The 64,080-nt window shown below is 29.1% G+C and overlaps 4 protein-coding genes across 11 annotated transcripts; 2 read left to right on the top strand and 2 right to left on the bottom strand.

Annotated features, from left to right (window-relative positions):
• Positions 1 to 8,441: 8,441 nt before the first annotated feature.
• On the top strand, positions 8,442 to 23,540 carry LOC106793720 (retinal guanylyl cyclase 2-like). 3 transcript variants are annotated; one of them, XM_014760878.1, is made up of 24 exons: positions 8,445 to 8,920; positions 12,142 to 12,519; positions 13,556 to 13,708; positions 14,330 to 14,647; positions 15,167 to 15,330; positions 15,501 to 15,627; positions 15,741 to 15,893; positions 16,547 to 16,913; positions 17,018 to 17,316; positions 17,427 to 17,532; positions 17,705 to 17,807; positions 17,948 to 18,136; positions 18,404 to 18,484; positions 18,582 to 18,758; positions 19,152 to 19,311; positions 19,402 to 19,551; positions 19,630 to 19,801; positions 19,893 to 20,033; positions 20,097 to 20,289; positions 20,363 to 20,534; positions 20,638 to 20,908; positions 21,074 to 21,085; positions 21,418 to 22,016; positions 22,353 to 23,540. In XM_014760878.1, exons 4-24 carry the CDS (start codon positions 14,383 to 14,385, stop codon positions 22,601 to 22,603), a joined length of 4,152 nt encoding a protein of 1,383 aa, XP_014616364.1. In that variant the 5' UTR covers positions 8,445 to 8,920; positions 12,142 to 12,519; positions 13,556 to 13,708; positions 14,330 to 14,382; the 3' UTR covers positions 22,604 to 23,540. The 3 variants fall into 3 exon arrangements, with proteins under 3 accessions (XP_014616366.1, XP_014616364.1, XP_014616365.1); XM_014760879.1 differs by having other exon boundaries at positions 8,446 to 8,920; positions 17,948 to 18,115; XM_014760880.1 differs by lacking the exon at positions 22,353 to 23,540 and having other exon boundaries at positions 8,442 to 8,920; positions 21,037 to 21,085; positions 21,418 to 21,741.
• A 601-nt stretch (positions 23,541 to 24,141) lies between these two features.
• Positions 24,142 to 34,390, top strand: LOC106793715 (eukaryotic peptide chain release factor subunit 1). Of its 4 annotated transcripts, XM_014760869.1 has the most exons (11): positions 24,142 to 24,970; positions 25,463 to 25,638; positions 25,734 to 25,861; positions 25,997 to 26,147; positions 26,255 to 26,445; positions 26,541 to 26,670; positions 26,756 to 26,976; positions 27,093 to 27,240; positions 27,671 to 27,781; positions 31,017 to 31,033; positions 31,824 to 34,390. In XM_014760869.1, exons 1-9 carry the CDS (start codon positions 24,885 to 24,887, stop codon positions 27,748 to 27,750), a joined length of 1,311 nt encoding a protein of 436 aa, XP_014616355.1. In that variant the 5' UTR covers positions 24,142 to 24,884; the 3' UTR covers positions 27,751 to 27,781; positions 31,017 to 31,033; positions 31,824 to 34,390. The 4 variants fall into 4 exon arrangements, with proteins under 4 accessions (XP_014616355.1, XP_014616353.1, XP_014616356.1 ...); XM_014760867.1 differs by lacking the exons at positions 27,671 to 27,781; positions 31,017 to 31,033 and having other exon boundaries at positions 24,142 to 24,592; positions 24,741 to 24,970; XM_014760870.1 differs by lacking the exon at positions 31,017 to 31,033.
• Positions 34,391 to 34,988: 598 nt separating this feature from the next.
• Positions 34,989 to 44,032, bottom strand: LOC106793713 (E3 ubiquitin-protein ligase SMURF1). 3 transcript variants are annotated; one of them, XM_014760865.1, is made up of 13 exons: positions 43,696 to 44,032; positions 42,492 to 42,530; positions 42,306 to 42,414; positions 42,090 to 42,223; positions 41,730 to 41,994; positions 41,179 to 41,642; positions 40,843 to 41,092; positions 40,572 to 40,744; positions 40,175 to 40,362; positions 39,692 to 40,089; positions 39,169 to 39,629; positions 38,895 to 39,086; positions 34,989 to 38,675 (listed from the first exon to the last, which is right to left on the bottom strand). In XM_014760865.1, the coding sequence occupies exons 1-12, from the start codon at positions 43,748 to 43,750 to the stop codon at positions 38,899 to 38,901; spliced, it is 2,724 nt and encodes a 907-aa protein (XP_014616351.1). In that variant the 5' UTR covers positions 43,751 to 44,032; the 3' UTR covers positions 34,989 to 38,675; positions 38,895 to 38,898. The 3 variants fall into 3 exon arrangements, with proteins under 3 accessions (XP_014616351.1, XP_014616349.1, XP_014616350.1); XM_014760863.1 differs by having other exon boundaries at positions 40,572 to 40,747; positions 43,696 to 44,028; XM_014760864.1 differs by lacking the exon at positions 34,989 to 38,675 and having other exon boundaries at positions 38,819 to 39,086; positions 40,572 to 40,747; positions 43,696 to 44,029.
• Positions 44,033 to 45,300: 1,268 nt separating this feature from the next.
• LOC106793741 lies at positions 45,301 to 52,373 on the bottom strand. Its single transcript, XM_014760916.1, has 4 exons — positions 52,273 to 52,373; positions 47,407 to 47,461; positions 45,768 to 45,926; positions 45,301 to 45,500 (listed from the first exon to the last, which is right to left on the bottom strand). The coding sequence occupies exons 2-4, from the start codon at positions 47,449 to 47,451 to the stop codon at positions 45,312 to 45,314; spliced, it is 393 nt and encodes a 130-aa protein (XP_014616402.1). The 5' UTR covers positions 47,452 to 47,461; positions 52,273 to 52,373; the 3' UTR covers positions 45,301 to 45,311.
• Positions 52,374 to 64,080: the final 11,707 nt, after the last annotated feature.

Below are 64,080 nucleotides of genomic sequence, written 5' to 3'. Positions count from 1 at the left end.
ATATATACCATTATTATTATATATATGTATACCATTAATTCATCGTTATAATTATTTGGCACACATATATATAATGAAAATTTCTTAAAAAAAAAAAAATATTTGTTGAATTAATTTATTACAATATAATAAAAAAAAAACAAATAACTGTGAAAAATATAAAGATACTTATAAGAATATATTTAACACGCGTATTATACATATATATTCTTATTTGTATCTAACAAATCTTATATGTATCTCTCAAATGTTATGTATCTCTCTTTCTCGTTTCCCCCACCCCCCTACCCCCTGGATCATAAGTTTTACATAATCTTGCGTCATTTCTCTCGGATCAGGTTTAGGGTCGAACAAACATATCGTCGTACCAGATCATTTTTAAACATTTTCCCGCGAATATGATCGGTCGTCGTATGAGGCCGTACATTTCTTTCTCAACAATATCGACATTGCTGAACTGTTTACGCCATTTAAGTTTGATTTCGATATCACTATATTGTAAATTTATTAGTTCTTCGAAAACTCTTATCGAAAATAATACGATTTCTCAAAACGCGGGAAACAGTTTAGAAAATTATTTGAAAATAATTTCTCGAAAGATTAAAATAAAAATATATTATATATAAAACACGAAGATTTTTTGATTATTCGCGTAGAGAGAATACGATATCAAATATATTTATCTAGATTTTTATTTATGTACGCGTGTTGTACGTATGTATATATTTTAAGAATGGTCAATAATAATTTTTTTGTGGAAAATAAAATTTTGTATCCTTTTCTTTTATAACATAATAATAGTAATAATAATGATGATATATTTACGCTAACATATTTGTAATAATTTAATTATACGTATATATTATAAAAACTTACGAATATATTTAATCTTTTATTTCATACAATTACTTTTTCTAATTTACAATACTTTATGCTCGTTTTTATCTAATTTTTAATAAACTTATTTACTTAATCATTATTTTATTATATTCTAATTCTTACTAACAATAGAACTAACTAAATCATTATAATATTACTCCTAATATATCTCATATTTTTTTTTTTTTTAAATTTTCAAGCATGAATTTACATTTATTTTTTTTAACTTACCTTCAATTCATCTTGCTGCCATTTCTCTCGCATTTATTTCTAAACAAATTCGACCTACATATATATTTTTATTATTTTACTTTCTTCCATTCTGTTCTCTCGCTATTTATTCTTAACAAAATTTATTCTATCTCAACATTCATTTCTTACAATATATATATATATGTTCCTTTTTTTATAGAAGAAAAAAAAGTAGATTTCAAGAGAGAAAAAGAAATGAAAGAATATTATAATATTCGAGGAAAGGGAAAGACGATAAAACCGGAGCACAACTCGGTTGGCAACACGAGCAGCAATTTATTATGAGAGAACGATATCGAGACGAGTCGTATGTGTCTGTCACGATATCTCGGGTTATCGGTTTCAAGGAGTCAACTTTGTAGAGAAAGAGAGAAAATGAGAAAGAGAGAGAGAGAGAGAGTGAGAAAGGAGAGACAGAGGGAGAGGGAAAGGGAGAAGTAACTAACTATGAAAGATCAAGTCGGTTCACGGGTCATCAGGGGAACCGGTGGACTTTCCTCGATTTACCCAACTTACCATCCAACTTTAAACTACGGGCTCATTTTTATTATATATATATATATAACTTTCAAAGCTAATTTTAGCGATTTTACAGACTCTCTTGTTTACTTGACGTGACTGTAAGATACAGAGAATAATAAAAATCAAGAAAAAAAAAAAAATAAGATAGAAAAAGAAAGAACAAGAAAAGTAATATTTTTTATTTAATACAGCAATAAAAATGATCAATTGAATTTTCATAAATAAGATCTATAAAAATGTTGAACTTATAATGTAAAATAATGAACACACATATACGAGAATAAGTAATAAAAGTATAAATGAAATAGGTCGGATTAGTTTAGATAATAAATATAAGAGAGACACGACGGTTGCGTTGACAAGGAGGGAGAGGGTTGAAGGTAAGATAAAATGAAAAAAAAAAACAAAAAAAAGAAAAGTAAGAACTGTTGAGAATTCAAAAAGAGAGATATTACGAGATAAACTCTGACACGGTGTGGGCAACAAAATAATATTAGCGATTTAGTAATAGAAAATAAAAGAGTTGGATAAGTTAATTGGCGAGTAGAACTGATTGTGAATAAAATATTATTTCAAATCGTAGATAATAACGTTATATATATATATATGTTTAATATATATGTTTTAAAAGATTTAATAAATACATAAATTTAAATATACGAGTGTTAACTCAATTTCTATTGATATGACTACTAAATATAACATTATTATTATTATTATTATTATTATTATTATTATTATTATTATTATTATTATTATTATTATTATTAATAATATTGGTAAAAAAGTAATCGTAAAAACGTATATTTCAAATATAAACATTATTATTGGCCGTTCTTACAAAGAGAAATAATCTGCAAGGTAATTGTAATTCGTTGACGAGAATAATGAAATAACATCGATATACGATTCATTTATGTAAATTTAGATACATATGTAAATAGACGTATATATTGATAGTGCACATGTCCCTCGTGAATATTTATATTACGACCAAAACTTATCAATACCCATCTTCATTTTCTCTCTCTCTCTCTCTCTCTCTCATTCTCTTTCTCTATCTGTCTGTCTGTCTGTCTGTTTCTCTCTTTCCTTCATTTTTTTCCTTTCTATTTTTCATTCTTTCATTCCCTATCTTTCGAGATACGAGGGAGAAAAAAAAAAAGTAAAGTATTATATTAGGTTAGGCTAACTTAGGGCGTCGTAAAGTCGACGATTTTTAGGGGACGGAGTCCACTCAATACTCACGTTCTCTTCAATCTTCGAATAGAAATGAGATCTCTCTCTCTCTCTCTCTCTCTCTCTCTCTCTCTCTCTCCCTCTCTCTTTCTCTCTCTCTCTGTTATGGGGAATTTAAAAGATTCCATTTGCAAATGCAACATTTCATCGAAGATAGGTATGTATATATTTCATCGTCATTTCGACTTTTATTTTCTTGATTTTTGTCCAAAATTGTAACATGTAAATAATACACGTGATATATAAACGATAAAGTACAATTTTATTATCTTCCATATAAAATTCTTTTCAAATTCAACGATATTATACGTACATCGAATTATTTTATTAGTACGAATCATCATTATCTTTTGACTATACGATATAAAAATAAAAATAAAAAGAAGAAGTAGAAGAATAAGAAGAAGAAAAAAAAGACATACCAAACGGAAAATAATTTGATCATTTGGGATCGATATCTGGTGGTCAATTTTCTGTTCTATACGAGTTTTCATAATTTAACAAAAGTTTAAAGAAAAAAAAAAAAAGAAAAATAAACGAACACTCCTACAAAAGTTTTCGAATTTCATGAGATTTAGCAAAAAGAAAAAAACAATTTAAAGTTTCTCGATTCTTTGATTAAGAGTAAAATGTGGTTAGGAAAATTCGTTCGAATTATTCGCATACTCTTTTCAAAAAATAATTCTTCCATTAGAATATTAAATTTTATAATCAGACGATGTGCTTTTTCTTCCCTTTTAAAAACGTGTTCGTTATCATTCGCTCCTTATATACTTTCTGTTTTTTTTTCTCTTTTTTTCTTTTCTTTTATCTATCCCTTTTTGGAGGGGGGGGGCGAAAAATTATATAACAGTATTTATGGAATATCAGTTGCGACATTACGATCAAATACGTTAACGATTAGAAAAAGAGAATCGTTCCGTACGAATTCATCAGAGAGATATTTTCTTATCACTTTTTTCTTTTTTCTTTTTTTTTTTTCCACGGGATTTCAACGCCATTTTCTCTTTGGAAGAAAAATAAAACACACATATATATATATATATAATTGATATTTTACATAGATTTGACGAACATTTTTAACGAAAATCAGTTGGTGGAGGGGGAAGAGTAACGGGGTGGGAAGTGGTAGGAGGAAAAAGAGAAGGAGAAGGAATACGAGGATGATGAGGACGACCTGTGAACTCAGACGTTCAACACGAATCATGCTTGAAAACGCATGTTGTTGAGATTCTCGCCTTTAAAAGAGGTCGCCGTATCCGCTGACGTCACAACGACCCGACGACCCCACCGAACTCCGTCCTATCGGACGATATTAACATAACGATTTACAAGCTCACGCATTCTTTTTAGGTTTCCGTTCATTGTCGTGGTTTTTCTTTCTCTTTTTTCTTTTTTTTTTTTTTTTAATGAAATACAATTTCTCATTATTAAAATCTATATTATAATATATATGCGTGTGTGTGTATTTTATCAGGTTTTAATAAAAATATGATTTTTCATGATAAAATAACAATTCAAATATGAAATAATTATATATTGATTTGTTAAAGTATGAAATAAGGTAATTATTACTAGGTAATAGAAGAATTAACGAATGGTTAATAGTTATGGTATAAAATTGAAATTTCATTCGTTGTTTATAGATCCAATTGAAAAGCACGAGTAACAGAATATTGATTTTTAAAATACAGAAAAAGATACGAAAAAGGTATAACTACAAACATTGTTTTAGAAAGAAAAAAAGGATACATTAAAGAAGGAATTATTAGTTTTCGTTGTTTATACGTTTAATTATTTAATTGTAATATATGTATGTATGTATGTATGTAATATTTCGATTAGATGCTCATGAACTCATTCTAAAAACCATAACCAGTTCGAGAGGGAAGTATGTAAGCTATTTCTCGTAACATCGTAAAAAAGAAAAAATAGGCTTCTTCATTTGTGTATAATGAAGATAAAAATATAATAGTATAATGAGAATTATGAAAACGTTTGAGTATGTACAAGTGTCTTTTCATTAATCGTATCGTTGAAAGAACATCATATTTTGAGGAATGTAGAATTGACAACAATGTAACAGGTGTTCTCGAATACGATAACGCGTTCCTAAAATATTAGCTAACATCAAATAATTTATAATATAATTGAAATCGTACACTCTTTTACGTTCGGTTTAGAATGCGATTACGTTCTTAGATCTACGTTGTATACGAGTACGTATTTCCTTTTTTATTTTTTATTTTTTTTTTTTTTGCGCTTGTGAAAGAAATTAATTCGTGAATTCTCTAGAAAATCAAAAATAATTAATATACGAAATTTCGTAATTATCATAGATCGCTTGTTTCGAAGAGTGTGCTAACATTTTTTTATTTTCTCACGTACGTAAGAATACGATATATATATATATATTTTTAAATGTATTAGAGACTTAAAAAATTCGAATAAAGACACAACAATAACAAAATATATATATATATATATATATATATATATAATATGTATATATATGTATATGTCTGTAATGATAACGTCGCAGTTATTTTTTTTCAAAAATGATGAGACCATTTTTATCTCGACTTTCTCCAATTACCAGAAGAATGAATAAAAATAAAATTGATTTACGATACGCGGACCCGCACAGATTAAATCCCAATTGATTCGTAAATAATCTTAAGTTTATTTAATTGTATTACATTTATATGGAATATCCGATAGAGCATTAAAGTCAGAAAAAGATCTTACTTAATCGTACGAATTAGAATATGTATATATATATATTGTTATTAAAAAAAAAAAAATAATAATAAACGTGATCACATAAAGTTACTATTGTACGAGGAGGATGCAATCAGAATACAAGGAACGGTCTATTTATAATGTATAATTTGTCAAACGCATTTTATTTCACGAAGATGATTAAAAATAGAACGTCAAAGTTTAATGACGAGTTTGTTCTAACAACTGAAGAGAGTTCCATGGGGGTGGAAGCTTAAAGTCGATAAGAAAAAGGTCAACGTGGTGAGATGTCGGGGGGCAAAGCACGTCGTTTATCTGTCCGGATTATATCGTCTTCACGTTCTTGTGGTAAACTTTCTTGCAGAATTCAAATTTACTAGCTGGCAACGTGAATTCCAAAATACCCCATATCTTACAAAGTATAGCATTATTGGCCAGCAAATAAGAAAGGAAAAATCAATAAATGGTATTTCGTTAGACTATGCAAAGAACGTTCTCTACGAAGAATAAATAATAATAATGATGAAAGTTTGAATATAACGTAAACGTTATGGTGTGTATAATATAATAGAGAAAAAAATTATCTTTATAAATTATTAATTATACTTAATATAATATATATAACTTTTTTCTTTTTCCATAAAAAATGTATACAATAGAAATAACGTGTAATATCCGATTTTCTATAAAATGTTATAAATTTTATGAAATTTAAGTACTACTACTCTTCTTTTTTTTTTCTTTTTCTTTTTCTTTTTCTTTTTTTTTATTTCTTTTTTTTTTTTGTGAGTCTGCCATGTATAGTGAAACGACACCAACGTTAGATGAAAAACGATTACGTGTTACATGTGGTTCCATACATACATATGTACGTGACGCATCACACATTCCATTGCAGCTTAAAGATATACAGGGAGAGTTGGAAACAGTGGCAGCTTCTGTCGCTTTTCCATTACCACCAGACCGAATATTAATTCTGAAGGTTTAAGTAACAGACGCCTTTAAGAAGCATACAATTAAATTTATTTTGATACAGGAAAAGATTCAAACAATTAAATTAAATCATAGTAAAAAATCTTTAAATAAAAAAAAATATTAATATATAAATAATTGTAGTATTATTTAACATTTTTTATTTTTTTTTATTTTTTTTTTTTTTTTTAAGCTATTCATTCTCACTTAAAAGATAATTATGAATGAACGAATAATATAATAATTGATGTTAATGATGCTTCCATCTAGTGACAAATGTATATACAACAAAATGGATAATTATTTGCTGTTAGATAATTAATTTAACGATCGATAATGTTATTAATTAAAATGATAACTAACTCCATCTGTAAGTTTTACATTTAACTTCTTTCGTTCACACAAATGAAAATACAATTTATTATTTTTCAAGAGTTTTTAAAGAAGTTAATTGAGAGCACGAATGTCAAGAGGTTGGAAGAAATTAAGTGCATAAATCTTTCAAAGAAGAAAATTAATGATCGTAATGCGATTCAAATGAGCTTTGAAATTAAATAAGAAAGTATATTTAACAAATTACGTTATTATAAATCTTCGTAAGTAGAAGAATCATTAATAATACCAAAATAGGAGGATTTCATTTAAAATTCTATTATATCAGTTGAGATGGTTGTACCCAAATAAAATAATTAATAATATATCTTACAGTAAAATGAATCTGTTTAGGACAAAAGTGGACTTGTGAGCTTTCATGTACTTCTGTATTCTTTGATAATAGAAAGTAGAGTTATTTATTGATATAACATGGATCTACATTACCGACAGTACATAATCCACGGTGGATGAAACAGAATTTCAAATGTTACATTGATAAGGGAATGCAAATTTGTTCAAAAAAGTCAACATCTACGAGAAAACTGGTTGTATTGATGATTTAATAGTTTCTATTGTTACTATCGAGAGCTCTTCTTATGTAAAATGAACGTTTCTATCCCGTCGAATGAATCAATGTACCCTTCATTGATTTGGATATTCGATATCTGCAATAGAATACAATGCTCTTCAACTTGTATTATTTATCGAAAAAGGGATACTAAGATAAAAATAAATAAAAAGAGGGGTAAGAACAAATAAAAAATAAAAAAGAAGATATAAGTAAACAGAAATAAGGTAAAACGAAGAAAGATAACACGTGTCTTTTCTATTTTTTTCTTTTTTTTTCTGAATATTAATCATATACAAATATACACACATTCCGCACGGGTAATTTTAATTGTTTGTATTCGGTATATATTTCTTTCATTAGTTAAAGTGGTTGTTTTATTCGTAGAAAGAAATGTATACGTGCGGACAATTTATTAAACTCGGCCAGAACGTAGGTGTCCGTCGAGTATGTAAGTATTATAAACATCATGTATGTATGTATGCATGCATGTATATATGTATTAGATGTATGCCACAGATCTCGCAATCCTATTCGAATATCGAATTTAACCTCGATTTAACCTTAAATAATGAATTATATGTTCTATTCTCCATTAAGGAGAATCATTCGTAACGTGATAAGGAATGTGACCTAAAAAGGGATAGGGGTAGATAGTCGTTCTGTAGTAAGGTAATTAATTCGGAAGGAAGGAAGGAAGGATGCAGTCAGGGAGAAAAAAGAAAAGAAAAAGGAATAAAACAAAATGAAGAGGAAAAGGGAGAAAAGGGGGGTAAGGGAGGAAAAGTGCTGCTTCTACCGCCAGTGAGTATTATTGGTACTGCTGCTCAGCATCCCCGGGAAGACTGGGGATGACCGTGTGATAACGTTCGTTGTGATAGCAACACGTCCAGCATCAGTAGGTGAGCTAGCGACGAGGAGAGCTCAGTTCGATACCGAACGCCAAAGCGTTCGGATCGTTTCTCATGATTATATATGCTGCAGCGGGTTGTTACGATTTTTCTCTCGTATTTCTTTCTATCTTTCGCTTGCATTCATTAGCTGTTCAAATACTTTAAACATATTTTTTATTTTCGTCATATATCTCGGTTAATCCGGCGATCGAACTAAAGTGTGAGAACCGATCGACCGATCGACAAATTAATCCGAGACACGCGTTCCTTTTATCCTGTTTTTTTTTTCTCTCTCTCTTTGTCATTTTAATTGTATAGTGTCAATCGTGCGTAATTTTACGTAAATATATGAATCGATCGTACGATCACGACGATTGAAAATATAAAACCTTGACTATATTCTATGTAATTTATTGTGCATCACATTTATCGTTAAATTATTACTTCACGGTGGAATACGTGGGATACTTTTTAACAGGTATGAGAATATAATAAATCACGTTTTAAAATATCATTAATCTTTATGGTATTTGTGTTGTTTATTATTATTTCGCTTGCGCGCGTACAATTCAATGGTAATTAATAAAATTGTACGGAAATTATCGTTAAGCTGTTGTGCGTTTATCGTAGTAGACGTTTTATCAAGTATCGCTTGTCATCAGTTTCACCGTTTATTGGGTTCTATCTTCTCGAGCGAACTAGTCCGCGAAATTTCTAAACGAGATTGCGACTTAATTGCATTCGTCCTAAACAGTTTCCCCCCTATCGTACGAGCAAACATCACCGTGAAATTTATATACTCGCGTAATGACATTATCAACGACGATAAACTCGTATTCTGATATATATATAGACATACACGGGAATTTATAAAGCCCCGGTTTGTCTTATGTTGATTGAGTTCGTAAATCTTTCGAACGTAGTGAAAAATTTGATCGATAAAACAACACGTGCTGATTCATAAGATAGAAAAAGAAAAAAAAGAGAAAGAGAGAGAAACAGAGAGAAAGGAAGAAGAAAGAAAACATTTACATTAATCGTTTTTATAATATAAAACATGAAAAAGATATATTAATAATAATATATTACATATTTGAGATACAAGAATTAACTTTTTTTTTTTTTTTTTTCATTTTTTATCTTAAAATGTTAAATAATATACATTTATGTATTTCCTTTGATTTTATGTTCTTTCATTTTCCCCTCCCCCCTTCTTATTCTTTTTATTATTATTATTATTATTATTTTATTATTTTATTATTTTGTTGAGAGAGAGAGAAAGAGAGGGAGGAAAGTAGTTCACGCATTGTTTCGTAGAACTTTTATCAAAGTTATTATGACTTTATTCGATTAAGTTGAACAATCATGATAGAGAAACACGATTTAAAAGTTGAAGCGGAGGTATTAAGTATTCTAGGGAATGAGTGGCAGAGAAGGAAAGAGGAAGAGAAAGAGAGTTTGAGGTTTATCGTTTAAGTACGCGTAACGAAAATAAATTTTTGATATAGTTACATGATATAGTTTGCGTTTCTATTACTATAACGCGAATGAGTTATGTCATTGTATTATTTTCCCGTTATTTTATTTTCTGCTGACGCGACATATCCCTCGTTTCTATCCTACGGGAAAATAAAAATATAGAAAGAAAGAAACGAGTATTACATTATTGATCTAATATGTCGAGAAGCTATCCTTATATAAATAACAAAACCCCCCAAAAAAAAAAAAAAAGAAAGGAAGAACAAAAAATATTTAAAGGGGGAAGAAAAAGAAAAAAAAAAAAAAAAAAAAAAAAGAGAAATTACAAAAGTGTCCTTTTCATTCGTCGATTTAAATTATTCCCAAAAACTTATGTTATTCCAATTTTCTTATCACTTTTCTGTTGCATTAGAATCTTTCCCCCCCTTACTCATTGGAATATTCTCTTCGTAAGGGAGGAAAAGAAAACAAAAGAAAAGAAAAGAAAAGAAATGGAAAGAAAAAGAAACAAAAATAAGAAGAAGAAGAAGAAGAAGAAGAAGGTAAAGGGAACGTAGATGAAAAATATTAAAGGTCGCGCGCCAATTTCTTATTAGCTGGATCTCCTTAATGAGTTTCGATACATAAATATTGCATAAAAAAGTGAACTCGAGTTTCCTTTAATAAAGATAGAGAAATAAAAGGGAAAAAAATGTCTCTTTAAATATATTTCTCTTTCCCTTTCCTTCTCTCTCTCTCTCTCTCTCTCTCTCTCTCTCTCTCACCCTTAACTTTTTATCCAACGGGTTCGAAGTAATTCACTTTTATTATTTTGCATTTATCAATTCCATTTCTCTCTGGCGAGAATGCATAATTAAGGTAGAATTGCGTGTTCGGTGCTTTCGTCAGGACGGGAAATTAGATTGCGCATAGGTGATGGTACTTGAAAGTTGTAAGGGGGAAAAAAAGTAAAAAGTGAGGTAAAGCGAGGTGGGATCGGGGGCGGGGGGACGGGGGGCTGGGGGAAGGGCTGAGGAAAGAGGAGGCAAAAATAAAAGAAGAAAAAGAGAAAAAGAATATGAGGGGGGGAGAGAGGGGGAAGAGAAAAAGAGAAGAAATAAAATATCTCGGTCAGATGTTTGACGGACGCGTATAGACAGAGTGAATATTAGAAAATGGTGGAATTGAATAGAAGGGTTTTTAATTTATTTTTTTCTTTCTTTCTTTCTTTCTTTCTTTCTTTCTTTCCTTTCATTCTTCATTTCTTTTCGACTCGTTTCCATTTAAATAAATAACAACGTTTTATAACAAGTAAATACGAAAGAGAGAGTTTTGTCGATCGTTTACGTATATCCTGTCACGTGTGTAAATACGTGTATGCGTGCGCTCCTGTGTGTAGATAGACGTCGTATGCAGATTATTTATAGTATTTATTCGATCAATCTTGCGTGAAATTTTTCACAACGATGAAACCTACCGTGATTAATTAGTAAGCATCTTTTTTTGCACGGAAGAATGTACACGATCCAAGCCAACACGGGTTAGCTACTTTAAAGTATATACACATATATGTATTGTATATATATGTATCAGATAAATTTATCTTCGTGTTTTATTTAAACGTTGCAACATTAAGGGTGCGTAATTTTATCAGTAGTAAACAGATATTTTTTTTTTTTTTTCTTTCAGATACGTTCAAACCAACAAATTTTCACTAACCCAGTTGATAAGGACAATTATTTGCGAGATTGTTCACGTGCGAGTGAAAAGCGTGAAAAAAAAATAAACGAAAAATGAGAAAAAATTTTTCTATAGTATACGTGGAATTCGTTGAGTTCGTTAACAAGAGAAGAGGTTTAATTATTTTATATTTTTTATTTTATTTTATTTTGTTAAAAATTATGAAATATAAAATAGATATGAAATACATTTCTATCTTTCTCCTACGTATATTTTCTTTCTTTCTTTCTTTCTTTCTATCCCTCTTTCATTTGCTTTCTTACGAATTATCGAAATCACGAATATTGAACTTGTTCGCGAAGGTAAAAAATATCATATAACATGAAAAAATAAAAAATAAAATAATATTGCATAGAATATTCGTTGAAATTAAATCGATACGAAAAAATAACATGTTTTCATTCCCATTCTCTTTCTATTTCTCTTTTTCTTTCTCTTTCTCTTTTTCTCTATATTTCTATCTCGTTCACTGTCTCTCAGAGTTATTTTCACATATTTTAGATAACCAGCATGCATCGTTCGCATTCTCTTCCATCGATGGGGATGCACACGTTACCAAATAAAACTGGTACAAAATTTCCCGAACAATCGGGAATTACTGGATCTTTCGTGATACTAGATACACAATTATTCATGATACCAATTCGAAAAGCAATATACGAAAGGCAAGAAGAAGCTTGATTGACTTTACCACGGCTGGTCTCGCGAGATAGAATCAAATTCATTGCCGAGATAGAACTTTTTAGGGTGTACAAGGGGGGAAAAAAAGAAGAAGAACGATACGAACCAATGCGATGAGTAACGATAAATGAAATTGAAATTTAATCGAAATTTCGGAGAGAGAAAGCGATGCTGTCGTGTACCGATCTGGGCCTAGAGGTATGTATGTATATATATATATATATAAATATACATATGTGTGTATTTCTATCTACCTATATCTGTGAATATGTGTGAGATAAATGTTTACTCTCTATTTCTGCCTTTTTTTTTCTTTTTTTCTTTTTTTTTTTGTTCTTCATTTTAATTATTTTCCTATTTCCTTCTTGTGTTCTTTTTAATTTGTGTGCAGAAAATTTAAAATATTTTGTTATAACGTTCTTTCGTACGTTCCATCATTTTTGTTTGTGTATTATTCATCTCCTTTTTTTTTTTTCTATCTCTTTGTACGTATTTCGCTAAAGTTTAATCTCTATTTAAAATATCTTTGTAAGCGTGTATTTTTTATTTTCCATTTTATTTCGCTCTTTTTTCTTTTTTTCTTTTTTTCTCATTTCTTTTACGAAGTATACGTAGGACCGCCAATTACGCAGTTGTCTCTCGGAAAGCAATATTTGAAAGCAGGAGAAATGTCTGTAATTATTCAACTCGAAGAACAAACTCGGTATTACCAAGACGCGTGACGAATGGAAATAGCGAAACGTTGTTGGGATTTCGGTTTTGTTCCGAAAGAACTGGTTCCGAGTGACACTTATTAGACTGCTTTTCGTTCAACCCTTATAAAGCGACGAGAAAAATAAAGAATAGAATAAATAAATAAAGTGTGGAAAAAGAAGAAGGATTTTATTGGGATTGCGTTTGAATATATTTTCATCTACAGAGATTTGCAGTTTATTCATATTCTTCTTATTCTCTCAGTTTCTTTTCTTCCCTATCTAACAGTTTTGAGAGTAAAAAATTTCATCTTTATATATTTAGTATATAAATCAAAAAAATTTTTAACGTTATATTTAATATTACACCTTAAATCCTTTTGATGGGGTTTTTTTTCTCCCTCTTGCTCTTTTTTTCCCCTCTTTCTCGCATGAAATCCCTTTGGATGATTCAAGTCAGTAGACTATATACCCTATATAAGGGATATTGTGAATTTGGAACGTTATGCAAAGTGTATAGGCGGGTTTCCCCTAATTTACAGGAGGTTCCTCTGCTATATTGCCTGAGCGTTGAATGGATAAACCAAACCGCCGCTAAAATCCGTCAATGGATTTAGGATGTCCTCTTCTCTTTACTCGGAACGATACCAGATATTACTACGGTGCTTTATGAGAGCTTCGCTGATATATAACAGGTTCTTTTCTCTAAACACACTTATCGATACTTCCTTGTTTACCGTATCACTTTTCGTCGCGATTTGTATTATACGTTGAAGCTGCTACAAAAGTAAAAAACGAAGAAAAAACGGTGGAAGACAAAAAAAAAAAAAAAAGAAAAAAATAGAAAAGAAAAGAAAAGAAAAGAAAAATGACAAGGGAAAAGAAAAAGCGATATTACTTTTAAGAGAGATGGAGTGTCCAAATGTAATCCACTTTGGGGGAGAGTTATTTACGATATCTCAAAATTTCGATCGTAATATTTTACATTGTTTAGATTCAATCTCATTATAGGGATATTTATGACATTGTACAGATACTTTTTTTATTACACGAAAGAAATAAAGAAAGATAATATAATTTATGCGATAGGTTATATTATAGAAATAAGAGGTAATCTTTTTTTTTTGTTTTTTTTTGTTCGTTACGATCTTACGTATTAAATAAAGTAGGAAGAAAATGAAACATCATTAAAATCCAATAGTAACATCCAAAAAAACGTTCGTTCATTATACGTGAATAACGTTTCGTTGTTAAAAGGGATTGAAGCTTGTTGTTGGATAGGATAGATAGCCTGATAAGAACGTATTTGTGAACAGGCAGTAGAGAACAACGGTGGCAACGGTATTAACGGCAGTAGGGGCAGGAGCCCATGGCTGGAAGTTATCTATACCAGTGGTGGTGGATCCCAATCGTGATCCTATCTAGATGCTGTCTACTTCTTACTACCGATAGCAACCTACCTTACTTATCGCAATATACGGAAGAAGAGTATTCGGAATTCCATCCAAATGACGACGAGGTAGTCGTGTTCCTTAACGAACAATGCAACGAGGAGGTCAATCTAACCGATATTCAAAGTCAGTTACAACAGCATTGGAGCGTGAACCTTTCCATCAGTATATTACCAAGATCTCGTGAGTAGTTATGACCGGAGGAAAACCTATATACTTTATATATATATAATACATATATATGTATTTATCTCTTATATTACATATAAAGTTACCCGACGCATGGTTATACTCTGTCGTTCTATGTTAATTAAGAGAATGTATTTTAGCATCTACTATAATGTCAAGTTACGTTGATATATATATATATATATATTGTATATTATGCAACGACTATATTTTAGATGGGGGAGGGAGGGGGGAGGGGGAAGATAATGCAATACATATATACAATATTGATTTAATACCTATTTTCCCCCCCAAGGAAGTTTTATGTCGTAATCAGATAAAACGTAGCAGTACCCTTACAGAGAAGTGGCGCAAACGCGTTAAAACTATTATTCTCGTCCAATTGATTTTAAACCCCCCCTTTTCGTTTGATCGTCGTTATTACGTAGCGTACTTTCCATTATGTCGCCGCTAGACTATATATATATACACCTAAATAGACGAGAATGACGCGAAAGTGATAAATGTTAACAGTGACCTGTGAAACGCGGTCCTGGGGTTTCGGCGCGCTGGTATATTCACTCAGCCAACCTACAACGAAGGCTTTGATAGCAGCACTCGATAGCTCGAGTTGCGAGTTTGTTTCAAAATTGGCCCATACTTGGAACAAGCCTCTATTCACGTGGACTTGTCCTTTGGTAAATAACATTTCCTATCTAACACCTAAAATCCCTTTCTATCGTTTCGATAGGATCAGATTGGATCCGATCCGATTCGATCTGATTAAAATTCGATTGATATCGTCAGATCGCAAATCAAATCTTTTCTATAAATCTTTTTTTTTTTTTATGAATTATTATATTTACAGAGAAACTTGGAAGATAGAAAATTATCGAGCATAGTTAGACTTTCACCGGCTTTACCGTCACTCGCTCAGGCACTCATAGAAATGTTTCTTCATTTACAATGGAATTCAACGGCAATCATTGGCACGGGTAAGACGATTAACGTGTTCGTATTTACTATCGAAGAACAACACGTGCTCTTCTTCTTCTTCTTCTTCTACTTCTTCTTCTTCAAAGTAACAACATCGTTTCTTTTCGAATAGATAAGGAACCATGGTCAAGTTTAGACAGGGTCGTGGTCGATGCTCTTCGAACTATCGGAATCGTGCCACGTTATCACGCGATATTACCGCAACGCGCTACCTGGAGTCAAGTTCGAAGAACTTTGAAATCTCTGCATTATATATCTCGCAGAGGTAAATATATATAAAAGAAGAAGAAAAAAAAAAAAGAAAAAAAAGGTCGAAAAGTAATTGAATAGTATTTATTTTATGTAGACTACAACAAAATTTGCACACAATCTATTCCGCGTGCCGCACCTGTATTTTATATTCGTCTTTCGCGAACTAGCGCTTAGTTTGCACTTATTCGCTGATCACATTATGAGCAGTAAACGAAAAAAAAAACAAGAAAAAAAAAAAAAATAAAAATTAAAGAAAAAAAACACAAAAGATATTCTATATAATTAAAAAATTTTTCATCAAAAATCTATTGTATATAAAACGATACGCTTTACAGTATATTTCTATCCTTCTCTTTCGCTCTCGTGTTCTATTTTTCTTTATGTGCGTGTTTTCTCTCTCTCTCTCTCTCTCTCTCTCTCTCTCTCTCTTTCTCTTTTTCTCTCTCTTTCTCTCTCTCTCTCTCTCTCTTTTTGTCTGTCTGTCTCTTTTTCTCTCTTTCTACCTCTATCAGTGCATCGAGATGAATTTAAAAGGATTACGGGCGAGATGGAAATGAGATGGAAAATAGTTTGCTATTCTATCAGATCGCGCGTAAGGGCAACTGACGCATATTATATGTAAGCGCATGAATTTTCGGCTCTCTCATCTTTTCTTTCTTTTTACAGCTACGGTGCTTTGCTTACCCCTGAACGACGATTCGACGAATCGTATTTTGACCGAGCTGGATGTATCACGGGATTCAAGCATGTTGACTTCCATGATTCTGATGATCCACACAGAAGATAATGATATGTTTCTTCCGCAGATTGTGCCTACAGCATCGCCAATTGAGACGCCCATTTCACTTTCATTTACAAGTACTCAGTCTTCCAACTTTTCTCCTTCAGACCTTCCCCGTATTTATACGATCGTAAATCAGAGAACGACAGAAGGGGGTGAAAAGATCAATCCATCTGAACGATACGTACCATCAAAAAATCTCAGTGGTACAACGTTAGACAATCTGCTTATATTGATGCCACTCGATCAAAGGTTAACGTTCTTTGTCATATAAAAACTTATAGGACATATTGTACATAATATATACGTATATGTATGTAAGTAAATATGTACATATTGACTATCGTTCGTTGCAGATATGATATTCAAGAAATGTTAAATGGCACCGAGTTTTACACGCGACCGACTTTAATCGAACGTTTAAATGAATCACTCAGCATTATGATGTACGACAATGGTACTATCAATTCTTACAATAATAAAATGTATACTTACATCGTAATGGATTGGCATGTTGATAAATGGGAACCTATCATGATGATCTCGGAAGAGAAGGAAAGATTTACGGTTAAAAGATTAACTACCAACGCTCCTGCATTTTTCACTGTAGAAACTATCGATTTTATTCCATGCGATGCCGATAACGATTGCACAGGTAAAATTGTTAGAAAAGTATCGAGTTATCGATTATGAAGATTTTTTTCAAAAGAAGATTAATGTGTTTCAGTGTGTGAATTAATAAAATATAATTTATTTATATAACAGTAGGTGGTCTAATGGAGGTATCCGTCCATGCTACACATATCGTAGCTGTCATTTTAGGATCCTTGCTCTTTGCTTTTCTTCTCGTTTCCCTAGCAATATTAATCCGGTAAATCTACATTTTTTCTTTTTAATGTTTGTTTTATTTATGACTCTTCTATAATTTACATTAATTATTAATATTTTCTATAATTTAATATAAATTACACAAAATATTATTACCTTTCATTGATTTAATATTACATATTTATGTGTAATTTAACGATATCATTTTTTTATAGAAAACAATTACTCAAAAATAGAATATCAGAAGGCCCCTATAAAATTATTCTAACGGCATCAGATTTCGTCTTCCCGCAGACTAATCACACGGATTCAAAAACTGTTAGTATTAAAATGCAAACTATTATGTAATAACGGTTAATTAGAAACTAGGACAAAAGTTCGAGCTCGTTAAAACATTTCACAGTGGTCTTTGTCGTCGGGGACTAAGTGAAAATAAATTATTTTATCAATCCTTTTAGGTCGATAAAGGGGTCGAAACAATGCTATGCTGCTGGTTGCAGCCGTTACAGGAGTTTGGTGGGCCAAAAGTTGAGAAACCTGATTTACTTCAAGTAGGCACTGTTGGCTCCCACAGGCCCTATCTTCAAACAAGTACTGGAAATTTAGCGAGACAAACTTTCTTCAAGGTCCGACGTGCTATGTATAATGTAAATACGTCTCTGTCTTCATACGCGTCATACGCTTACATGAAGATAGTGTTCGCTATTCATTCATGCAACTTATAAGCAACTCGGTTACCAGAGATCACGTTTTTATTATATTTATAATAATATACTTTTAAAAATTTTATTGATTACATACTTGGTAAACTGAATTGTTTGCTTAAATTGCATGAATACAATCCGCTTTTTATCGAAAAAAAAATTACAATTTATATATACATAACACGTTTATTACGTTTCTAATTTATTTAGGGTGATTTGGTTCAACTGAAGGAATTATCCTGTCAAAGTACATTCGAATTGAAGAATAAAACGATGGGCGTTTTAGTTACGGTAAACAAAAGAAAAAAAAGAAAATCTATTCTATCGAAAATAGAATAGATATTCTAAAAAGGTATAAATAAATTCCTGTTAACACTTTTATGGATAGATCCATGGCCTACGACACGAAAATCTTAATCCCCTTATTGGATGCCTGAATGAACCGACGAGACCATGCCTTGTATCGGAATATTGTTCAAGAGGATCGCTGGAAGATGTATTGGTCCAAGATGAGATCAAACTCGATTGGTCATTCAGATTGTCTTTGCTTACGGATTTAGTGCGAGTAAGTTTAACATTAGTTAAAAATTATTTTTAAATAGAATATTGATTTGTCTTTAACAATAAAACGAAGTCAATATCTTTGTTTTAAAACAATTCATGTCATAAAATGTAAAAAAACATACACTATAATTACACAATATTAACACATTACAAATTTAATTACAAGAAAACGATAATTGGCATAAAAAGAAAAAACATCGTTTTAAAGATTAATTGAATAATCCTTTTTCACAGACGTGTCATTCGATAATCCTAATAGGGATTATTAAAAATGCATCGACGCGGTGAAAATAATTGTAAGGGATCGAATAAAAATAACGATCACTTTATTTTTATGTTAATATCACACGATGAACTTAAGTAAAGATTAAATGTAGCATTAAATTTATTTAAGGGTATGAGATATCTTCACGGTACACCGATTAGGGTTCACGGTTACCTTACATCACGGAACTGCGTAATCGATGCACGTTGGGTTCTTAAGATTACTGATTATGGCCTTCCAGCATTTTATGAAGCTCAAAATATGTCACCGCCTTCAAAATTGTCTCGCGGTAATTAAAAAGATTTATTATTTAATTATTTGTATTATTTAATTTAATTAATATTATCATTTTATATTTCATTCGCGTATTACTTGGCAGATCTTTTGTGGACAGCACCAGAATTACTTAGGGATCTGAATCTTCGAAAGAAGGGTACTCAGTCAGGAGATGTTTACAGTTTTGGTATCATCATGCAAGAGGTCATTGTACGCGGCGAACCATTTTGTATGTTAGCTTTATCTCCAGAAGGTAAAAACAATGAATTATTTAAAACATCTTCCTACGATTATAATATGAAATGCATTTATTTGTTACGATTATGTACAGATATAATAGAGAAAGTGATGAAACCACCACCATTGATTAGGCCATCCGTTAGTAAAGGTGCAGCTCCACCAGAAGCTATTAACATAATGCGCCAATGTTGGGCCGAATCTCCGGATATGAGGCCCGATTTTAATTGTGTCCACGATTTATTTAAAAAACTAAATTATGGCAGGTCAGATTAAAAAATAACATAGTAATTTATTCCAATTTTTTTTTTATTAAAAATCAATTATCATGTTTTTTGTTTCTTCTTTTTCTTACAGGAAAGTTAATTTTATTGATACTATGTTCCAATTGTTAGAAAAGTATTCAAACAATTTGGAAGAATTGATACGCGAGCGTACAGAACAACTCGACATGGAGAAAAAAAAAACGGAACAGTTATTAAATCGGATGTTACCAAAGTGAGTTTTCCAAAGTTTCTAATATAAATATTTAAGGATAAAGAGACTGATGATTTTTTTCAGTTCGGTGGCGGAAAAATTGAAATTGGGTATTCCCGTCGATCCTGAAGAATTTCGCGAAGTCACCATCTACTTTTCGGATATTGTAGGTTTTACAACTATTTCTGCTCATTCGACACCTTTTCAAGTAGTAGATTTACTCAACGATCTATACACCTGTTTTGATGCAACCATTAATGCATATGCTGTTTATAAGGTAAGTGCGAACATAAAAATCATACTACATTCAATATTATATAATTTATTTTTTAAAACAACCATTATTTCAGGTGGAAACCATAGGAGATGCTTATATGGTAGTTGGAGGATGTCCAGTTAGAATTCCTGATCATGCTACTCAAGTAGCTACCATGGCACTTGATTTGTTACATCAAAGTGGAAGGTTTAAAATAAGACATTTACCACAAATGCAATTAAAACTGAGAATTGGTCTTCATACCGGTTAAGTATCGACAAATGGAATCAATTACCCGCGTAAAATAGAAGAATTATTGTAGTTTGATTTAATATCTTAATACTTATGTTATGTTTTATTTTTGTGTAGGTCCTTGCTGCGCTGGAGTCGTCGGTTTAACGATGCCACGTTATTGTTTATTCGGTGACACTGTAAATACTGCATCTAGAATGGAATCAACTGGTGCACCATGGCGTATACACATTAGTAAAGCAACGAAAGATCGATTAACGCAAGCCGGCGGATATAATATTGAATATCGTGGTACTACAGAAGTTAAAGGGAAAGGAAAAATGCAAACTTATTGGCTATTGGGAAAGGAAGGATTTGACAAGAAACTGCCAACACCTCCACCTTTCGGGTATAATTTCATATTTTTTTTATAATATAAATATAATTATTGATCATAAATGCATATATAATATAAACAGATTTCTATATTAACTGTTTATCTAATTTTCCTTTTTCTTTAAATAACTTATTTTCCAGTCTTCTGATAATTTATCTACTTCCATGCTATCAAAAGAGAGGATCATGGGTAAGTTAATTGTATATCATATTTTTTTTAGATCTTACAAGGAGAGAGACAAGTTGACAAGACACCGATTTTTTTTACATTCTACACAGTGGCATGAATGCATGTGTAACTTTCCCTTTTGTTTTTCTTGGAAACGGTTGAGTATTAGATCTTACTACTTGCACAGTGTGTGGTTCTGATGGATACTTACAACTATGTAGAATTTAAAAAAAATTGGTGTCCTGTCAACTTGTCTCTCTTCTTGTTAGATCGTTCAAATATACTAGTGATTTTAGAAACATATTTAATAAGTACTAAGAATAAAAGCATTATATTAATCCATATTTCAAAAGATTGGATGACAGCCTGGTAGTCAAGAGCTCATTGAAAGATGGACAAGCAGAATCAACAATTGCACGGCGTACGATACTCTCCAATATTAAAAATTATAGCGTTCACGATGAAGAAGATGATGAAGACAGTATCAATGAGAAAGGGAAAGATGATAGTAGTGCAAAAATCGTCATTGAAGGAAATTCTTCTAACGCCTCTTCATTTGAAACATCCGAAACGAAAAAAGTTAATGTATCTGTGCATGGTGAAAAAACACTTGAAACGAGTAATTCACTAAAATCAACAGAAGATCTGTTTGAATTGTTGAAAAATGAACGTATAAATCAAAAACCGACTGAAATTAGCGATCTAACTATTAAGAAAAGTACATCAAGTGATACACAAATTTCAAGTAATATACTAGCAGTATCTGATACAGAAACAACTGCAACAATGTTAGGCGCTTCAACTACTTCTTTGACCTCGATTGCTAGTTCTGTCGCTTTATCTTTTAGATCAGCTGCAGCAAGTAAACATCGAAGGTTCATTGGTGGTATTGATGAAAACGATCTCAGTACACCATATAATCGTTATAGATGTCTTTCTCCTAATGAACATAGTAAGTATATTAGATATTTATTATTTATTTATTACAGAAGGAAAAGAACAAATGCCACCAAAAAAAAGTTGCTTTTTTAAAAGTCTATATAATTCATTTGTAGCACATATTCGATTTACCATTTTTGAAATCGCATGTGGATATTACATTTGTGAGTGACTATAACTGTTCTTGCGCTTTCTTTTAATGTACATAAAAATACATGTCGAATAGCAAATATTCCCTTATTCAACTAATATTTTAATTTAAGGTGACATTCCTTGTTTTGCCTCTGTAACCTTCATTTGATTTTTCAATTCAATTAAAATAATTATTAAAAAATATGAACAATTTCAGACAGAAGTTCTAGTGGTCGGTTTCTGAAAAGGCAATTTAGTTTAGATAGAGGAGATGAGCCTGTATCTATAACAATTCAAGAGCCAACAAATCAGAGAACAGTTCAACGACTTTTTAAACAAAATAGTGCAGGAGCAGCTAATGATTTAGAAAGGATCGAGGAAGTACCATCTACTCCTGGGCATATTTCACAAAGATTTCGTCACACAGCTTCAGTTACGCTCTCCGTTGAATCTTTAACAACGCATTAAAATCAAATTATTAAAGTTAAAGGAAATGGTCAATATTTAAAATCATCATGTTATCTGTCATAATATTCAGAATTAGAGAAAGTATGAAATTGATTTGAGATATCAATGGAATATTATAACGCGTTCATTATCAAATATTCCTTTAAATGTGTCATATCATCATCGATCATAGTAATGCAGTATGATTCTGCAAACAAAATTTGCTCGATACATCAATGATTCAAAAACTTTATATTTACTGTTACTCTAGGATGTTGACAGGTCTAAACTACATTACTATATCAGATCGATATATAAGACTAAATGTTGTTTCGACATAACTTTCTCATCTCGATATGAAATCATTCTAAATGTAAAATATGTTGCATGTTATGTTATTAATTGTTCCTATGGTAGATTAATAACTTTTACAATTAAATATATAAACTCATAAAAGTACACGAAACATAACTGCAAACATAATTTAATTGAATTAATGTGTGGACATATAAGAGAAACAAAATCATTTTATGCTAACATAGCATTTTCATATAATTGCTTAATTTATTTTATTTATTAAGGTAAAATTTACAAAATGTATATAATAATTAATGCTTTGTATTAACAAAGTAATATTATTTATTTACTTAATCAACTTATTTATTTTATATGTAATTTTCTATTTTGAAAAACTACTATGTATCATTTGCATTCATTTTCATAGTATTATATATAAAGAATTATAAAAGAGAAATATATAGAAGACAATCGTTGAATGATAATTAAATGATCTACTTACTATTTTTACCATGAGATGATGTTACAATTTGAGAGATTACTGTTCTTTGATGTTACTTAATGGCGAGTATGATGGATGTAAATAATCCAGAATCTTTTTAATCTTACTTGTATGTATATTGTGTATATATTCACGTATTAAAAAATAATAATAAGAGAATATATTGTTTAATTCAAAGATATTATTGAATAAAAATATATATATACAATTGTGACATATAAATGTAATTACACAATTACTACACATACAACAATTGCCCCATTAATTGTTCATGAAAATAACTAATTGATTAATTCACAATCAGTGGTTTGGTCTTTTATCTCTTTCTTTTTTTTAATAACTTTTAGAAAGTAAAAAATAAAAAATGTAAAAACTTCCGCAACCGCACACGTATTTACTGTAGAGCTTTTCCCGCGAAACAGAGGAAAGTTTAAAAAGAAGTAAAGTTTGTAACATTTAAAAGATAGTCAATCCAAATAGAAAAATCTGATTATAAATATAATCTCATGAACGACAGATGCGCTAATATAAGTTAAATTTACGTTATAGTTGGGTACTAAACCAGTAGTTTATTTGTATTTATGATTGGTTAATGTGTCGAGTATTGAAGGTCTAACTTTATGAAAAGACGTCTTGCGATTGGTGGAAATCATATTCTTAGTTTATATTGATCATGCTATTGGTCAATTCAAAACTTGTTTAAAGCGTTCATTCGATTGAGTTTTGGGACGCCTACAAACTCTAGCTGCGTCCTTATGTGCAACAAAAGCCTTGGAATACGTTCGCGCATATATTTTCCAGTCTTTGCTTCCGATTTTGTAACGTGCAGTATATTCGACTAATGAAGTACTGATGTTTTTGGGCCCTATTTTAATTTGATCCGGGTTCATTAACGCGTTTTTTTCAGACCAAATGTTCATTTATTAACGGAACTGAGAAAATTTGGGGGGTCTGAAAAGTATCCACGAGTCTTGCTATTAGAGAGATAATAAAGGTTTATATAGTGCGACGAGAGGAAGAAGTGGAAGAAAGAAAGAAAGTTGTTGGAAGGAAAGAGAAACCAACTACTGACGTACCGCTGCGGTGTCGCATGGCCGTCGTGTACATTTCGAAATATATTGTCGCGTGGTATTTGCCGTGGAGCAGGTATAAACGTTAAAAAGAGGATTCGCACGTGGCTAGACGATCATAGAAAGGAACATACATATAAAGTGAGTCTATCGTGCGGTGTATATTTCGACTTAAGACTTATTCAAAGTACAACGTGTACACGTTATGTTGAGCACGTTCTCTGACATAATCTGGTATGAACTGGATCAAAGCAGAACCGTCGGTAAATGAATTGGCCATACGTTTCAGAAGCGAACCTGTGATGCCCGGTTTTCGCGAGGACGCGGGGCCACTTTAATCTTTTCAACTAAACTTCCTTCGAAAAATCTATCGACACGTATTAATTCAGAAGAAAATCTCAGAAGCCGCGAACACGCGACTCTACGCACAGCAATGTCCAACGAAGAAACTTCTGCCGACCGCAATGTCGAGATTTGGAAAATAAAGAAACTTATAAAAAGTCTTGAAATGGCTAGAGGGTAAGTAGGTCGACGGTAATTTTTTTTCCTTTAGATGCCTTTGGCTATTTTATTTAATATTCTGACATATGGTTTAAGTAAAACGTGATATATACATATATATATATATATATATAGAGTGAATTTGATTAAATGTTGCAATACATTATGTTTAGTAGTCTTATGATTTTTTAAGTGGGAATATATTTTCTATGATATTAGGAGCTTAATAAATTATTGTTTAATCTTCTTGCATATATTTTTTTAATGGTGGTTCTTGAAGCACCGTTATATCAAGGATTAATAATGCATTAAACAAAATCTGTCCTAAAGCAAACATACTGTTTGATTTCTTTCTTATTAAAATTTGTAATTTATTAGTTTTTTTGTTAGTTTTCTTTTGAATTATTTGTATTGTTTTTTAATTTATGATAATAATAGAATTAATTATTAAAGCTACTATCATCCTTTAATTATTTATGATATAATTAAATAACATATGTATTTTTTTAGGAATGGTACCAGTATGATATCATTAATTATACCCCCTAAAGACCAAATATCAAGAGTAAGCAAGATGTTAGCCGATGAATTTGGTACTGCGTCTAATATTAAGTCTCGTGTAAATAGATTGTCGGTGTTGGGTGCAATTACATCTGTACAACATAGGTTAAAATTATATACCAAAGGTAATAATATCTTTAATAATATGTACAAACTAGAAATATAGAGCATGTAATATTAATATTATTTTTGATATTTTTTGAATAATTATCTATTTTAGTGCCTCCGAATGGCCTGGTTATATACTGCGGTACTATTGTCACTGAAGAAGGCAAGGAGAAGAAAGTTAACATTGATTTTGAGCCATTCAAACCTATTAATACTTCTTTGTATCTTTGTGATAACAAGGTATATACAGTACTATTTTTACAGTTGCATAATAAGTGCCAAGTTTAGACTATTAAATTTATATGCAATCTTATATATTTGAATAAGTTATATTTTTGTAATACTAAAAAATACTTAAGTTTTAATTATTTTTAGTTCCACACAGAAGCCCTTACTGCATTGTTAGCCGATGATAATAAATTTGGCTTTATTGTCATGGATGGTAATGGCGCATTATTTGGTACTTTACAAGGAAATACGCGTGAAGTTTTACATAAATTTACTGTTGATCTACCGAAGAAACATGGTAAGTTTTTAAAGATTTTTTTCTAAAATATGCAATAAATTAAAAATGAGTAAATTTATGCTAATAAGCTCACTCTCAAATGAATGTTATTGTAAATTTAATTTTAGGTAGAGGAGGTCAATCAGCTCTTCGCTTTGCTCGGTTACGTATGGAAAAAAGACATAATTATGTCAGAAAAGTTGCTGAAGTAGCTACACAACTTTACATTACCAATGATAAGCCTAATATTGCTGGGTTGATATTAGCAGGAAGTGCTGACTTTAAAACTGAACTGAGTCAGTCAGATATGTTTGATCCTGTAGGTTTATATTTGAAGAATCATTTAAACAAAACGCATTTGTAAAAAAAATATAAAGCAAACCTCTTAATTTTGTTATTATTTTATTATTTCAGAGATTACAAGCAAAAGTTATAAAATTAGTTGATGTGTCTTATGGAGGAGAGAATGGTTTTAATCAGGCTATTGAATTAGCGGCAGAATCTTTGCAAAATGTAAAATTCATCCAAGAAAAAAAACTAATTGGTAAGATTATAATCATTTATTTTTTTTCCCTCTTGTAATGTATTATTTATTACTTATTACGAGATCTTTTAATTTTTGTTATTAGGTCGTTATTTTGATGAAATTTCTCAAGATACTGGAAAATATTGTTTTGGTGTAGAAGATACATTAAGAGCTTTGGAGTTAGGTAGTGTAGAAACGTTAATTTGTTGGGAGAATTTAGATATTCAACGATATGTTTTAAAAAATCACACAAATGCAGAAGAGAAAGTATTGCATTTGACTCCTGAACAGGAGAAAGACAAAACTCATTTTACTGATAAAGAGGTATAGTTAAAGTCCTTTGCGTTTAATTATTAATGAAATTAAAATTAAATTTATAAATATGCGTATATATAGAATTAAAAAAATATAACGATTAAATATGTAATTTGTGTGTGTAGAGCGGAGTAGAACTTGAATTGGTGGAGTGTCAACCACTTCTTGAATGGCTTGCGAATAACTATAAGAGTTTTGGTGCCACATTGGAAATTATTACTGACAAGTCGCAGGAAGGATCACAATTTGTCAGAGGGTTTGGTGGAATTGGAGGTAAGTTTTTTGTTTTTGTACATATAATAAATTTGTTAAACATTATTTTTCAAAGCAATTTATGTATTTATATAAATTGTGGAAAATTATTTGTATTACTAATATTCGTGGCTTCATATCTTATTTTTTAACATAAATTTAAAAAAATGGTTGTGTGTACATATAAACAAATGATAACTAATTTTTGTTTTGAATGTGTTAATAGTATTTTTAAACACTATTATTATTAACATTATTGGATAAGGTGTATTAATTAATTAGAATTTATTAACAAATGGTATTAAACATTTAAATGTTCTTTTTAAAAAGTTAACTTAATTTTTACAAAAGATGTGTTTTAATATCACTGTCAACAAAAATGTTAAAGAAATGACAAGGTAATGAAATGAGGTGCATTAATGTTAATTATAGAGTATATGTTCGTATATAGGAATCCTCCGCTACAAAGTTGACTTCCAGTCACTGCAGGCCGATGAGCCTCTTGATGATGTTGACCTCGATGATTACTAATTTCATCCATGAGATATTCAAAGTCAACCAGGTAGCTGTTTCTCTGTCTTGAGTGCATTCATGTACACTTTGTGTATTATAGATTATTATTTAGAAAACTGGACAAATTTATCGAAATGTTAGTGTTAATCGGATGCATATTTTAAATTATATGTTTTTTTTATATTATATACTTAAAAATTGAGGGGTTAGTACCTATTTCTTAGTACTTGTCATCTTATTATAATTATTGTTAATACCAAAGTTATTTTTATTGGCATTGTAGTATTTAAAAAGATTTATCTAAATTATTCTTTCTTGAAAACTTTAATATTGATGTTAACAAAGATTAATTGACTTTATATAATTATTGTTCTAATAATCATATTAGATATATTAAAATATATGTGCATTTCTGTATATTATAACTCTGTACATATAACAACTAGGAAAATACGACATTCATATTGCATGCCCCTAATTTTTATATAGTAAATTTGTCCAGAATGTTTACAATTATTTTGATTGAGTTTCTCACTAAATAGTTTAGTTTTGATTCTTCTGTACAAAAGTAGTACATAGATGTCTCTTGCAATGATTTTGAATGTGGATAGTGAAATCATTAAACACACAAAATTCAGAGATAAAAATTTGCATTCAGAGATGTTACTGAATTTTAAAGATGCTTTTTTGCCTAATGGTTTTCCTTAATTAACAAGGTGAATAGAAATGTAAAATAGGGGCTAATATAATCTTTTACAAAACATTCTGAATTTAGACCATTACATTTGTATCAAATTAAATAATAGCAAAGAATTAAACACGTAGTATGGTACAGTTTTTTCATTTATTCTTATTCATTTTTGGTATTCTCATTCACTTTTTGATGAGAACTTGAGTAATGAAAAAGATTTAGATGTTTTATTAATGTATATTTAGAAGACTGTTTTTCCAACATGGAAATGTATATTTGTTTTATATAGTTCAAAAGTTCTATTTGTTTATATTAATATTATATTTACAAATAATTATAATAAAGTAGGCCAACGTATAACATGTAGGAATATTGTTTAATAAATGCATTATATATATATTTATTTACATATTATCAAATGACCACAAAGAGGTTTTAAAATGTTTAATTTTTCTATGTTTGCACATGTAGAAAGAATTATACACGAGAAAACAGATTCGTCAATATTATTTAAAAAAAAAAAACAACTATTTTTTAGATGAATGTGCATGTTTATTCAGAGTAATTAAACTCTTGTTGTAGAAAAGATGTAATGGTTTCCAAATTGATAAGATTCTATTAATTCTAATTCATTTTTATCATATTAAATATTTATGTATGTAAGTATACACCACAAAGTTAAAGCTATATGAACTAGATAATGTTAAACGGTGATTGCAAATTTAGTAAAATTATTTCACTATTACAAACATATGTATTTGTTAGATAAAGAATATACAAATAGTATTATTTCTATAGACTATAAATGAAAAGTCTTTTTGTTGTGTGGCCGCACATGAAAAAAATCGTTTTAAACTGAACGTAGTTTTAATTTCTAATATATAACAATTGCACTGCATAGATATATTTTTTGAATGGATTTATAAAGAAAGAATTTAATGCATCTTTACAGTACAAACAAAGAATGTCTGCGATATCACGAAGTTACAATCTAGATATTGGCTTTTATTATAATAAGAAGTCAATAGTAAAGAATTTAAGGAAATCTGAGATTAGATCTATCAAAATTGGTAGATTAATATTTATGCTATAGTATAATAATTCTCAAATAATTCATATAGTAGTTATAATCTTATAATCGTTGCAATTTCTTAATCTGTAAGATACACAAAGTGTAAAGCCATTTTAATGCTTGTTTACACTTTTACTGTACTAAAGAAAGCCTGTTTTAATAACGCGGTATGAATTCACAAAAAAGCTATTCTAACTAAAGTCTGATTATTCAAATGAAAATTCGTTGACTCACATGAATAATGAGTATATTAAGAACTTTACTAATAATTATTATCTTTGTTACCCTTAGGGGAACAACAATTGTAATTGTACTAATAATTATTAATTACTGATTTTCTTACAATATAGTCTAGATTTAAAATGCATCCTTGGCATTTTTATAAAAAAAACGCCAGTGACTATCACAACAGTGTGTAAGTCACTTGTTTTAAATAAATAAAGGTTTTATATATTCTGGTTGAGATATGAAGCTTCTTTGTTAATATTATCCTATATTTAAGAATGTTGTGTAAATCTATTTTACATTCTAAGTCTTTTTAGCAATCACCATAACTATAACAAAATAAAACAAGTTCTTATTTTTTATTTAACTAACTTTTATTTTTATAAATGAGAAGTTGCATTATTAGTAAACCGGTGACAAATTTTAGATAGATTCTATTTAAAGCACACTCAAATATTAAACAAATTTTATTATTTTATACACTTTTTCTTGTTTTATATTTCTACATATTCCTTTAGAAAAATGTGTGAATATTTGTTTTTATATTATTTCGTTTAAACAATGTGGCTTTTGCACTATGTTGCTATAATTACTATCTGATGCTTAATATATCAAAATGCTAGCTTTATACTTAGTATTATAATATTTGGAAATTTCAAATTATATATATATTTTCCAAATTACATCTAAGTTTAATTTTGATTGCATTTATTTTATTTCGTATTAAAATTAAGCAAATTATTTGCTGTATTTATTTATATAAACATACATTATATTCTGGCATTCCTTTCACAAATAGTAAGATATACGAATATACACAATGAATTGATTATTAAGTAAAATGCATAAATGAAAATTATTAAGTATCGCTTGTTGCATGCTACGCTATAAACAATTATAGATTATAAATCCATTGCTAAAGTAACAATAACAGTGTTATAGTTTTATTAGTTTATCTAACAGATTTTATAATGGTTTCTATTTATTTTTTAAATTTATTGTATTCAAATTGCTTGAATTGATAAAGTACGAGTTATGGTATTTTTTTAATAAACGTGTGAAACTATAGGAAAAATATAATTTGTTTTTTTTTTATATTATTGAGATTATTTATATTGAACTAATATTATGATTTTTGATGTCATGTTTACTTTAATAATATCCATTTAACATAAACTTATATTCATGTTAATACTTTGGCAATGGATATAAATTATAAATAATTGTAACATTCTCACAATGCTTAACAGAGCTCCTCTTTTTGAGAAGTACTAATTAAAGTCTTGTTTCTGTTAGCTCGCATACTGGGAAAGGTACAGTACTTGCTTTTTATTAAGACTAGTAACAAGAAAAAAGTAAAATAATTCTTTGTTTTTTTAATATTTTAGAATGTTTGGTTTTTTCCGATATTTTAGAATGTTTATTTTTCTAATATTTTAGAATGTTATACATTGTATGCAGGGAATGTTTGGTATTACTACAATGTAGAAGTATTATAGATCATGAAGTAGCCAAATATTTTAATTTTTTATAAATATAAAAATAATTAACTTATTGTAGAAATCCCTTTTAGCAGCTATTAGAAGCAATGGAGCAATAGTTACTTACTGCCAATTTACAATGTAAATTTTATATTATCCATTCGAATAATATTCATTATTAAACCAAAACAATCCATTACATTATGTATAACATTCACATAAAGTAAAACTGTATAATGTTAATCTATATAATTATTATTCATGCATTGAATTTTAACTTTTAAAAATATTTATTTTACATATCATAAAAATAAGTAGATCAATTTGTTTTATATATATATGTATATATACATATATATATAATTTTGTTTTCTTTTTATGTTAATGGTCTTAAATTATTATTGTCGTTTAAAGAAACAGTGTTTTTCTAATTTTAATATTTCTTTAATATCAAATGGAGTTAGTATAATATCATAAAAAAAACTTACAAAAGCACTGTTATTACTAACATATACTTGAGTTAAAATAATAACAATTTTTTATTTTTAACAGATATTTATATATGCACTAATATTCAATGTATTATTTATTTAATGATAAGCATTCATATGTTGTTTTGCAGGTATTCTACGTTACAAAGTGGACTTCCAAAGTATGCAGCTGGAAGATATTGAAATTGATAGTTTCGATCTGGATGACTATTAAATCCCTGATTTGACAAAAACACAATCCTCTTAGCTTTGAAATGGAAATTATTACGTTCCTCTTTGCATTATATTTCAAAAAAAATATGCAAAGATGCACGTTACAAAATAATTATTTGATGTGGTACATAGGGTATCATCAGGAAATTATTGTGAACATCAAGCAGCTAGCAATTTATTACACAGGGACAGTGCGGCAAAATGGTGCGTTGGTAACAGTTGATACCTGTTAAAAACAACAAAGGCAACTCGAAGACTGTGACACTTAATTAAGCCAGCTTGATATCTGCCTACTCCACACATTACCTACTATGTTCTTTGATTATTCACATGGATTTATTTAATTACTTGCTCAAACAATGGTACCATGTAGAATTGTTACAGCATATGATTTGAGATATATCATTTTCTATCACATCGATGTTTATCATCTTGTCATCGTGCTATTAAAAGAAAAAAAAATGGTTATCAGATGTTCATAAGTACAGTTCTAGCATAATTTTTGTTCACATACGATCATAGCTGAGCTGTAATAAACTGATTGTCATAAACTTAAATGTGCGTATCGTGCATTCTATACCAATTGCAAAATTCATATGAATAATAAAAAGCTCTGTACATATACATAAATTTTTAATGGCACAGTTGCCTTAGGAGAAACAAAATCTTTCCGTCTTAATGAGTGATACACATACAAATGTAAGAACAGTTTCTTAAAAATTGATATTGCTTTATTGCTGGCTCGCGATTATTAGATTTTGTACACCCAAGACTGTACATAACAAATGCTTTATAAGCGTATCAATCTAATCTCTTAATTGTTGAAGAGGTACGCCTCGATGGTAAGAATAACAAAAGAAGAAGTTACTAAAGATATTACAAATATTATAATTAAATTTTTAATTTCTCTTGCTTATTTGTACAATGCCTTTGTAATAAACAGTACTGTAAATGTATAAATGTGAAGAGAATGCAATGTGCGATGTTGGCAATGTTTTCTTATATAAAAAAAAAAAAAAGAAAGAAAAAGATAAAATATTATAAGGAATATTTTTTTTTAATGCTGTGAAATTTTCGATAAATGATGACTCTGTTCATATATTTCATTTGCATTACAATTATTCTGTGCAAGGCATACATCCTAAAGTACTATTTTACGATGAGCAAGATTAATAAAAATATGATTTGCTGTCGTGTACAACGAATTTTTAATAGATTTAAAAAAAAAAGGTAACGATATATCTATTTGATGATAGTCTTTTTTTTTTTTAAATTTAAATGAAAGAAATTTTTGAATGTTTAAATTAATAGACTATATAATATCAAAGATTTTAAAGAGGCCGTGATTTAATGTATCTTGGATAAATATAACTAATATAATTTTCAAATATATTTTTGAACAACAAATACTTTGTGTTGTAGGTGTCTTAATATATTATGCTTATTTTGTTTTAAAGAAAATTTTTATATTAATTTTGTCTTCAACATTTTTTAATGTCGTGAATTATTTGTTGGTATAAAGAATTGCAGAAAGTATGATTTTAAATATACGTACAATTTGGATCACTATTGAAATATTGTAGAGAGAATATTAAATTGCGAAATATATATACACACACACATATATATATGTGAAGTTTTTTAATTAGGCATAATTTAATTCGGAAGAGGATTAATAAAGAATTATAACTATAAAATTCATAAACATTTGAATCATTTCGATGAGAATGGATATTTACACTGCCGAATAGAAAATGACGCAATAAGGTATCGCCGAGCACAATATCTATTATAAAAATAAGTTTAATTTGGAACTGTTCGTTGTTTACATTACTATTAGCTCATAAAAATACATTTAGAAGTTCATAGATTATTTTCAAACTATTTTAATATTACAAATGTATATCTTACTCGATCAACGACCAATTAACATTTAAAACAAATGATCATAAATGTAATATCTCAATCATCTCATGATTTATTATCTTTCATTCGATAATAAATTTCCGTTCGATAAACGTTCATAATAATCATGAAAAAAACAAAAAAAAGAAAACAGAAAGACCAATAGACTTAATTTTTAATTTTGTATACAACATTATATTTATGCAGAGGAGCTTTTTCGTACTAATATGTACGAATTATAGCCTATCACGAAGAGTCAAGGAGCATATACTTTTATATATTCATTCAAACAATTCACCATTGGGTAATGTTCCAAATGATAAAATTAAACATCAAATTCTTAAAGGAAATATGTTCTTTTGATAATATGCAATAAATGAGGGAAAGTATTCATTTAAGGATTTAAATGGAAAATATTGCCGCGCAATATTTTGACAGTGCATGGCAGCTGATACTCGATTGGCTACTAATTAAACCTGCAGTAACCACGTGATCTTCAAATGATACTACAATATAGTATCTTCATTAACGTTATATTACTGTGATTAATAAATATATTTGATTTAAACAAAAAGAAAAATGTTTGTGTGAAATGATTTAGGTGTGCCACGAATAATACTGTAAATTGAATATGTATATATATATAAACAATTACAAAAGAACGATTTTAAATGTACAAATAACTCTAATATCAAAGTTTGCACATTATGTAGGTACGATGTTGCTATGTACGGATGCTCTCAATATCATACATTCCTCGAGTTCAAATAAATATATAATATTATTCATACATTTTTATATATATATATATTATTTGTTTAAACAAGTTAATTATTGTTTTAGTAAAATTTCGATGTCAACCACGACCAAAGTCTTGTGTTTCACTGAGCTGTTTTCATTTTTAAAGGTAAGTTAAATCTTGAAATATTTGTTATTTTTTGTGCCATTAACAACTCGTAATTTCCATCTGTAAATAAGTAATCAACTAACAAGTACCTTACAATGATTTTTACCTTTTTTAAACTTACTGTTTATTATTTATACTCCTAAGAATTGATTACATCAAGATGTAGATAAAATATACAGAGTATTTCAAAAATTACTCTACTATTAGAAAATTATAAATATTTTTTTTTAATAGAAAAAACGCAGTATTGAAATGAAAACTATGTGTTAAGAGAATTCGTACCTTTGGACATTTTATTAAAATATACATTTCATCCAAAATACAAAAGGAAAAGATGTATTTACAGTTGTCCGTCGAACGTTATACATAAGAATGATACTAGTAACAATGCCAATATTAGCAATAATAGTAAGAGATATAATCGTTTAATAACAATATGTTACTGTTTCATTAATATATATACTATATCAATGAACAGCGGCAGATCGATGGATTGAGTTTGATATACTCTAATATGAAATCGTTTTCCATGTTAAACGATTCCTAATTTATTAACAGTACTATATATTCTCTCTCTAATACAATTGGCCTTTTAACCATTCTTCTTTTTAGTCGAACCATTGACGGACTAAGAAATGACAATTGATACCACATGAATTTTACGGATTGACTCAGCTATCGTAAACGAACAATGTTGGAAATAAGAAAGCATGTATATTCGAGAACTATTGAGAATGAAATATATAATAAATAAATCATTACATAGGATTGATAATAGAAACTATGATAGCGCAATTAATAATTCGTGATTTGTATTATTCTAGATGAAAAATGTTCGTTATTGTATTTCAAAATATCGATAATACATGTATTTACTGCATTTACATATTTATGGATAGATTTCAATGATTATTTTGTTGCATTCTTTTTTTTTTTTATTTAGGAAGTTAAAGCTTAACAACAAGTATTAGATAAAATAATTTTTATCAATATGTCATATATTGTATCTTTCTTAAGAATATTGTCTTATTTTCTGGATTTTGTTAAACGCCTTAAACTTTATTCGAAACATGATGTTTATTAAGTTTTCATAAATCTATCATTTTTATTTTTCTAAAAGCATTTAACAATCATGTAATATATATATTTTTTTTTACACGAACAATACCAGTTTACCTATTTACTTGCCGAGATTTCGTAAAATCATGTAAGTAAATTTATCTAAATATTTTTCTTTTGTCTAAGAGATTATTTTTTTAAATATTTCAAAATATTTTCATGTATATATATGTGTGTGTGTGTATGTGTGATTCTGGTATTGTACATTTTGACATAACAGCAATCAAAATTTAATTTTTTTTGTTGCGTTATACATATCTCTTTTTTAAAATACTTCTTTAACTATTTGTATCTTTATCCCGGTTATAATATGTATATATTATATTAATTAGAAAATCATATAATAAACTCTGCAAAGATTTATATAATATTTATAAAGAGATCTTGATATGTTATAAATCAAGCATTATATTCAATAAAATTCATATTTGAATTTGAAGGTCAAATGCATCACTTCCTTTTCGTAAAAATATATTGACACTATAGAATTCTCATAAGCAGTAACTATATGCAAGGCACTATTAAGGCCTACTTCTCATCTAAATAAAAAAAAAAAGATTTGTTTTAAATAAAATTCTTCCATTATCACATATAAGAAAAAAAATACAATTTTAATAGTAAGTAGAGCATATAACTAAAAATTTAGTACCCTTTTCTTTCTAAAGAAAATAAAAATCATTATGTGCAACAATGTATAAATATGATTATATTTCTTTAATATCCTTCTGTTGTCCGTTTACTGCTTTAGTCATATTTTATATCTAATTATGAATAATACTATATCAATTTGAAAGTTGCAAAAAATCAATTTTTGCAACGAATTATACAATTTTGTTTCTTTTAAATGTATTATGTTAATTTAAAAATAATTTCTTTATTTATAATTTTGCTTACTACGAATTGCAACATTAACTTATTCTTTTGTTAGAATAAATACCAAAATTGGATATATAAAACTTTGTGACTATCCTTATATAAAAATTCAATGCGAATAACAATAACTACATTTTCACAATAATCAAATTGGCAAATATTAATTTCTGATCATGTCTCTTAGCCAATCTTATAAAGTGTTACTAGCATTCCACGCCCATTATTACTTGTATGCAAGTACAATACAAAGGCAGTAATTTTGGAATGTTAACAATACTTTGTAAACTTAGCTAAAACTTAAATATGAACATTGGATATTTTTCTATTGCAGAAATGTTAATAACATACAATAATTTATTTTAATTTCAATGAAACATATATGCCTTCGTTTCATTTTTGAATAAAATTAGTGAAATATTTATATAAAAAAAACTTATAAAACCAAAATCAATCAGCCAATTTTCCATAGTAAAATATGGTAAAATATCTTTCTTTCTTTTCATCTTCTTCTTTTTTTTTTTTTTTTTTAAATATTCCATTCATTATTCAATCTCATTTTATGATATGTTTGATCACAGTTATGTGCACATAATATTAGAACATAATAATATAATAATACAAAATGATTATATATATATTAGTGCTATTGGATACTAAATATCTTTACAATATTTGAGTTGAATATTAGGACCTAGACAAAGGGTTTGCATGATAAATAAAAGGTTACTCTATAATATCCTACCCCATTGTCTCAATATAAGATACAGGCGTGTGTGCGATTACAAGCGAAAGAGTCAATACAAGCACATAATAGTAGATGCACATGTTTGATGTTTCTATGAATTTACTATTTTCTTAAATGTTAAATTTTAAATTAAAGCTAGTGTACACAATGTATGCTAGAATAAACGAATTTTATGTCTTATCAGTTATCTGATTAAGACATTATGCGCTATTATATTATTTTTATATTAAGCTTTACTAAATTATGTACAACCTGTTATATCGTTTGGTACTAACCACCTTTGAACAAGCAATAATAATAATAATAATAATAATAATAATATTTATGTCATAATTTGCACAGCAATAACAACTCTTATCAATTGCATCATGCAATTTTTCAACATAAGTGTTATATTGCAGAAAAATCCAGAGAGAAAATATCTTGGTTTAAAAAATGAATGATCTATTTTATGTATATACTTATGATTATTAATAAAAATATTATGTTATACTTCAGAATTTTTATACGAAAACATACTTTTAATCTTTAAATTTATAATTTTTATACTAAAATTTTGAATGCACTTGCAAAGTACATTGTTATATATATTTCATTTTTTTAGGTGTTATTATTAAACTAAAATGTTTTTCTCTGCTGGTAATTACGTATGACAGAAATACTTCATAACTGCCCTCATAATTATACTGATACATATATACAAATTCTATTCATATTTCCCATAGACACCATGGACCACTATAAATAATACAATTCAAATACTAGTTTCCCATCACTGTTACTATATCTAATATTATATTAATTATATTCATTAGAACAATTTTTTTTACAATAACTATTATTTATCTGACTGTACATTTTTAATTTTGTGCTATTCCAAAAATATATGATTATAGGGATTAATTGACACCTGCATTCTATTATAGTTTCGTTTATACTTATCTGATTAAATATATCAGAAACTTTTAGAGGCAGTTACATACTACTACATGCATGAACTCATTGTTATGTCTAATCAATTTTTTTTAAATAAAAAGTATTGTAATTTCAGTCCATGTTTGTAATAAAAAAAAGTGTTAGGAATACTCCAACATCATCTTATTTGTGCATTTATAATGAAAACAAAGCCTTAGACACAAATATATGTATGTATTGGGCAGTGATGGGGTATGTTGGAGATAATTCTGTCAGTATAAGAAATCTGCAAACTTATAATCAATCCTGTGAAATATTAAAAATATAAATTTAAAAATGTTTTTTGTTTTTGTTTTTTCCATAAATATCATTGCATTGAATTTTTCTTTTGTCGAATTTTTTCTATTAATATAAATTTTTATTTTTATTTAAATATAATATTATAGAATAAGAGAAAAAGAAAAAGGTTTCTTATTTATATTCGAAAATTTTGTGATGATTTGGAGGTATAACGAATACACATACCTTATTATTCAACAGCAAATCCACAAGTCTCTTCAACAGCTTGTGTAAGTTTATCCAACATTTTCTGATAACACGGATAACTTTGTGGAATATCTATCCTGTTAAAACAAGTATGTGCTTTTGGCAAATTTTCACTAGGTGCATCTACAGCATGAATTGTGAAAAGACGTGGACCTGAAGCTCCTGTTGAGCCTTTAGAACAGAAATAAGCAGTTCATTGTAATAATGCGTTATTGTTTTTGTTTTCTTTCCATAACACATCATTAAGCATTACCTTGTAAAGCTTTGAATCCTTGTAATGGGACTCTCGAGCTACCAGTAACAAATTGAAGTAATCTTGCTCTCATTTCTTCTCCATACGATTCAACTATTTGCCAGAACCATTTGACTACAGGTGTATCGGGTGTACAATGCTTTAATCTTGTATGCATTTTCCAATCATTTATGTCGATAGTACCTAAACCTCCGATAACTAATTCCAATTCACGTTCGTCGAATGGTCTTAATAATGATGGGGGAATCAACTCATGAAAACCTTTTTGTAATGCTAAAAATTGTTGTTCGATTCCACGCATAAATCGATAATTAACATATAACCGGACATATTCCTTTTTGTTTTCTTCTGTTACTTGTATATCTTTTCCACCGGGTTTTAATTCGTGATTTTTCAAGACCCCAAAACTACTATGTTCCACAGAAAATGTGGCATCCAAAACACCATCTATGCTATTTTCTCTGTTAACATAAAAAGAAACGTTAGAATATTTCTTTGAAAGATAATGTAATTGTTTACTTACAACATCCATGTAAGACTTCTGTGCAACTCAGGATCAACACCTTCTATATCACTAAGAGTAATTGCTTTATTGAGTAGCATTTTATAGAATGGGGTGGTGAAACCACCATCTATATGATGCCCATGAAAAACTGCTATTCCTATAATTCTGCCAGCAAAATGAAAATATGATAAATGTTCTGGATTTATCCCTGAATCTGGATTTATTTGTAATGTGTAATTGTCATCTCTTGAATATTGAAACAGTCCATATTGTGGATTTAACATTTCATGCGATAACAAATAAAGCCATTCTCGTGCTACCCCACCATAATCGAGACCTTCTTCTCCTCTAAATTTAACCATAAGTCTTTTACGCATATCTTTTGGACGCATTTTCATAATCAGCCTGTAAGATTCCTAAAAGAGATAGAAGTAATCTTATACAAATGCAATTAAAATTAAATATTGTAAATATTTCATATCGAGAAGATATTGTATTTACTTCAAATATTTCATTTCTTGATACTTCCAATCTACAGTGTCCACTTTGTGGTTGAAGTGCATTTAATTCTGCCCTTAGACATTTTAATTTAGCTACTAAATCCCGCTTATATTTTGGAAGAAGTTCACTCTCCATAAGTTCTTTTGGCAAATCTGATACAGTTTGCGTTGGCGGTGTTGAGGTTTCCACTATGTAAAATATATTTAACACGTTGAACGCCACGCGAATTCTTAAGGAAATCCCTTAAGGAAATCACCGGCGACTGATATTCAACTATTAGTTTCTATAGTAAATAACGCGCGTGGCCTGATTGGGATTTCCTTAAGAATTCGCATGGCGCGCTCAACGTGTTAGTAAATAAAATGAATGAAATAATTATTTTATCATTTAAACTTACATGTCGGTGAATTATTATTGCTTCCATTTTCAATTCTTGGCCTTTGTTGATTAGTGGAAATTTGAGGTGGTATAGATGATACAGGAGTATCTACTGTTACTGGTTCATTAGTTGCTGCAGGTGAATTATTAGGATTTCCAGAAACTTGATTATTTGTGCTGTTGTTCTGCCTCCTACTGATAATTAATTCAAATATTAAATTTTGTTAATTCATATAGTTTATTTATGCGACTGTTCATTTGTAAGAATATTAATAAATATATAAACTTACTTCAATAGATTACTTATGATTTGGCTAGAGAGCCGAGGATCAGTAAACTGTGTTGTTCTGTTGTTATGATCTACAAAATATACACGCCCGCTTTGAGTCTGTCTCATTTCCCATCCACTGGGTAATGGCCCAAGTTCGGTTGTTAACTCATTGGCTGGTAAATCACGTGGTATTCGGGGATCATGCCACGTAGATGTTCCAGTTGGAACATGATAAAAATATACTTGTCCTTGTTGAGTTTTCCTCATTTCTATATAATATAAATATTGCGTTTTTTAAGTATATCTAATATGATAAAGTAATTTATTTTTAAAATTAGATATTTATTTAACTTACCATATCCTCGGGGTAAATCCATAGGTTGAAGAGATTCGTTTCTTCTTTCAGCACTGAGCACTGCATTATTCCTATTTCTGTTGCTTCGATTAGGCCTTCGTGGTTGACCATTGTTAGAACGCTCTATACGACTATTTTGATTTCCATTTTGTTCATCGCTGCTTCTTACAGGTCGTCGATCTCTTATTGCAGACGATGGGGGAGTATTTCTCATATGCTGTTGACTTTGTTGACTCCTATTTTGTTGTTGCGTTGGTGTATTTCTAGGAGTATTTTGAGCTGAACTATCTCTGCTCGGAGTTCTGCTAGACGTTCCTTCTCCATTCCATTCTGGTGTGCTTTGTAAAACAGTAGGGCTGTCTGTTCTCACATTTGGTGGACTGCCACTGCCACTGGGAGAAGTAGGCTCTGAATTAGGTAATGGTGGTGGTTCTGGAGTGGTCGGTATAATAGCATTGCTAGGCCTAGTAAAAAAACAGTAAATATTAGATGATAAATGTAACTAATAAAAAAGTGGTATTAATTTTCAATATTCAAAATAACTACAATACCGATTATTTGGACGTATCCATTGTGTTGTTCTGGTATAATGATTAATATAATATAATCGTCCACTTTGAGTTCTTCTTTCTTCCCATCCATCTGGTAGGTCAGTTGGACAACTTAAATCACCAAGAACGTCAACTACAGCATTATGGCCAACCGTGTTACTCACAGCACCATTATGTCCATCTCTAGATAACAAAGATACAACTATTTGTCCTTTGACAACATCTGTATCTTCGGAATGAGCTTTACAAAGGTCTAAACGTTGATCTAAAAGTAAATAATGTATTTACTTTTAATAATATTATCTATGATTATATAATAATTTTAACATAGAAACAATCAAAGTAATGTTGACGACTTACATCCAGTATCTTTCAATCTTTGTATTGTGTTTGATAATATACGCACACATCCTAAAAAGCCGCCACCTTGTTTCTTATGGATTTTTCTATGATTCCACACTGATATCGTAATGCCATCATTTTTCCCAATATATCTACATAAATATATATTTCTCATATATAATATACGCATGAGATAAATAAATGTAATTGCACTTATGATAAACAAATATTTACAAATCATAATGTTGATTCCATTTTGGAGCTAAAGTAGCCTTGCACGTATCTGTACTGTGACACTGACCAGAACCATCAACAGTTATTTTAGCAAAGGGATCAGGCAGGCCTAAAAGCAAATCATTATCTTAATTGTAATACTTTGGTAAAACCATAAAGTTATTGCACAATGTAATGAGTACTCACGAAATAAATCTTTTCTAGCAAGATTACGGGCACATAAAACTGAAAATATTAAAAAATCGTTATTCAAATGTTAGATCGAATTCTTTTAAAGTTTTTCATTATGTGAATCATATTTTAGTATATTACTACCATATTAAAAAGTACATGGAACGTTATTTCATAGCAAAACATAAAAGTAATGGTAAATGAATGATAAGAAAGAAGATTCTAAAAGTTCAAAGGATTAATTAAGCCTTGTTGGAAAACAACGCTTAATATCATGTTTGATGAATTTTCTTTTATCAGAGTTGAAAAAAAGCATTCTAATATTATACTTCATATACCCTATATCACATTAAATTGTGATTGAAAAAATATCATGTTATTAAAAATACAAATGATAAATAATAATTAAACGATATATTCGAAATTGATATTAGAAAAGATTGAAAATAAACGATTAGAAAAAGGGGGTAAAATTTGTAATAAAGATGATGTGTTATTCGGTCAATTTGTAGATCGTTTCAATCGGTTACACACTATAGGCGTAATCGAGGGAAGAGCAATGATAGGGGAGAGAGAATAAATAATTAAATCGAGAGAGGAGATAGAAAGAATGAACGATTGAGAGGAAACGAACGTCCTTCTCGAAGGAGCCCTCCCGGAGCGCTTCTATCCGTGGGGTTTTGACCTCTGTTAGGGAGTTGCCATAACCAAAAGAATGAAAATCATAGTAAGAGGAGTATTAAATGAGTCTTAGGTGGGGTGGAGAGAGAAAGAGAGAGAGAGAGAGAGGAGGAGGAGAGGAAAAGGGTCCGTTTCTTAAAGAAAATAACCAATAACATAGTAGTAGCATTTTGACATTTCTCGAATGCACTGTATTAATATTCTAATACGGGGGATTATGTTTAATTGAAATCAAATAATTATTTCTTTACATCGAAAGAGAGTAAGAAGAAATAAAAAGCGTATAAGAATAATAAGAAGGATAATAAATGGTGTAAGTGCACGAGGATAAGGTTAAAGTGAACGAACTAACGTAATGAAGGAAGAAAGGAAGGAAGGAAAAGAAGGATGGATGATGGATGAAAAAAAAGGAAGAAGGATCGGAGTCGCGTGCAAGTTGAGTGTTCGGCCAACTTTCACGCTCCTTCTTCTCTCCTCTCTATCCATGATACACGACATGGATTGTATCATAGTTCGGACAATCTTTTATTTCACTCACTCGTCAAACGAATCTTCATGGCCCCGTTCCTCCTGCTACCGCCGGGATTCGACATTTTTCACAAACATTTAACGCTTTTAACCGCACATCGGCACACTAAATTGGTAAATAAAGTTGTTCCTTACGCGGTAATATACATCACACACGCACAACGATCTACGATCGACTGACCTGAGATCGACTCAATACGATTCTCGATTAAACTTAACTCCCGCTTCGATATATCGGTCCGCCATCTTCTTTTATATTTCTAAATCGTTACCTCGAGATTTTAACCGCCATTTTCAATTGTAGGGGTTTATTTTAACGAAATGTTTTTTCTTTTTTTTAAAGATTATTGTTTTATATCTCATTAATTTTCCTTTTTTTTTTATCACATTATAGAGTTTTTAATAAAAATAAAGTATTGGCATGGAATAATACATTTTTTTCCTATAACTCCGTTAATATATATATATATTTCAATTTTTTCTATAACTTACAATATATATATATTTCAATTTTGGTGATATATTTTTGAAAATAATTATTTAGCTAATTGTATTTTTTATAGATTTACAAAAAAAATCTTATAGAAAAATGTAGTCTCTGTCAATATTTTTGTTCGGTATTGTATAATATATACGTAGTGTTATAAATTCATTGATTAAACGATTATTATCGATTTATTATTACTTTGATCGTAGCATTACAAAATATACATAAGAAGAAAAAATAAATTGCTTACATACACGTATGATATTTTTATATGAGCAATATGTGTATCAAAATTACGTGTAATTTTTGTAAAAGGACACACTTATGTCTTAGAATGTGATTGGTGCACTATTTATCGAACATGTAATTTGTGACAATACGAATTAATTGTTATCCTCTAAACTTATTCTAAAAAAAAAAGAGATTGACGCTCAAAATTTGTGTACAAATAACGTTTTTATAAATATCTCAATATAAATCTGTAATCTTCTTTTTCTCTATAAAAAAAAAAAATTGTACTGTGGATTGCAATAAAATATAAATCAGTATTGTAACAAGGCTTTTCATTTTCTATAGAGAAAGATGTTACGTGTCATATAAATCTTTAATTTTTTTTTTTAATATATATATATATATCGACAATTTCATAAAGTAAATAAAGTTTTAATAATTGTTAATAGCAAAAATAAATGGATTTTATATTCTTTTTTGTTCTTTTTTTTTTTTGTACTTTCAATATATTTCGTCCGACCTCCAGTCTATTTTTTATTTGTGATTTAATAATAAGCGTAGCTTCGTTTCTTGACGTTTTCATTTTATGAAACGCAAATTATTTAATATGTATATATATATATATATATATATATANATCTTGTAAGTGTATGCTATTCCATTTTTGTATATATCACCCATTCACATTACGTATAAATATTATACATATATATATATATAAATATACATATAAATATAAAATAAAAAAAGAGAGAGAGAGAGAGAGTGTCAGCTTTCTTTGGCAGTAAAATGTAACATCGATAACACTTCTTAATTATAAACGAAATATGCCAGCATTTATTAAAATCATTGAATGCCGACTATGTAGTCCCTCGATAACGTTGAAAGATGTTTGCACTTTTTTTTTTTTAAGCTTCTCCTTTAAATGTAAGGAAAGCATCAACGAGGAAAAGTACACCTTGAATGATACTAATGGATCCTTTCGCTAAGCCTGTGTCACGAAAAGAGGATTTATAAGGAATTTGATCGAAATACTTGATATTCAAAGCGCCAGCAGCTACGAATAAAGCGCAACCAATCAACGAGAAGAAAAGATCCTACAACATATAAACGAAAAATAAATTCATTATTAAAATGTTACATACAACGTATATGTATTATATATATATAACGGTTTATATTTCTATTATGTGTTTTTTCCATTTTACGTACGTTGTATTGATTATTACGTCGAAATCAATGTTTATGGAAACAAGAGAGAAAAAAGGAAAGAAAGAAAAAAAAGAACAAAATAAGAAAAAAAGTAATATGAATGTAGTATAGAGCTTCGAGTGTATACACCGTAGATACTATTTTCAACGTACCACACGTCGGTTGACCGGAGTTGCCATTAAACTGCCAGCAAACAAACCAACTAGAATAATGAGGTATCCACCAAAGGTACCCATTGTGATCATAGCTGTATGCTGATCTCCCGCGTTAAAGGAGTTATAATGCAATCCGATAAGGATGCATACCAAGATCTGAAAAAGTCAATATTCATACATATATATCTAAAAAGTCAATATTATATAATATATATAAGTATATATGAAATTATACGTTCTTACATTATATGGGTGAACAATAATATTTATTTTATTCATTCACTATTATTAATACTCTCTCTCTCTCACTCTTTTTCAAATTAAATTTATGTAAAATAATATAAAGTTATAAATTTAAATGATTTTATATAATAATTGTACAAAGTGTAATATTAATTTTATACAAATATATCGTACAAGTTTAAAATATTCGAATGGAAGTGACGTTAAAAAAAACTGTGATCTTTTTTTTAAAAACGCGAACTAAACGAAGTCATTGAAAATAAGTACACTGTACTCATCGATATTACTATAAATAATACATTGGGGCTTTTAATGTTTTGTTCCAGTTAAAAACTTTATTCTATTTCCAAGACTATTCGTGCAGCAACAGGTAAGTATTTTCATTATGGACGATCGTACAGACTCGAATCGTAAGCGAAATGACACGTATATACATACATACATATATGTACTTATGTATATACGAATGTACTTCTTCGAATACCATTCTTGGGTCATCTTTAATGTTATATTCATGACGTTTCTCCAACTAAATTAATTAGCAAGAAAATAATGGTGCCATAAATATAATAAAATCTTAGTGAGTGTATGCATAATTGTAAGCGTATTATACAAAATCGGATGCCAATCTTGCGTTAAATTGCAAGTGATTTTTTTATTTTATTACGCACTTTATATATTGCTGATAAATTTATCAGAAAAATGATTCAGAAGATGACTACTATTATATCTTGAATTATTTATGAATAATTTTGTTGAATGAACTTTGATCGAGGTATTATCACATAATCGAATTCAAATAATATTCGTTTAAATATTTTTTTTATGATCATCATCGTAGATAAAGATTTCAAATTTATGATATAAATTATAATATTACGAGACATGAAATATTGTCAATTGTCAAACTGCTTCTAACGAGTACTTCCTTTAGAGTTGTCACTTTCTTTTTTTGATAAACGCATCTGTTAGTAAAGTGAATCAGTTCGAAGTAGAGGAAACGACTCCTGTCTGGAGGATAAATTAATTAACTTCTTTGGACTACGGTGACATTGAATACAAAGTTCTCAATGCGCGTGTACGATTAGTTGTTTTGTTTATATCTATTTTAATGGTATCGGTTATATTATTGTTATTAAACATATCGGTTTCCGATTATCAGAATAAATGGAATAGATATATTACGTTATTATAGCGATAAACGATATCGATTATGCAAACGTATGATCAAGATTTTAAAATTTTAATATATTAAATTAATTCTATATTAATTTATATTTAATATAAAATCTATATCTACGATAACTATTAATCATTAATTAATATTTTCATAATGAATCACGAGATGGATGGTTTAAAAATGTATATAATAGATTGTCGTAAATATACTTACAAGTTCAAAGAACTTTATGATAGTAAGCCTCGAAATGTTGACCATTTTTATTTATCTGAAAACAAAAAAAATCAATAGTATATGAATAATGTTACTGATGTATTATTTGAACGTTTAAAATATAATTTGAACAAAATAATTTTATGACAATGTTTGAATTGATACAATTAACCACAAGTAACATAAGAAATATTAAACCTTTGCCAATCAAGCAATCTTGTTTACATACACGCACACGTGCAATCATACTATTTTATAAACGAAAGACTTAACGAGTCTTATTTTCCGCATCTTGCGAAACCGTTATATAATCTATTGTTTGTTATTATCAGATCGACAAAATAAAATTGTTAACGAGGAAAATAAAGAAAATTGCTTTCCATTCAATTAAACATTAAGTTAAATCAATTCTATTAAATGCAACAATACAACAAAATATTATAAAGGAAAAGGAAACAAATAGTGTTCGATATTAGCATATAAACAAGAGAATAGTTTTGCTTATGGACATGAGTTTGGAAGAAAAACTTAAACATTATTAATTTTTGATAGACTTTATACAAGAAAAGGTAGACTTTTAAGATCGATATGAACGTGCTATGGTTGAGCAGTTTCGTGATACCAAAGGTGACGGTATTTTACGATCATTCGTGATAATACTATATACTCTGATAAGACAGCTTTTTTTTCTTTTTTTTTCATTTCTTTCATTTAATTTTTAACGAGTAACGCAGAAAAATTATTAAATTTTTCGGTAAATGAAATTCACCGTTTTTTGGACTCTTATGTTAGTTTGATCGAATCTAAGTGTAGTTGGTATTAGGTCGACTGACGTAACCCTATACTCCCATACTGTTCTTTTTATAGTAATGATCGGTACGAGGCGATTATTGTTGACCGTATATCCTCTTGATGGATCAAAAATCAATTTTAAGAACGTATATAAACTCTTTTCAATCGAGAAAAATAAACAACAAGAAATCTAAACATAGAGAATAAAGGTGTATATATATATATATATATATATATATATATATACAATATATACAAATATAAGAACAATATATATTTACCGTATATTGTAAATCTTTCGTATATTTTAATGAAATTTCTTTTATTAATAAATCTTCTTCTATACGTATTCAACTTGTTTAAAAAAATCGATCAATAGTTACGTTACGATAGGAAACGATATAACACTATCGATACTTCGACATGAATGGGTTTCCGATCTCTCGTATATCAACAATTTATTTTTCTTATATTTGGTGTTTAAAAAAAATCATATTTTAATGATAAGAATATAAATACAAAAATAGTACTCATAAAACAAGATTTTTCTTTTTTTCTTGGTTTTTGATACGGAAAGATTCGGCATATAAAAACGAGACGTAATTAAAGTACTATATATATCTTTTCCTCTTTCTCTCTTTCTAGATAAAAAATTACAGAACGAATGGGATAAGGTATATATGTATGTGTGTATTCATATTTTTTTTTTATTTGCCAGTCGAGTTTTATTAAAGTCAGACTGTGACGCTTTTAAGTTGGGTCAGTGGAACGAAGCACCATGGCCATGGGGCACCAAAGATGGATAGAACGTAAAAGAAATTAGTAATCGTACGTACATACCTATGTACGTACGAGGTATGCATATCTTTTATATGTGTGTGTTTAGTATTGCGTATTTTCTTGCATGCTCATACTATGCGTCAGATGCTGGAATATTATGTCATACTGAATTTTGTATTTTTACAGTAATCGTAATATAAAATATAATTTTATATTTAGATATTATATTTTTTTATTAACAGAGATATTCATCATTTCACAAATTATATTTGTTATATTGATTATTATATTTTTTACAATTGATGACAAGGTAATCGTTTTAAAAATAGAAAAAAAGATATAATGATTTTAATTATGAATCCTGAACAATGTTTCTTTTTATTTGACCAAACAAGAATAGTTTAGAAGCAGTTTCTTATAAATCATTTTTCACTGCGTGAAACAACGAGTGTTTTATATTTAGTACGAGTTTGAAAAGCAGATAATCGCACGTGTTGTACTCGATGAATACAAGTAATCAATGCGAATCACGAACAAATCGAATAAAACACCGTTCATTCCTATTTGAGTTACCTTAAAATATTATTCCAGAATATCAATATTGATATTCGAGAATTTATTTCTTTTTTTTTTGTGTAAATCGAAATATAGAGAAAATTTGTAATCTATAAATCAATGTGTAATATTTCAAATAAAATGATACAATAACAGTTTATATATTTTTTTAAAAAAGAATCCTTGAAAACTAGGTTATTCGTTGTATGTATGAATATAATTACTTTAACTTTGCTAACGTGATTAGCAACATGCTAGTTAATTATTGAATCCGATTATTCAAAAAAGCAAAAGAAAAATAAAAAGAAAGATAGGAAGGAAGGAACATAATATTCCTTCGGAGACCGTGCATTACAGGAATGTTAACTTTTTTAATTAAATGCTGGGTTATTAAAACCAGATTCGTCCAATAAAATCTGACTCCAATGCATGTGTGCATCTAATTAAACGCATTAAATTTTTCCACAGAGAGAGAAGGTGCTTTTTTTCCCATCTTTTTTAAAGTAATTGAAGTTTCTTTATATGCAGGGTGAATCATTAAATTTGTCTATCTAAATTATTTCAATTATTTTTTATAGCGTTGAAAAATATTGTATACGAAAGTTGTACGATATGAAATGGTATATCATTTTTTTCTACGTGCATGAGTTTGACTTTTACAATTATCCAATTAAAATGTGCTTTTTTTCGTTCGAGACCATATCTCAAAGACAATAAAATGATATTTCTTAGAATTTTTATAAGCTGTCATACAATGTTAACAGTAATATGCTGTTCTATTTAAGAAAAAGAAATGAAAATGACCTTGTAATTATTTCTACGTTTTCATCTAGGAAAAAAGTAGATCACATTAATTCACAATTTTTTTTTTCTTCTTCTTTTATATCGTACAACTGTGTAAATAAAATTTTCTAATATTATTCAAAATAATTGATATATTATAATTTATGTTCCACCCTATACATATATGCACGTAATTCGGTCAATTGAATTAAATCAAGCTATTCTCTTTCGCATAATATTTCTTTTTCATTTCAAATTGTCGAACGACGCAAAATCAGTATATTCGAAGTTGATCCTTTGGGTGGCTATACCTGCTTGTGTGACCTTGAATATAGTAGTATAAAAAACGAAGGATCACAAAGAGAAAGAATACCGAAATGTAGGCATCTCAGGGTCGTAAGCAGTTTTTTTTATAGCAATAGATAATTATGTTTTAGAACTGACAAATATTCATTGTCAGTTTCAGACAATTTTTGATTCCATTATTTTCAATAATACGAAAAAATATTATATACAAGAAATTCTACGATATAAAATGAGATATAATTTATTATAGGCTGCTTTCTTTTCTTTTTTTTTTTACGTGAAGTAGAAATTAACTAACGTATGAAAAATAATTATCTATGATTCTAACCACATCTTTGTATTTTTTTATCAAAAGAGAGATGTTAGGAGCATTGAGGAAGTAACAAATGACAAAGCAATTTATATTTAAAAATTGAATGAGACGTGACTTTTATTTAATTGACCACTCCCAACGAATATACACTATTGCTTGATCAAATAATTGTAATATTATTCAATTTTCAATAAACTAATTAAATATATATGTATATGTGTTCATTTTTTTGAGAGTGGATTAGTATCAATTAAGTTAGTTTGTTTTTGAAAAAAAAAGTAAAGGATTTTTTTTAAAAGCAAACTGTACTCAAGCGTTATATAATTATTATACATTGCAAATTGTTTGAATATATATTCAAATAGAATATATATATTCAAAATAGAGTACTCTTGCGAAATTCTATGCATATGCATATATTGTATTGGCACGTGTCATAAGAAAATGTACGTGTTTGAAAAAACTAAACAATTCTTGATGTTTACTTTGCGTAGATCAAAATGGCACATAGATAATAGCGTGTATCGTCTTTTGAGTCATTTTCTATCGATAACATTAAAGCATTATCACGTATAGTTAAAAAAAAAAATTATGCAATTATTTAATGTAAATCATTAAATATTTCTCATTAACTTATGTATTATTTCAAAATTAATATTGAATTGAAATAAAAAGTTTTCGATGAAAAATTTCATAAGTAATTTATATCTCAACATATTATATTATAATAATATTTAACTTTAAACATTTTGATTAGTTTATTTTATTAATACATCATGCTATACGATAGGCGTTCTCGTATATAAAACAGGTTTACACTTTGCATCTTCTGATCGCGGAACCAATTTATATTTCAAAGGAAAGTCACAAAACCAGGTCAGCCGTAAGACGGTAGTATAAGAATATTTCGGAAACGAAAGAGAAGCGACAACACCACCACGGTTTCTGGCGTCAAAACATGCGGCGAAAGTCGATTTCTTACGACGCATCTTCGTTGACTTCTTATAAATCAATCCACAGCGAGAAAGAGAAAGATATATATACATATACATATATATAATGTGTATACGAAGTTATTTCAAGCGAATAGTACAAATGATATTGAATAAATATTTGTGATATATACGAATTTTGATAAAACGTTCACGTTAACGATAATATACTCACATAAATAAACAAATGTTATTTATTTGTGAACGTATATATATTAATTTTAATTATTAAAATTAAAATTTTTATTTTTATAAAAGAGAGATACCACTTTATATTGATTGAAAAGTTCACTCTTGTAAAACGTGAATTAATATTCTTTAATAGTTCTTTTATTTTATACTTACGTGTTTTGAATCGGCCGGATTTCACGCGTTCGTCGAAAGTTGTTCACGTTACGATGGTTCGACAGCAACTAACGCCGTAACCGAGTAACCAATTTCGCGCGGGAGTGTTCCTCTTAAGCCGTGCTATATACGATTTTCTAAAACACAATGGCGTTTACGAGCATCGCGTCATAGTATGTACTATACGTGTTAGTGTGTAGGAGAGTCTGTTCTATCGAGACTAAGAAATGACTCCTTCCATCTTATCTTGGTCGATGACGGATCTATCTCTGCACGAAATACGTGAATTTAAATGTAAATCCTTTATTTTTGCAATTAATATTATTTACCAATATACACCGGTAGAATATTAATATTTTATTTTAATTATAAAAAAGAAAAAAAATGATCTAAATAGTTAGATGATCCAATTCGATTGTAATTAATGTTATTGTAATATTAACATTTTAATCAATGTATTTATTTTTATTATTAAAGCGCGGATGTAATTACAAGATATATAGATAATACTTATTATGCAAATAATATATATTCGCAGAATGAATCTGAATCATATTAGTGAGTAAAAATGTATATATAATTTAACGATAAGTTTTGATAACGAAATAATGCGAAAAAAATATTCTTTAAATATTTGCAATCATTCTGATAACGTACATTCATTCATTCTAATCTTTCTGTTTTTTCTATTTTCTTAGACTAAAAATATTTATTACATTCTATGTTTCGTATTGATATGTATGTAATTTTGATTTCGTTTCTATTTATAAGAAATAACTATGGTAAATTAATTGTTATTTATTATGCAACAATATATTTTGGGAGACATACAAAAATGAGATTTGAATCGATTTTCTTGATGTTAAATATTTTCGAAACGATATTACGTCGTTAATTAGAAGTATGACGTCAACCATGGTGTGTCACATCTGCAAGAAACGCAGGAACACATTCGATAGTATGTGTGGCACGCTCGAGTACGTGCTTACGTATGCGTGTAGGAACGCACTCATTACGTCACATTACTTAATGAACCTTGCTTACCTAGTAAAGAAATGCTTTAAAAGGATGATAGATTTGAAGAATTAATAAAACAGTTTCACGATAACCTTTTATATCATATATTTATACTATATTGTGATTGTAAAATATAAGTAAATAAGAACAAATATTATATTAATATTTAATAAAATATCGTATTAAGTATTTATCGTAATATATATATTCGTGTTTTTTTATTTTTTAAATTTATATTTTAATAAAAAAATCATCTGTACATACGAAGTACTTATTTATTAATATAATCTCAGTTTACCTAATACAACATTTATTTTCAATTAATTATATGTAATATTAACTTATAATCATGATTTAATAATATATTTGTTTTAATATATATAATTTTGGGTGTGAACAAAGTTTGATTACAATTTACAATGCAGATTCGCACAAAGCAATTAATTTTTACCATAATCCAATCTCCAATTTACTCCATACAACAATCTGATCTAATAATAATCCAATAATCTAATAATCTACTAATTCCTATGCTGCTTGTATCTTTATATAGTCTAGCCGACCCGTTAAATTTAAATACAATCATTTATCGATATTGATCAAATTTGAAATTCAGCTATTGTCAGAGTAGTGTAGAACCTTTTAATTACTAATTTTCTTATATAATAGTGCATACAAAAATCATAGAGATTCAAGAAAATAACGCGCAAATAATTTATTAAATTCTGATAACACATGGTAAATATGTAAATAAAAAATATATTATATAAAATATTTTTTATACAAAACGTATAAAAAATTATACGTGTTAGTAGTATTATATGTATATGTATTGTCAGTTGAGTCAGAAAAAGTTCGAAAACATGACGCTGCAGACAATATCATTCTCTTATTTTTGCCAGATAGGTTTGTTAGTTATGCGCATGCGCGACAATTTTTTCAATCAAGACAAGAGGCGGTAATAATTCTCCCGTTAAAGCATTGAGAAATGTATAATTAAAAATATTCTTATAAAAGTATAATATACATATATTAATTATAATTATTCTAGTTATTATAAAATATATTATATAATACAGTTTATATAATTTTGTAATATATATTTATATATTTTGTTTCCCGATTTTATTTGTATCTATAACATGTCGCATGATTCAGTTTCATATTTAACCGATTGCGCACAATACTTTACGCTCAACGGGTAAAGTAACTTCCTCTGTCCTTTTACTTTATTAATGAGTTTTACCACATTTACGGGAATTGACAATATATATATATTAATACTCCATATATATATACAAAAGATCTACATGGTCGAGATCGATCAATTAAATTAGAAGTTAGAAACGTCGATAGTTGGTATCATGTTATGGTTTTATTTCGTGGTAGGCTACAGCAGCGTCACCGATCGATAGAAAATGAAACTACATATCAAGATGGTAACTGTAGTCAATAGTTGATATTTATAGTGGTCAGAAAACATTAAAAGAATTCGTTTATCGTCCAGACATGGACATCGACTATTCTTTTATTATTAATTTAAAAAATGTTGAAAGAAAAACTATAGAAAAAAAAAAAATATAAATATACAACTCGCAAGAAAAGTAAGACGGCTTGAAAGAAAGTTTGTCTTTTTCTTGGATAACAATATAATTTCACGTTCCTTCGTTATAACGTTTCTTTTTATACTGGAAGAACTCACCGAAGCTTTTTACCGCCGCTAATGAAGCGCAGCACGATGCAACAAAACTTTCTTTCCTTTCCATTTGTTCTTTTTACTTTTTATGGAAGAATTTTGTGTGTGTTTTCTTTTCTCGCTTTGTTTTCTCTATCTTTTTTTTTTTTTTCTTGACACGGACTTGAGAAATTAGGTAACGAGCTTTTCAAGGCGAGGAACCGTGGAACAAGTAAACTTTAAGTGACATGAACGTTTCTCTATTTTCCGAATAGACAGGGTGAACTCGTACGTTGTATATACGTATGTATTTACGTATGTATATATATATATATATGATATGTACATATATGTATATATGTGCATACATATATATATATGTATATGGTCTAGCCTGTAATAACTTGCAACATTTCCGTGGCTAATTTATTTATCATCCTGCTGGATGTAGGACCCTCTCGGGAATGTACGGACTGCTGCTGTGGACGACGAGGACGAACGCGGGAAGGAAGACATTATACTGCCGACAATGCTCCGAGGGCAGTGTATAACGCTTTGCCTTGTCACACTCCCGTCTGCTCTACAAAACTTCTTTTCCGAAATTTAAAATGAAATCGTCCATGTAATGTTCATCCTTTGTTTAATTTAAGTCACCCTGTACTTTGCCAACCTGACCTCTTTTTTCTTTTTCTTTTATTAATTACAAATTATGATTTTTTTACAATTACTTCGTTCTTGTTACTCTAATCCTATTATTCAACGTAAACGCCATTAATATCTATAATTATTACCGATCTTAATATTTTAATATTATTCAATTTTTTTCTTTTATTAATTCATATTAGAATCTATAAGGAAGAAATTGTACGAAATAAAATGACACCTGTGTTATTTCCTACATCGTCCGCGCGATCCAATAAGAAAATAATTTCTCGAATTATATTGACAAGTAGATATTTCTCGATGATATATAACTGACACGTGTATCTACGTCGATACTTGTTAAAATTCTTTTCCTTATTTTGAAACGATGAAGACGTTAAGATTCATCCCAACCGATATTCTCACCGAGCAATATTCACCAAGACGTTATTCCTGCCACGGTAGAATTTCGAAAGCGACATAGGTGCCATAAAAAAAGTCACTACGCGGTGATTTAGGGCAAGGGACGACGAAGTGACCCAGGAGTAGTATGTCGCGTTCCAAGAGAAAAGGAATGACAGAAGAAGAAGAAGAAGAAATAGAAGATGAGAGAGATGAGGTGGGAAGGAGGGGTGGGAGGGGGGTTTTGGTTTAGGAAAGGGAAAAGGAAGAGGAAGACGTCGGGTTCCATTCGAGTGGTAGACTGGAGTAGCAATAAAAGTCAGTGACTTCGGGTAATCGAGAAATCCACCCCAACGATTCGATACCCCATTTCTATGCGATCGTTTCGAGAGCTGCTCGACGCTTTCTATGATCGCGTAGAAACGCATCAGATGAGATTGGACAAGTGATCTCCTTCGAGAAGATGATTTTTTTGCTGTCCTTTCTTCGACATCTAAGGTTAAAGTGTCCTCGCTGACGATGAAATCTTAAAGATCCAATTTCGCGATCTGTTTTGTTTTCTGACCTTTTTTCTTTTTATTTTAGAATGATCGTAATTCTTATTCTAAATGAGAGATTTAAAGGAATACGAAATTTACATAGGTGAATGATACTTTATTATTTTTGTTTTCTTTTTTTTTTTCGCGTTGTTTTTATAAATGATTATTAGTATATCATCATATACGGTGTAAATCAGAAAAGATGATTTTTTTATTATCAATGATCAATTATAGTATTTTACCAAGCACGTAAACGTTCGCGAGCATAGGATCGGTACATGTTATCCATTATACTGGACCTGCTGCTGTTCGATGCCGAGTTATTGGCAATAAAAAGAATGAAAAACAGTATACCCTTGTAGCTATATTGTATCGGCAACATCGGGTACGAATATCCGCGCGATCAAGAACCGTTTCGGATGAGACTGTTGAACGGAAAAGTATTGGGTTTGTAACGTCTATGTGGATTATTATTTTAGAAATCAGAGATATGCTTTCTTTGCGATTTAACTTTTACGAGACGACGTTTTAGATTTCTCAAATATTTTTATAACAGTTGTTTCTTTATTTTTTTTTTCTTTTTTTTTTTTTTTAATACACTAATATTTTTGATTACACAATAAAATCCCGTAAAAATGACGATTTTCTTGTATATAAAGCGAATCAAATTTGTTATTTACTTATTTTAAAAAAGATAGTTCAATGATTACGTTTCAACAAAATATTTTAAGTTGGTGAAAGAAACAAATGGATGCAATTTGAATAAAGTCAGTCGGTGGCTGGGGGAGCGGGGTGGGGTGGAGGGGAGGAGGTTCAATTCAACTCGAATAAAAAGTGCGTTTGAGAAATAGGGAAAATTTCTTGGTGACGAGTAGAACGTCGACAAAACGGAAAAACGACCTCAAAAGAGAGAAAATAATATTGTACACTGTCTCTCTGTTGGTCAAAGTTGCCAAGACACACAATGGAATATAAAGATTCGAGCTTGGGCCTTTCCCTTGAGAGAAAGGAGTCGGTTCTTATTTAAACGGGCTCCTTTTCGCTTTTCTCAAACGTATATACATATATCTATATATATATATATATATATATATAAACGATATTTTCGCATATACATATGTATATGCATAAAGGTATATGTATGTACATACGTATATAAGTTCCTATTTTTCATATTCACGGTTTCACCTGGTCCATCGAGCATACCAGGTCCACTGAATAAATCTCCTGGAATATATAAAATTGTCTTGCCGAGCTCCAGACAGTCCCATGGAATGAGGTGGAGGACGAAGAGAAAGAAAAAATGAAACAAAAAGAAAGAAAGAAAGGAAGAAAGAATGAAGAAAGAAAGTTTTCGACTTTCTTGTTATACCATCTTGTGTGGTTTTCTACGACAGTATTTTACAATAATGTTAAAGTTTCCGAATAAACGACGATTATATATGACAAAATATGAATGTGTATCATATTATTAAATTAAAGGGTATAGGAAAATAAGTGCAATAATAATTATAAATACTAACAAATGTAGTGTTTTAGTTTCAAAGATGGAACATACAAGTTTTATAAAACAAATAATATAGATTTAAAAAAATTTCATTGTAAATAATGCAACATATTGTTATATACCGAGATATTATTTTTTCATATATATTTCGATTGTATAATATCGCGAGAAATTTATTCGTTTTTTGATATTTTTTTTTTTTTGATTTTATTAATCCAAGAACGTTTATAAAAGGGGTAGCATTTTCTCATTTACGATTTACGATCTAACACGCAAACATTTCGTATTCGACTCGCTGGTTAACTTCGATGAGAGCCTTCTACAAATTCCTAAAGCGATTTCTCGTTGCCCTCTTATTCTATTTTTAAAGGGAGGATTTCACGGATACGGCAGCTTCCATGCCGAAAAGGAGATCCATAAAAATTCTTGGGATTCACGGGTTTGCTCTCCTTCCTGCCCAACTATATATATATATACATCTATAATATGTATAGGTAGATTGTATATACGTATATTCTTGCCCAATATTTTCTATGTGTCATCTAGTGAATTATGCAAGTAGCTACGTAAGATCTAACCATAGATAAGGATAGTATCTGACTCTTGAGATTTCGTATATATCCAAGAAACAACTTCATCGGTATGCGTCACTGTATATGTGTGATCTACCTATGCGTCTATTTATCTTCTTCTCTCTTTTACTTCTTTCACGCCCACTTATAGCAAACCTTCGAGGACGTACACCTCGATACATGGGTATAGATATATAGGGTATATTGTTGCGATATAAAATTTATCGTGAAAATACTGCGTTAGTATCAGACTCGAATTAATTTGAAGAAAAAAAAAAATGTTCTATATATCTCGTTAAAATAATATATTTTTTAAAATTATTTTATCACCGAATGCACATTATAAACAATCTTTTGTATTCAATCAATTTTAAAAATAACTGATTTATAATTATCATTTATTTTTGTATTTTCACTGATTGCATTTTTATTTATTATTCGTCATTTGTTTTGTTTTCATTGATACAATACGATTCCACATACGTATTGTTACGATCGATTATTATTCGTTTAAATTGAATTTTTTATGGAAATAATGTTATTGGATTTTCTTAGTCGAAATTTAATTATTTTACGATATTAATTTAAATGTTCATATAAAATATATTATTCTGTAATTACTGTTAGGGAAGAGATATTATAATTTAATATAATATTTTATTTATTGAATGAAAAAATAATTCTTTCTACTATATTATATTATTGTATTTCTTTGAAAATAAAATTATTTTCACATATTGTTTGAATTTGATCATCGAATTAATTAAAAAACGAAATATATATAAGAGAGAGAGAGAGAGAGAGAGATAGGTATGGAAAACGTATTAATACTTTAAATAATAACATACATATATATACATAATAAATCATTTGTAAATGCTCGTTTTCAATCCTTTACAATTTTTATTAACCCATCGAAAATGATTAACTATAGATATCGAGGAAAACTTTGAGCGGTTAGCTTTACTCGTTTGTAAAGTTCATACGAGCAAGGATGGCGTGTATAAGATTTGCAAGGCGCTATCCTATTACGCGTGTTTCTTGATGTTAATACGGTTTAACGGCGGTACGTTGTCAGGTTAAAAGTAAATCTGCTTCACGTCGCCTAGCTACATTTACGGTATTTCCTATGTACATGCAAATTATAATGCATGGGAAAATTTATAATAGTTTCAAAGTCAATTTTGTGATGTTAATTTAGTGACAATATAAAAATATATATAATACAGTATTATCATTATTACTTTTTATAATAAATACAATTTATAATCGTAATCAATGTGGCATAAACTTTCGTATATATTTATCAAATGATATATAATATATAAATATTTACGATGAAATTAATAATTAAAAATTATTCACACATAGACAATGTGTTACACTTCTCTAAAAGTTTAATGTGTGTGCGTGTATCTAACTTGTAGTAGATTCCTTTTGTTTCTCTTATCGGATTTAGGGCTTTAAAACAGTTTCGAATTAGCCTCCTCCCCGTACCGTGTCACGTTTACTTCGCTTTGCATTTGAAATCGTCCAGGGAATCGTCCAGTTAAAGCAAAGCAAAGTCGACTACTAAGGGTAGTTTCCTACGATACGCGCGAGTATATAAGTGCTATTCCGAAATTTGAAAGTTCGTTTCCCCTCTGACTGAAAGTTTATAAACAATGCCATTAATAATGTTGTTTTACCTATTTATGTTTTCAGGAGCTCATTGCAATCGTGAGCGTGAAGCAATGCAGTAAACGTGTTATATCGTTGAAATAAAAAAAGAAAACAAAAAATACAAAGCTGTATATAAAAATTTCGTTTCTTTTGAGAAACTCGTTTATACAAAAAATGTCATCTTAATTTTTATATTAAATTACTTATACAATGAATTTGTAAATGATTCTGATCATTTTGGTTTTGCTCTCTCTCTCTTTCTCTCTCTCTCTTTTCACAAGAGTAAGCAACGTTCGCGTTTGATATTTTGACTGCGCGCAAAGTAATTGTAAAATTAATTATAAAGTCAGTGTTTGTACGAAATAATAAAGTAAAATTTAATCGCTTAGTAGAGTCAGTGCCGTGGTCGCGATAAGAAACTCGCAAGTTTCTTATTTTCGTAATCGTAATGTATGGGGATTGCTTTATCCTTTAAAATAATATTAAAATCGTGAATTAGAAACACGTTCGTACATTAATTTTAATTCCATCACGTTTTCACTAACACAATTCTTGAAATTTATTTATTAAATTGATCGCGAGAAAAGTTATTAATAGTTTTTGATGATAAAGGTTCATAGGGAACTTGGACATGAAATTTGACGCAGCAACTATCCTAGATTTGGAAGAAAATTGGTACAAAAGAAACATCAGCGAAATGTATCACATATGGAATAATAATACGGTAAATTTTAGAACAGACACAAATAATCTAAATCACATCTACAACGGAATTTTTAAATTTTAACCATAATAAATAATAAAGGACACCTTACACTGATGATATCTAGGCTAACAAACACTAGTCTAGATTGAAACAGTTTTGTTGAGGTTTTTGAATAATAACGATCAAATTAACGAAGTTTAGATGTATTGTGTTTGGAATATTATAAAGAGAAATGTATGTCGAAATAAATAAAAAAGACGCTGAGCTTTAAAGATTAAGGTAATATGTAAAAAAATTATATTGTATAAACCGCATGTATCGTAATAAGAAATTTATAAGAAAATAAAATTTSCAGTTGCTGAAGAAGTCCCAATAAAGGGACGAAACGTCCAACTTAATTAAATTAAGTTCTACTTCTTTTCATGTCCAAGTTCCCTATGAACCTTTATCATCAAAAATTATAATTTTGGACGAGAGAAAATACTGAATAAGTTATTAATAGTGTTAGAATTTGTTCGATTAAAGTTACACATTCAATATTTTATACAATTCTAACATTGAAATCGTATACACTTCGAAATATGGTGAATATTTTTAAAGATCATTCGTTATCATCGTCTTCGTCGAATAAAATAAATATCGAAATCGATAACTATTTTGAATACGAGAAAAGACGTTGAGAATTGATGAAATTGAAGATCACTTTTTTTTGTTCCAATAAAAATGAGCTTAAATTAATTTAAGTAATTGCGACAATAAGTTTGGCAATGTGTATTTACATCAGATATCCCAGACAAAATAATTTTCGAAAGCGTAACGAAATGAATATGGAACGGCACGTCGTCGTTGCAACGAGATGGCCACTCACCCAATCGAAGTCGATTTAAATAAATGGAAATAAGAAATACACGAAGTAGCAGCACGTCGAAGCAATGGCGAGGAATGAGAGTTTAAGAGGACACAATCCTCGGTCACTCGAATCTCCGTAGTTTCGGGGAATGCAAAGATAACAATTTGCGAGGAATGGAGGAAAGTCTCGGGAGGGTTGTTCCGGAGTGCACTGGAGGGAAAATCGATCCTTTATGAAGGTCTCGAAAGCGAAGTGCACTTCTACAAAATTTCACCGGGATACGGAGAAGATCATGCGCCACTAATTTTATACGAGCTAAGCCGTTCCTAAGTTTTTTTCTTCAATTTCGATTCGAAATATATTCGAAAATTGCTTTTATCCCATTATGTTGGAAAACATTATATTATTTTGTATTATTAAAATCAGAAAAAATATAAAAGAATATTTTTATAACATTAGAGAATATATTTCGTTAAAGATGATCGATATGTTTTATCCGAAAATTTCTTTCTTTTTCTTTTTCTTTTTTTTTTTTCTTTTAAATCAGAAACATTATGCAAAATTTTTAAGATTCCCTCGATAACGTCCAACGAAATAGGACAAGATCTTACAAGTGGAATGACAAATCAAAGGAATCAATTGCCCGTTGATCCAAGCATAGAGACTCACAAATGAATACAGTCGCGTCTCGAAGGAATCGCTTTGGTACTCAGTAAAGAGGAAATCGATCTTTCGTAGAATTTAGAGAATCTAGAGAGGACCCTAAGGGTCACGGAAGGTTAGCACCTACCTATCTAATAGTACTTAACAATGAAATATCAGCTGGTAAGATAATAGTCTTTAATGTATATTATATCGAATTAAACCGAATGGAGATTTTAATTTAATTGATTTATAACAGGACGAAATCTTAATAAAAAGAAAAAGAAGAAGATTTATAATCGATTGATCTATACATTATAATCTATATTGATACGTTCAATTCGATAACAAAAGAAAAATTCTCTTTAAAAATTAATTACATATTTAGATACAAAATATATGGGATTTTTATAAAATAAGAAATACTGAAATATGAAAAAAAGAAAATACTTATCAAACAATTGATATTCATTTTCTGTTGGATCTAACAGTTGGGATTTGGTAATTTTGTAAATTTCGCTTAGTAACGGTATCCAGTTTAAAACATTCATCTGAGAACATATAAAATAAAAACATATCAAAATTATTGTTAATTAATCGAAGGAAATGTATATTCAAGTCGAAAAGCACGGATTATGAGGTCGACGTACCGCTCTCTTTGAAATCTACTGTTAAATTGCTAGATTTTCCTCTATGAATGTCAATTTAAATTTCTTTTATTTATTTCTGTTTACTACCCCTTCCGAAGTGTATATGAGTTTATATGGTTTCTCGAAACAATAATAAATCACGGATTTTTATTCAATTAAATATTCTGATATATTTGTGTGTGTCTGTATGTGTATGTATGTGGGTATGTATGAACATCTATTGAAATACTTGTTTCGTTTATAAAATATGCGTAAATGAAAATATAAATAAAGTAAATAAATATGTAATACCTAAAATACAGGAACACGTCTTGTCGGAAGCTAAGAAGAATGACGACTGAAAAGTTTTTATGTATATACATACCTCCTCATTCCTCGACCGTTGTTAATATTCTAATGTTGTGTTGTTTTTATTCTCGTATGTATTTCGTCGTCGAACTTGAAAGCACATTAACCTTCGTGTATTTTCGGTATCCGTCGGGTGTACTTCGTAACAATTTTCGTTATTAATTGTTAGTCTTATTCGAACGTCGAGATAGGTAACAACGGTATTAGAAAAGTATTAAATTTATTTCGCGTATACGCGTGTGTGTGTGTTTTGCAAGTGATGTGAATATGTGCGCGAGTGTGTGTGCTATTGACAAGTGCATATGTGCATATATGGATATATCAAGACCTTAAAACGAAGTTTCTGGATTTACTACAGTACAGTAAAAGTAAGCATTGAAACAATATCGAATAATATTTTTCATATGATTGGGATTTCAAATTTCAATTTAATTATTTAATTACTCGTCTTTCGTAAATATGTATATTACTTAAAATTAGTTGAAGTATGTAATTCTGTCATCTGTCATATTTGAACAGGTCAGTATAGTTATTTCATGATTTAGCGAATAATTTCACGAATTAATGATCTTATAAAGTAACGCTCTAACACATAA

Source organism: Polistes canadensis, unplaced genomic scaffold (genome assembly GCF_001313835.1).
Source record: "Polistes canadensis isolate GaletaPanama2010 unplaced genomic scaffold, ASM131383v1 scaffold_17, whole genome shotgun sequence".
Lineage (NCBI taxonomy): Eukaryota > Metazoa > Arthropoda > Insecta > Hymenoptera > Vespidae > Polistes > Polistes canadensis.
The sequence above is the reverse complement of the archived record's forward strand: the minus strand, read 5'-3'. Positions and strand labels throughout refer to the sequence as shown.

Coding starts and splice junctions, on each gene's coding strand:
- LOC106793713 (XM_014760864.1), bottom strand. CDS start 43,750: ATGTCGAATCCCGGCGGTAGCAGGAGGAACGGGGCCATGAAGATTCGT. Junction 42,531..43,695: donor CATGAAGATTCGTTTGACGA/GTGAGTGAAATA, acceptor TAATATTTTCAG/TTTTATGTGCCCGTAATCTT. Junction 42,224..42,305: donor TGGAATCAACATTATGATTT/GTAAATATTTGT, acceptor ATATTTATGTAG/ATATATTGGGAAAAATGATG.
- LOC106793720 (XM_014760878.1), top strand. CDS start 14,383: ATGGCTGGAAGTTATCTATACCAGTGGTGGTGGATCCCAATCGTGATC. Junction 19,552..19,629: donor GTTAGCTTTATCTCCAGAAG/GTAAAAACAATG, acceptor GATTATGTACAG/ATATAATAGAGAAAGTGATG. Junction 22,017..22,352: donor TCTTTCTCCTAATGAACATA/GTAAGTATATTA, acceptor GAACAATTTCAG/ACAGAAGTTCTAGTGGTCGG.
- LOC106793715 (XM_014760867.1), top strand. CDS start 24,885: ATGTCCAACGAAGAAACTTCTGCCGACCGCAATGTCGAGATTTGGAAA. Junction 25,639..25,733: donor GTTAAAATTATATACCAAAG/GTAATAATATCT, acceptor TATCTATTTTAG/TGCCTCCGAATGGCCTGGTT. Junction 25,862..25,996: donor TGTATCTTTGTGATAACAAG/GTATATACAGTA, acceptor AATTATTTTTAG/TTCCACACAGAAGCCCTTAC.
- LOC106793741 (XM_014760916.1), bottom strand. CDS start 47,451: ATGGTCAACATTTCGAGGCTTACTATCATAAAGTTCTTTGAACTT. Junction 45,927..47,406: donor TCATAAAGTTCTTTGAACTT/GTAAGTATATTT, acceptor TGACTTTTTCAG/ATCTTGGTATGCATCCTTAT. Junction 45,501..45,767: donor CTCCGGTCAACCGACGTGTG/GTACGTTGAAAA, acceptor TATATGTTGTAG/GATCTTTTCTTCTCGTTGAT.